Here is a 72089-nt window from a genome sequence, read left to right as displayed (position 1 = left end):
TTGTTATTACCTCCAGAAACTTTAGAGATGGTGGTGTGTCAATAACAATCTCAAGTTGCTAGACGGAAAATGAGGGCAAAACAACACTCATTTCAACAAGGTGATTGAGTGTTAGTGCATAGCTATGCTGTGAGTGAGACATGGGTATGTGCCATAGTTTAAGCAAAAACAGATCCAATTTCTTAACTGATTCAAACTATAGTTTGCCAACGCCTTACTGTCCTGTTTTTGTCATCTCAAGATGATTTATCATAATCCTCTTCTCCAGAAATACCAACATCTTTAATCCCTAGTGTTGTGAACACGAGACGGGAAGACTTATTTGAACCTGAGTTGCCTGGTGATTGTGTATTTGTGACTAATCACATGAGAATAATGCAGAACTAGTTCCAAGAAAAGAAGTATTAACCTCTCCAGTCAAGAGTTCCTAGAATAAACCTGTTGTGTGCTATCTTAAATCTTTTTGTTTAACATCATTAGAACACTACAGTTAGCCATATCAAAAATCAGAAGTTTAGAAACTGTGCCCAATTTCTTCTTTTAAAACCTAACATTAAATTTAATCATATTAGAATCACTGTCAGTTAAATATTCCTGTAATATTTGATTATAATTAAATCTGGCTGATCACTCATTGCTAGTACCAGTCTGCTTTCTCGTTGGTTCTGTAGAATATTTTCTATGAAAACTACCTTGAATACAGTCAATAAATCCACCAGCTTTCTGACTTGAGTTACCCTGTCCCTCCCAAACTATATAATTAAAATCTCCCTTTAATATAATACTTCTGCAAGAAGTCTCTAATCTCTGAATTAATACATTTTTGTCACCTCACTGCTGCTATCAGGAGGTCTGCGGACAAATCAAAGTCCTCTTTTCTAACCTTTGTCTCTGTTGATTGCTTGCTCTTATTGACAACCTTTGACCTGGAAGCCGTACTAACAAAGCAAAATTATAATTTCTTTCAGAACGTCTGTGGAATCTGTAACTGTTTAAAAACGTTTGGAAAGGGCTTCAAGAGTTTGTATCGATTATAAAGGGATTAACTGTGATTTTCTTGAATAATAAGAAACACTGGTCCATGTGACCTGGCAACACTTGACCATCTTAAACGTTAGTGCGTAACGCATCCCTGCCAACCCCAGCAGTGCGCGACCATCTTATGTCCAATTAAACATCCATTAGCAGCAGATGGGACTTACCGCTGCCATTGAGAGTTTTCAGCTGATCTGATTGATTGACAACTGTCCAGCCCCTCCCGGCACAGTGCTGCAGTGGCCAGAGGAGGTACACACAGTAAGAAATCTCACACCGCCAGGTTAAAGTCCAACAGGTTTACTTGGTAGCAAAAGCCATTACCTTTCAGAGTGCTGCTCCTTCGTCAGGGTTTGGGATTAGAACTCACACTCACCTGACGAAGGAGCAGCAAGCGCTCCGAAAGCTAGTGGATTTTGCTACCAAATGAATGGGTTGGACTTTAACCTGGTGTTGTGAGACCTCTTACTGTGTTTACCCCAGCCCAACGCCGGCATCTCCACATCACAGGAGGTACTACAGCACTGCCTAATCCTCAGCTAAGTGCTGGCATTCCCAGGTCATGACGGGTGGAGATACCCCTTGGGGATCATGATGGGGCAGTCTCAGTGTCGGGGGTAAGCTGAGGGTTGGGGAGGAAGGGTCAGAGGTCCCAGGTCCCAGAGATGTTAGCGACCCAAATCTGAAGGGGCCTCAAACTGAGAGGCACCTCCACTTCCCACCTGAGATGGAGATTTAGAAATCTCTAAACTTCTTCAGTTTTCCACATTGCTCTGAACAACATAAAACATGGGTGGGAAAAGGCCATTACGTGGCCATTAAGTAGCTGCCTATGGGTTTATAGGCACAAAGGTGACCCTCCCATTTGGGGTCTTGCCCGCCCACCTTGAAATTGAGTCTGGGTTTTGGTGGGAGGGATCCTGGAGTAATCACATCCGTGGGTATGCCACCACATCCCTTCCCTTGCCTCAGAACATGCTGGGGTGAGAGGGAGGGTAAAATTCTGACCCTGGAAGAAGTACCAACAGGAAGTTAATTAATCAAAGCCATGTAGTCAGACCCGCAGAGAAGACAGACAAAGAAGCTATTGCTGTTAAAAGAAGGTGGGTTGCAGAAGAGGAGAGAACAGAGAAGGCACATTTATAATAAGCTGTGTGTATTATAAGCAGGGCAGAAAGCCAAAGATGGGTTTAGAGCTGGAATTGGATTACTGCTTCAATTTGCCAGACCATTTGAAGGAGAATAGGTAAAGGAGTCTCTGGGGAATTTGTGTCGTTAAGATTGGAGATTCTGCAGGAGTATGCCATTTGGGAGGTGGCCATCTCAGGGGACTCAGATAAAGTGGAAACTATTGATACAGGTGACCTGAGGACCAAATCTAATGAGTGAGAGATCCTATTTCAGCAAAGCATTTGATAAGGTTCCCCATGGTAGGCTACTGCAGAAAATACAGATGCATGGGATTGAGGGTGATTTAGCAGTTTGGATCAGGAATTGGCTAGCTGATAGAAGACAGAGGGTGATGGTTGATGGGAAATATTCAACCTGGAGTTCAGTTACAAGTGGTGTACCTCAGGGATCTGTTTTGGGGCCACTGCTGTTTTATAAATGACCTAGATGAGGGTGTAGAAGGATGGATTAGTAAATTTGCTGATGACACCAAAGTTGGAGGAGTTGTAGACAGTGAGGATGGATGTTACAGTTTGCAGAGGGACATAGATAAGCTGCAGAGCTGGGCCGAGAGGTGGCAAATGGAGTTTAATACGGAAAAGTGTGAGGTGATTCACTTTGGTAAGAGTAACAGGAGTACAGAATATAGAGCTAATAGAAGGATTCTTGGTAGTGTTGACGAGCAGAGAGATCTCGGGGTACATGTGAATAGCTCCCTGAAAGTTGGCACCCAGGTTGATAAGGTTGTTAAGAAGGCGTACGGTGTGTTAGCTTTTATTGGTAGGGGGATTGAATTTCGGAGCCATGAGGTCATGTTACAACTGTACAAAACTCTGGTGCGGCCGCACTTGGAGTAATGCGTACAGTTCTGGTCGCCGCATTATAAGAAAGATGTGGAGACATTGGAAAGGGTGCAGAGGAGGTTTACCGGGATGTTGCCTGGTATGGTGGGAAGTTCTTATGAGGAAAGGCTGAGGGACTTGAGGTTATTTTCATTAGAGAGAAGAAGGTTACGAGGTGACCTAATTGAGGCATACAAGATGATCAAAGGATTGGATAGGGTGGACAGTGAGAGCCTTTTTCCTCGGGTGGTGATGGCTAACACAAGGGGACATAGCTTTAAATTAAGGGGGTAGTTATAGAATGGAAGTCAGAGATAGGTTCTTTACTCAGAGGGTAGTAAGGGCGTGGAATGCCCTGCCTGCAGCAGTTGTGGACTCGCCAACTTTAAGGGCGTTCAAATGGTCAGTGGATAGGCGTATGGATAACATTGGAATAGCTTAGGTTAGAGGGTCATTAGATTGGTTCCACTGGTCGGCACAACATCGAGGGCCAAAGGTCCTGTACTGCGTTGTAATGTTCTATGTTCTATGTTCTACTTTATGGATACTGAGTTGAAAAGACAATGAGATTACATACGGTGCGACATTTGTGTTGGAAATAATGCAAATACTTGTAATAATGCGAATGCTTGTAATCAGTATGACAGTCTTTCTTGCAATTGCTCTTCTATGTACAATTTATAGTTAGTACTGGTTATAATTTGACAGTTAAGTTATGTTTAATTTGCATGGGTTCTGATTTGTGTCAAAATAAAAGATACAAAAAGTAGAATCTTATTATTAATTTCTTCATTTGGGTATCATTTAGCAAATCTGTTTATTTTGGTTTGTGATTTCCTCAATGGGATTGTAACGTTACTTATATTCTCTCTTACGAATGTTGTAACTGCATCTTTAATCAATAAGGCTATGCCCCCTCATTTTACAGGATTTTATAAAGATCTTATAAACAGTTACTATCGAAACAATAAGATTAGACTGATGGTCAGAGAGAAGAGGAAGTGTGATTCCTCTACAGAAGTGAAACAGCACCTTACAGTTTGACCTAAGTTCATCCTGTAACCATTTCTCTCTCTGTATTTCTCTTTGTGTTTAACTTCTTTACGTACACTGTTTAATACAAGGCATCGAGAAGAAAAGATAAAGAAATTAGAAAGCATTCAATGTTTAATTAATAGTGATAGATGATTTTGTTGAGTCAGTGTATAAATATTTAATATAACAGGATTTGATGCGCTTACTAAAGCAGCCTTAAAAAAGCCGCCTATTGATATAATAGATCCATTTCTGTTGGAAATGCAAGATATTGAAGGCTTTGATATTTATTCCTAATCTCTCTCCGCAGCACCTTTACTGCTTCTGTCTTCTGTGGAAATAAGGGTCAGAAGTGCAACTGCCCTGACATTTACAGTGAGATGGAAAGGAAGCGTACGAGAAACCTGGCGACCAAAAGATGATTAGGCCTTGCCAAATTCAATGGCAGGCCCTCATCAGAAATGTTTCTTCCATTTCATGTCCGACACTCAAGGAAATTCACAGCTGGAAAATCCTGCAGCAGGAGGCCACAACAGGCCTTGGAAATAAATGATCCCTGGCACTTGGATGGTAGAATGAGGTCAGGGCTGGAAGCTGAGGGTGGGGCTGGTGATTAGAGATTGCAAATCATTGTTGGAACAAAGGCAGATGAAAGGCCAAAGGCTTGTGTGAGGTGTAGCTCTCCTGCTGGCCCATAAGGAGTGCTAGAAAATTCACTCATCTGTATAGTGAGTCAGTAGCTCCCATCTCTATCTCACTGCTGCCTTTTTTGAGCTTTGAAAAACCTACACAGTAAATGTTAAATTTAGATTAGGATTCTAATTGCACAGTGCAAATCTGGCTTAATGTTAATAAAATGTCCCGACTCTCGCAGAGGGTCACTCACATGAGACAAAACCCGCTAATGCAAAATTAACAACAGGCCGGTGGAATTCCTGTTTTTTTCACTTTATTCTGTTTGTTAGGCAAAGGTGAGGGCCTCCTCAGAGTACGAACACAAAGAGAAACCATTTTTATGATCGTTATCATGAAGCACAAATCATCCACGGTCTTGGGACACACCCTTTCCAGTATAGATACCTAGGAATGGAAAGAGATCATTCAGCCCCTCAGGGCTGTACTAGCATAGTGGATTCTCAATGTTTGGAAGGGCAGATTTCCATTACCCTCAGTGTGAAGACATGCTTATTAATTTCACACCCTTTTCAGGATATGGGCTTTGCTAAGTGGGCCAACATGTACTGCTTATCCCTAACTGCTTTGCTGTCCATTTCAGAGGGCATTTTAGTCAATTGCTGTAGATCTGGAATCACGTGTAGGCCAGACCAAGTAAGGGTGGCAGATTTCCTTCCCTACAAGCCATGAGTGAGCCAGTTAGGATTTTACAACAATCGATAATAGTTTCATGGTTATCATTAGACCTTTAATTCCAGTTGTTTTTGAGATTGTTTTGGCAGATAAGGCAAAGGAGAATCCAAACAGCTTCTACAAATGCGTAAAAACCAAAAGAGTAATTAGGGAGAGAGTAGGGCATCTTAAGAATCAACTAGGTTATCTGTGTTAGCACTCATCTAACAAGAGATGGGTGAAATCCTAAATGAATATTTCTCATCAGTATTTACTGTTGAGAAAAGCATGGATGTTAGGGAACTTGGGAAAATAAATAGAACCATAGAAAATTACAGCTCAGAAACAGGCCTTTTGGCCCTTCTCGTCTGTGCTGAAATAGTGATATCTTGAGGGGTGTACATATTACACAGAAGGAGGTGCTGGAAGTCTTAAAACGCATTAAGATAGATAAATCTCCAGGACCTGATGAAGTGTATCCCAGGACATTGTGGGAGGCTAAGGAGGAAATTGCAGGTGCCCTAGCAGAGATATTTGAATCATCACGGGTGAGGTGCCTGAAGATTGGAGGGTGGTAAATGTTGTGCCTTTGTTTAAAAAGGGCTGCAGGGAAAAGCCTGGGGTCAGTCAGCCTCACATCTGTGATGGTTAACCTATTAGAAGGTATTTTAGGAGACAGGATCTACAGGCATTTAAAGACACAAGGACTGATTAAGGATAGTCAGCATGGCTTTGTGAGTGGAAAATCATGTCTCACAAATTTGATTGAGTTCTTTTGAGGGGGTAACCAAGAAGGTAGATGAGGGCAGTGCAGGTGATGTTGTTTACATGGATTTTAGCAAGGCCTTTGACAAGGTACCACATGGTAGATTTTGGCATCAGGTTAAATCTCACAGAATTCAGGGTGAGGTAGCTAAATGGATACAAAATTGACTTGATGACAGAAGCAAGAGGGTAGTTCTAGAGGTTTGTTTTTCAAACTGGAGGCCTGTGATCAGCGGTGTGCCTCAGGGATTAGTGCTGGGCACAATGTTATTTGTTATTTATGTTAATGATTTGGATGAGAATGTAGGGGGCATGGTTAGTAAGTTTGCAGATGACACCAAGATTGGTGGCATAGTGGACAGTGAGGAAGGTTATCTTGGATTGCAGCGGGATCTTGATCAATTGGGCCAGTGGGCTGACAAATGGCAGATGGAGTTTAATTTAGGTAAATGCAATGTGATGCACTTTGGTAGATCAAACCAGGACAGGACTTACTCAGTTAACGGTAGGGTGTTGGGGAGAGTTACAGAACAAAGAAATCTAGGGATACACATTCATAACTCCTTGAAAGTGGAGTCACAGCGGTCAGAGTGGTGAAGAAGGCATTCAGCATGCTTGGTTTCATTGGTTGGAACATTGAATTCAGGAAGTTGTACAAGACATTAGTAAGGCTATAGTTGAATACAGTGTACAGTTCTGGACATCCTATTATAGAAAGGATATTATTAAACTAGGAAGAGTGCAGAAAAGATTTACTCAGATGCTACTGGGACTTGATGGTTTGAGTTATAAAAAGAGGCTGGATAGACTGGTTCTTTTTTCTTTGGAGCGTAGGAGGCTAAGGACCAATCTTATAAAGGTCTATAAAATAATGAGGGGCATAGATCAGCTAGATAGTCAATATCTTTTCCCAAAATAGGGGAGTCTAAAACTAGAGGGCATAGGTTTAAGGTGGGAGAGATACAAAAGGGCCAGAGGGCAATTTTTTTCACAAAGAAGGTGGTGAGTGTCTGGAACAAGCTGCTAAAGGTAGTTGTAGAGGCGGTTACAAATGTTTTCTTTTAAGAAGTGTTTAGAGAGTTACATGGGTGCGATGGGTGTGGAGAGATATGGGCCATATGCGGGCAATTGGGACTAGCTTAGGTGTTTAAAAAAAAGGGTGGCATGAACAAGGCCCTTGGAAACAAAGGTCCTGTTTCCATGCTGCAAACTCTATGACTATGACTGACTCCATGTTTGTGGAATTCAAATTTCCCTGTCTGCCTTGGGGCCCGACATCTTGCCCTGAGTGCCTGGATTACTAATCTAGTAACAGTACCACTCTGCCTCCCCTGAATGGCCCAGCCTTGGTTTGCAGGATTCCATTTGCTTCTTTCTTGCTCTGACCTGTCCTTCTGGGAATGGTGTGCAATCCTTTTCCACATGTTAGTGTCAGTCCAAGGTTGTCAAAGTTGACAGTTGTAGAAGAATTCTCACCATCTCTCTTGTAGAACGCTCAATGAGGTGGTGAAACTTCAACCGTTATGCAGGCATTGCAGAAATTCAGAGCACCAGAAACCCATAGAAATGTTACAGTGCAGAAATAGACCATTCAGCCTATTATGTCTACAGTGGGTTGAATTGATCCCTTGCTCAAATCATTTTGTGCTCAAGGTATTCCCCCGTAGATATATTAGTACACGTTCAGAGTGTATTTAGTTTGATTGTTTGAAACATGATAAATAAAAGGAAGCTTGCAAGACCCCACTGCTAGAATTCAACTGCTTTGCCCACCCGAGGCTTGTAAGATCTCGCCTGAGGCCAGTGGAGAATACTGTTCTGCAAGCCTCACCCGCCCCGATTCTGCGGTGGGCGAGGCAGTAAAATTCCGACACGCATTTGTCTTTACTGATCTGACAGCACTTTTGCACCTTGGTAGTTGCGGCTCAGTTAATAACATGCTGACAATCAAGTCACAATTGAGCACCAAACTCAAGGCTGCAGCTCCAGAGGTGCAACCTTGGGTGAAATGTTAAACACTGGATACTCTCAGGTAGAAGTCAAAGATCACATGGCACTATTTCAAAGAAGTAGGCAGAATGGGGGTTACGTAAATGAGGATAAAATCAGACCAGACAAGAGGCATCCGGCTCCTCTTGTGTTCATTCTTTGAAGTTCTTAATCACCAAAACCAACTCAGGTCTGAGCTTAAAGAACAAAGAGCCTTGGAAGTAAGATATGTATCTGCTGCCTGATTGTAGATGGAATCATCTGCTGATGTAACTTGTGAACTCATGATCCTCTAAATATTTTTTATTTTGTCTCGGTGTCTGGGTTGAATGACACATATGTGCATTTGTTCATATGTTAATTCATTGGCAGTCTGAAACTTCCACTTAGATCTCAGTCGGCATTGGGTTTGGGGACCAAGTAGATGATGTGTACGGCTAGATGTAGTTTCGGTGAATTGCATTCAGAGTTTGAATAGATACAGATCAAATGACTGTTCAAATCTGAGAACAGCACAAAATATTCCAGAAGGACATACACAGTGCCAAAGAAAATGGTGGAGAAGGTCAGAATTGTATGGAACACCTTATGCAAATTACAATAAGTCAAATTTGAATCCCAGGGAAATGTAATACTGTTTACAAAACCGTCAATTTTGCAAGTGTAGCAAAAGGGCCAGATTACTGTTAATATATAAGCAAAATATTATATTGTAATGTATCAGCCCGCAGCAAAGGAGGTTGCAGGCACTGCTTTGGAAACAGAAGAAGCCTGTTTACTTGCAGGAGACTTCCTGGAACTGCTTACTGACTGGCTGTAATCCAAGGCTCCAACAGACACGCACAGTGCAATTCCAAATGACTTAACTCGGCAAAACACTGCAAGGCTCATTTGTAGATTTTACTGCTGGGATCATGTGAAAAATCTGCAAAACAATACAGCCGCTAAACGCAGAATAGACAAATTGGGAAACAATGTCATGTCCATGTTGAAGTTTGTTTGAGTTTTGTTCCAATCTAAGGATAACAAGTTGGCATTGATCCAACATATCTTTCTAAGGGTGTGGAAATATCACCCCCACCCAGTCTGCATTTACTTTATGCAACTCTGCTAATAACATTCGTGATTTTGGACAGGTCTTTTGTCTTTCGCTATATTTGTAGCATTATTTATGTCTAGGTCACTGACCACTCAACCACTGCAGCTGGTTCTTTATGTCTGCTACCACTCATTCATCTGCTTCTACTTCACCACTAGCTCTCTCAATCCTTCTACTGCTGATAAATGATCAGACTGCTTGAGCTACATTCAGTATTGGATGAGCAGAAATTATAACAACGAAACATTGAGACGACTGGAGTTATTGGCATTGGCCTGGCCACAAACAATGGTGACCAATTCCATCCCTATCGCAGGCAAATCTCTAATACTAAAACAAATGGTTCAAAACCTTGGTGTTATAATTGACCTTGAGATGGGTTTTCAATCACATATCCATCACTAAGATTGTTTATTTTCACCTGCATTACATTGGACAATTCCTGCCTCAGCTCACTTGCTGCTGAAACCCTCATTCATGCCTTAGTTACCTCTAGACTTGCCTATTCCAACACCCTGCTTGCTGGTGTCCCATGTTCTACCTTGAAGTCATCCAAAATTCTGCCACACACTTCCTCGTACCAGGTCCAATTTATACCTCACTTCTGAGCTCATTGATCTATATTGGAGGCTATTGTTAAGTAACACCTCCATTTTAAAGTTCTCATCCTTATTTTCAAATCCCTCCCTACCCTTACCCCTCCCTGTCTGTAAATTCCTCCTGCCCCACAACTACATGAGAAAAGGTAAAGATGACTCCCCTATTCTACCAATCCAGGTCTGACTGTAACAGGATTTTTTTTTGTGAATTTAGAGGGTATATGCTTTGCCAATATTGAAGGAATACGGCTACTTGAGCCTTCAGATTGTAAAGAATAACTCAATCAGGTTTTCTTAGGCCTGTAATGTCAAAAGTGGGATGAAACAGAACAGAAACTCAAACATCCTGGGAGCATGAAAGACCCCCATCTTCTTTTGGCTTTACAGTATCTTGAAAGACAGACACACACAGACAGGGTGTGGTAGGGTAAGATATAGACAAAGGAGCATATGGTTAGCTGTTCTTTGCCTGATCTCAGTGAGCTGATTCCACATTGTCGTTGATTTGTCCATTTGTCTTCCTGGATGTAGTTGTATGGAGTAAATTTTCACTGCTTTATTCCCAAAAGATCTCTGAGTGCAGCAGATTTCTCTTCTCAGGACAGTTACTTTGCAAATCCAGGCATAATAGAGTCATGGGGCCCGATTTTACCATTTTGATTCTAAGTGCTGAATCTGGGAGTGTTCCAGATCCGACTTGTAAACCTGTTCTCAGGTGCCCCCATTCACACTCTGTCTGAAAAAAAAGCGGCGATTCTGAATCGCGCTGCAGAACCTGTGGGTGGAGCTTATCGCGCCCGAAATGCTGCTGCTCCGATCGGAGCCTTCAACTGCGCATGTGCAGTAAATAAACTTTGTAAAACACTCCCCTGCCACATCATTCCCGGGTTGGATAATGCCTCTTCCCTGGACTCACGCCCACAACATTACTGACCCCCTTATCCCCCCCACACCCCTGCTACCCGGACCAATTTCAGCCCCCTGCCCCCCCTTTCCCCTCGCTGATTGCACGCAGAGTGGCAGCAGATCCCCCCTCCCCCCCTCACCGTTGGCACATGCAGAGTGGCAACAAACACCCACTTTCCCCCCCACAGATCACCTGCAGAGTGGCAGTGGACCCATCCTGCCCTCGCTCCCCTGCATCCCCCACCAAAAAATGATCTGACCCACTTCCCTCCTCCTCCCCCCACCAGAGAAAGATCTGACCCGCCTCCCTTCTCTCCCACCCAGCAGACAATGAAAGAATCCGCCTCCCTCCTCCTCCCCTCCACCAGAGAAAGACCTGACTCACCTTCCCCCAACCTCCACCACTGATCTGAGTTAGAGAGCCGAAAGAGGCAGTGGTAAAGGGGGAAATGCCGGTAAGTTTCAGCATCCAGCTCATTAAGTCAATTTAACTGCAAGCAAACACATTACTCACCTCAAATGCGCTACTTGCCTCACGTCCAACTTTCCCAAGTTTTTGCACCCAAAAACGGGCGCAACTTGTTGGTAAAATTGGGCCTTTAGAGTCATAGAGGTTTACAGCACGGAAACAGGCCCTTTGGCCTTACTTGTCCATGCTGCCCCTTTTGTAAACACCTAAGCTAGTCCCAGTTGCCCGTGTTTGAGCCATATCTCTCTATAGCCATCTTACCCATGTAATTGTCCAAATGCCTTTTAAAAAACAAAATTGTACCTGCCTTTACTACTACATCTGGCAGCTTGTTCCAGACGTTCACCACCATATGTGAAAAAAATGCCCCTTTGGATCCTTTTGTATCTCTCCCCTTTCACCTTAAACCTATGACCCCTAGTTTTAGACTCCCCTACCTTTGGGAAAAGATATTGGCTATCTAGCTGATCTGTGCCCCTCATTATTTTATAGACCTCTATAAGATCACCCCTAAGCCTCCTACTCTTCAGAGAAAAAAGTCCCACACTATCCAGCCTCTCCTTATAACTCAAACGATCAAGTCCCGGTAGCATCCTTGTAAATCTTTTCTGTACTCTTTCTAGTTTAATAATATCCTTTCTATTAGGGGATGACCAGGACTGGAGTATTCCAGATGTGGTCTTACTAACGTCTTGCACAACTTCAACAAAACGTCCCAACTCCTGTATTCAATGTTCTGACCAATGAAACCAAGCATGCCGAATGCCTTCTTCACCACTCTGTCCACCTGTGACTCCACTCTCAAGGAGCTATGAACCTGTATCCCTACATCTCTTTGTTCTGTACCTCTCCCCAACGCCCTACCATTAATTGAGTAAGTCCTGCCCTCGTTCAATCTACCAAAATGCATCACCTCACATTTATCTAAATTAAACATATTTGCCATTCATCAGCCAACTGGCCCAATTGATCAAGATCCCTTTGCAATCCTGGATTCACTGAAGAAGAATCCTTCTTCACTGTCCACTATGCCACCAATCTTGGTGTCATCTGCAAACTTACTAACCACACCTACTAAATTCTCATCCAAATCATTAATATAAATGACAAATAACAGTGGACAGCACCGATCCCTGAGACATATCACTGGTCACAGATCTCCAATTTGAAAAACAATCTTCTACAGTCACCATAATAGTTTCAGAAGAGAGTTAAAAGTTTTTTATAGCCTGTTTCACTGCAGCATTCTGATCTCTGAACTCTCTCCGGCTTGGTAATTACCCTTTCAGAGAAATTCTATTAATCCGTGTATGCTGCAGATTTTGTTTGTAGAACAGGTTATTGCATTTTGATGACTCAACTTTGAAACTTTCCAGGTTAGTGTAAAGCCAACAGGAGAGGGGGGTTTTTCACGCTCCCCAGGAGTTTGAATTTCTGCTCTGTTTCATCCCACTTGCTACAACACAGGCCTATATATTTTAGCTGACTGGCAGACCTCCATTGTTTCAATTTATGTCTAGATTTAAAAATCCAATTGGGAAAAGAAAAATGAGAAATTCTGGGGGCGATTCTCCCACCCTGCTGCACTGATTTTTTTTTAATGGTAGTCATGATGTGGAGATGCTGGCATTGGACTGGAGTAAACACAGTAAGAAATCTCACAACACCAGGTTAAAGTCCAAACACCCAATTAAACACCAGATAAACCTGTTGGACTTTAACCTGGTGTGGTGAGACTTCTTACTGATCTTTTAACACACTGGGCTGGGAGATTTAAGTGCTGCCCAATTGGCACGATCCATGTTGGGCATCCGGCACTGAGCGCATCTCCCTGTGCTGGATTTCCAGCACCATTAGCTCCGTGCCAGGAATAGGTGTGGAGCTGTATTATACATGCAGCTTTGAATGTCAATGTAATTTAAATGCAATTAGCGGGTCCGGGACTAAAGTCTCCAGGCCTGCCAGCCTTTCCCCACCACCAGGAGTGTTTCACTCCAGTGGGGTTTACAGTAGCTCCCCACTTACGGAACCGGCAGCCCAACGCAGCTGGAGTGGAAGAGGGGTAACCAGAGGGTTGGGCACTGGGGGTGGGGGGGGGGGGGGGGTGGTGCCCCTGGGCTTTGGCGCTTTGGCAGTGCCAGCCTGGATCCTCAACACTGCCTGAGGGGCAAAGTGCCAATGCCCAGGACACATCTTGGCACTGCCCACTGGGCTTGGGGCAGCAGTATGCTGGTGGCCACTCCAGTTGGAATAGGCAGCACCTATTTTCAGTGTGATTCTCACTAGTGCACTCTGCAGTGCACAGAGTATGGGAGATTTATTTTTAAATATGCACTGAGAAAAAAAAGCATGATTTACTCCAGTTTTTATGCGGATTTGACATTTGGATTTTCTTTGGGAGGATCATCCCCTCTATCTTTAAAAGAACACATCCTTTTTACAATGCTCATCTAATTCTGACCTCTTGAGTATTCCTAATTTTAGTGCCTCAATCAGGAGTGGTCATACATTTGGGTGCCAAAACTCTAAGTTCTGGAGTTCCCTCCCTAAATCTCTGCTTCATTATTTTTCTCTTCTTTTGAAACATCCCTTTAAACTTATCTCTTTGACCAAGCTTTTGGTAATCTTTCCTGATAGTTCCTCATTTGGCTTGGTTCAAATTTTGTCTGATAATGCTCTTGTTCCTTTGTTTTCTTTCTATCCTTTCCAGGGATTTTAGCGTCACTGGCGGAGGCAGCATTTATTACCCACCCCCAATGGCCCTTGAGAAGGTGGCGGTGCGCTGCCTTCTTGAACCGCTGCAGTCCATGAGATGTAGGTACACCGACAGTGCTGTGAGGAACCGAGTTTCAGGACTTTTGACCCAGTGATAGTGAAAGAACAGCATTATATTTTCAAGTCAGGATGGTGAGTGACTTGGAGGAGAACATCCAGGTGGTGGTGTTCCCATACTTTTGCTGGACTTGACCTGCTAAGTGGGAGAGATCGCAAATTTGGAAAGTTCTGTTGAAGGAGCATCTTTGCAAATGGTACAGACTGTTCGGTGATGCAGGGAGTGATTGTGGGATTATCAGTGGTGCAGGGAGTGATTGTGGGATTATCAGTGGTGCAGGGAGTGATTGTGGGATTATCAGTGGTGCAGGGAGTGGTTGTGGGATTATCAGTGGTGCAGGGAGTGATTGTGGGATTATCAGTGGTGCAGGGAGTGGTTGTGGGATTATCAGTGGTGCAGGGAGTGATTGTGGGATTATCAGTGGTGCAGGGAGTGGTTGTGGGATTATCAGTGGTGCAGGGAGTGATTGTGGGATTATCAGTGGTGCAGGGAGTGGTTGTGGGATTATCAGTGGTGCAGGGAGTGATTGTGGGATTATCAGTGGTGCAGGGAGTGGTTGTGGGATTATCAGTGGTGCAGGGAGTGGTTGTTGGAGGTGGTGGACGGTGTGCTGCTTAAATGGACTGCTTTGTCCTGGATGATGTCAAGCTTTCTGAGTGTTGTTGGAGGCACTCATCCAGGCAAGTGGAGAACATTCCTTCACATTCTTGACTTGCGCATTGTTAATGGTGGACAGGCTTTGGAAGATGATGAGGTGAGCTCCTCACTGCCGAATTCACGGCCTCTGACCCGCTGTCATAGCCACAGTATTTATATGGCTAGTCCAGTTCAGTCCCGCTGTCATAGCCACAGTATTTATATGGCTAGTCCAGTTCAGTTTCTGGGCAGTGGTAACCCCCAGGATGTTGTTAGTGGGATTTCAGTGTGGTAATGCTGTTGAATGCCAAGGGGAGATGGTAGATTATTTCTCGTTGCAGGTAGTCATTCCCTGGAAACTATGTGACATGAATGTTACCTGCCACTTAAGCAGCCCAAGTCTGAATATTCTCCAGGTCTCGTTACACATAAACAAGAATGGCTTCAGCATCAGAGGAGTCGCAAGTGGTACTGAACACTGTGAAATCATCAGAGAACATCCCCACTTTATGATGGAGGGAAGATCATTGAGGGAATAGCTGAAGGTGATTGAGCCTAGGACACTACTCTGAGGAACTCCTGCAGCAATGTCCAGAGAATGACAGGATTAACCTCCAACCACTCTAACCATCTTCCTTTGTGCCAGATATGACTTCAATCAGTGGAAGGTTCCCCCACGATTCCCATTGACTTCTGTATTGCTGGGATTCCTTGGTGTGGAGAAGTCGGCGTTGGACTGGGGTAAACACAGTAAGAAATCTCACAACACCAGGTTAAAGTCCAACAGGTTTATTTGGTAGCAAAAGTCACTAACTTCCGGAGAGCTACCCCTTCATCAGGTGAGTGGGAGTTTTATTCACAAACAGGGCATATAAAGACACAAACTCAGTTTACAAAATAATGATTGGAATGTGAGTCTTTACAGGTAATCAAGTCTTAAATGTCCAGACATTGTGAGTGGAGAGAGTGTTAAGCACAGGTTCAAGGGGTGTGTATGGTCTCCAGACAGGACAGTTAGTTGGCATCAATTCCTTGACGCCATACTCGGTCGAATGCTGCTTTGATGTCAAGGGATGTCATTCTTACCTCACGTCTGGAGTTCAACTCCTTTGTACATGAGAACATAAGAACTAGGAGCAGGAGTAGGCCATTTGGTCCCTCGAGCCTGCTCTGCCATTCAGTAAGATCATGGCTGATCTTTTTGTGGACTCAGCTCCACTTACCCGCCCGCTCACCATAACCCTTAATTCCATTACTGTTCAAAAATTTGTCTATCCTTGCCTTAAAAACATTCAATGAGGTAGCCTCAACTGCTTCACTGGGCAGGGAATTCCACAGATTCACAACTGTTTGTGTGAAGAAGTTTCTCCTCAACTCAGTCCTAAATCTGCTTCCCCTTATTTTGAGGCTATGCCCCCTAGTTCTAGTTTCTAGTTTCACTCACCAGTGGAAACAACTTCTCTGCTTCTATCTTAGCTATTCGCTTCATAATTTTATGTTTCTATAAGATCTCCCCCCATTTTTCTGACTTGAGTATAGACCCAGTCTACTCAGTCTCTCCTCATAAGCAAATGCCCTCAACTCCAGAATCAACCTAGAGAATCTCCTTTGCACCCCCTCCAGTACCAGTATATGCTTTCTCAAGTAAGGAGACCAAAACTGTACACAGTATTCCAGGTGTGGCCTCACAACACACCCAGGTCCCTCTGTACAGCAGCACGCTTCAATTTTTTACCATTTAAATAATAGTCCATTTTGCTGTTATTCCTACCAAAACAGATGACCTCACATTTACCAACATTGTATTCCATCGCCCACTCACTTAGACTATCTATATCCCTTTGCAGACTTTCAGCATTCTCTGCACACTTTGCTCTGCCACCCATCTTAGTGTCAGCTACAAATTTTGACACACTACACTTGGTCCTCAACTCCACACCATTTATGTAAGTGATGTTTGAATCAAGGCTGTAATGAGATCAGAAGCTGAGTCACCCTGGCAGAACCCAAACTGGACGTTAGTGAGCAGGGCATTGCTAAACCTGCACCACTTCATAGCACAATCTTCCATCACTTTACTTTGATCAAGAGTAGACCGATGGGGCAGTAATTGGTCAAATTGGATTTGTCCAATTGAGATCAGGGAACAGGAAATACCTGAGCAATTTTCCACATTGGTGGGAAATAGCTATTTTTCCTGTGAAACAACTTGGTACATTTTATTACATGAAAGGCACGATATAAATGCAAGTTGCTGATTTTGTTATCATCAGCAAATTTCAATATCACACTTCCTATGATCAAGCCAAAATCATGAAATATATTCAATTCCTATATTAGTATTGATTCTTGGAAGCTCCAGCTTTTCTGCAATTGAAGTAACACTCATTGATCCTAACCCTTTGGCTTTTGTTTGTCACCCAACTTTCTGTCCAGGCTGCTCCAATTTTTTGTACCCCTGAATGTTTGTAGCAAGCGTTCCACATAACACCTTATAAGTGTTGTCTGAAAATCCATTTGCACTATATCTACTGTCTTCTGTTTACCATCCAACTGACCCAAAGAACAAATCTCTACTTAGTACTATTCAGTAGAACTTACCTTTCACAAATCCATGTTGTATCCATGGTAGTCCATGCATAACCCACAGATTCCTGAAAGTCTATTTATTTGATTTTAAATTAAATTCCACAGTTTGCTCACAACTGGAGTAACATTAACTGGCTTACCCTGTTCATCCTTTTCTACTTTCCTGAACAGAGATATTTTGTCAGTCCCTTGTACAATTTGCAAATTTAAGGTGATCAAAAAATTGTGACAACAGCTTCTATTATCTCCTCTCTGACTTTAACAGAAACATCAATCCCCACAGATGTATCCGATTTAACAGAGGTGAATTGCTTCAAAAACAGCTCCTCTACTCTAGCTTTCACTAATAATTGTTTCAAATCCTCTTCTCATACACATACATTCACACTTCCACTCTCACTTGTAAACTCTGATGTGAAGAGTTGAATTTTTACCACACAAGTGAGAAATAGGAGATGTTTTGTTTTGGGTCAGAAACCTGCCTCTGGGGGAAACTGATTTGAAGATCATTTTATCATGTGGGTAAACCCTTAAATTGATATGGTTATAGACAGGTTTCCTGTCCACTTACAAGCCAGTGGAGGTGGGAACAGAGGCTGGTCAGATGAAGGCTGGGACTAATTTAGTTGCCTCACAGCAGCACCATCACTGAGGATGTCCTAAGGGAGAAAGCTGCTGATTGTGCTAAACCAGAGGGAAGGGAGATGTCATAGATTTGATTTGATTTATTATTGTCACATGTATTAGTGTAGAGTGAAAAGCATTATTTCTTGCATGCTATATAGACAAAGCATACCATACATAGGGAAGGAAAAGAGAGAGTGCAGAATGTAATGTCAAGTCACAGCTAGGATGTAGAGAAAGATCAACTTCTTTCTCTACATCCATTCAAAAATCTAATGGTAGCAGGGAAGCTGTTTTTGAGTTGGTTGGTATGTGATCTCAGACTTCTGTATCTTTTTACCGATGGAAGAGAGAATGTCCTAGGTGCTTGGGGTCCTTGATTATGCTGGCTGCTTTGCTGAGGCAGCAGGAAGTGTAGACAGTGTCAATGGGAGGCAGGTTTAAGTGATGGACTGGGCTTTATTAATGACCCTTTGTGGTTTCTTGTGGTCTTGGATAGAGCAGGAATCATACATACCTGTGATACAACCAGAAAGAATGCTTTCTATGGTGCATCTGTACAAGTTGGTGAGAGTTGTGGCAGACATGCCAAATTTCCTTAGTCTCTTGAGAAAATAGAGGCATTGGTAGGCTTTCTTAACTATGCATGGAGGGACCAGGACATGGTGTTGGTATCTGGACACCTAGAAACTTGAAGTTTTCTACCATTTCTACTTTGTTCTCATTGATGTTGACAGGGGCATGCCCTCTAGTACGCTTCCTGAAATTGATGACTATCTCCTTCATTTTGTTGTCATTGAGGGGGAGATTATTGTCGTTGCACATGTTCACAAGATTCTCTATCTCTTTCCTGTACTGTTTCTCATCATTGTTTGAGATCCGACCCACAACAATGGTGTCATCAGCAAAGTTGAAAATCAAGTTGGAGGGGAGTTTGGCCATACAGTCAGAGGTATACAAGGAGTATATATAGTAAAGGGCTGAGGCACAGCCTTGTGGAGCACTGGTGTTGAGGGTGATCGTGGAGGTAGTGTTGTTGTCTACCCTTACTGACTGCGGTCTGTGGGTTAGCAAGTCTAGGATCCAGTTTCAGCGGGAGGAGCCAAGCCACAAAGTTTGTTGATTAGTCCCATAGGAATAATGATGTTAAAGGCTGAGCTGTAATCTATGAATAGGAGTCTAACATAGATGTCTTTACTATCTGGGTGTTCCAGGGTTGAGTGTAGGGTCAGGGAGATACTGCAGACCTGTTGTGACGATAGGCAAACTATGGTGGATTCAGGCAATCTGGTAGGCAGGAATTGATTTGTGTCATAACTTACCTTTCAAAGAACTTCAAATTGATGGATGTCAGAGCCACTGGATGATAGACATTGATAGACATGCTGCTCGGCTTTTCTTTGGTATCGGGATGATGGTCATCTTCTTGAAGCAGGGAGGGACCTCAAATTGGTGTAAAAGGAGGTTGAAGATGTCTGCGAATACCCTTGCCAGCTGGTCCATGCAGGACCTGAGCACTCATCCGGGTACCCCATCTGGGCCAGTTGCTTTTCATGGGTTGACTTTTGAGAAGGCTGTGACGTTGGCAATGTTGACCTCGGATACAGGATTGTCCAAGGCTTCCAGGAAGGAGGGCATGCTCTCGCTGACCTCTTGCTAAAAATGGGCATAGAATGCGTTGAGCTCATGGCGGAGTGCATTGGAGCCGGCGATTTTACTTGCCTTCATCTTGTAGCCTGTTATGCCTTGCAGACCTTGCCATAGTTGGCAAGAATCCGTGTGGCTAGCCTGGGATTTTAGCTTGGGCCTGTATTATCTTTTGGCATCTTTGATGGAACTCCATAGATCATATCTGGCTTTCTTGTATAGGTGAAACCCATAGCCCTCTGCCCTGCAAGTTCATCTCTGTTGTTAAATGGCAAAGACAGCAGCAGTGACCTGTGAGGTGCAGCCACTTATGAGATGATACTGAGCTCCCCCACATAAAGAGTCAGAAAGAAAGAGGTTCAAGGCCACTTTGGTGCCCACTGGCAGGGCATGGCTAGCAATACTGCACACTGCAAGATCTTTGGTGAAGAGGGCACAGATGTCTATGACCATTTGCCTGGAGAGTCATGATCTTTTGTATTGCCCCTCATTGTCACTGGCCTCAAAATCTGACTGTACTGGCCCCATTGCCAGATGCAGTTTAACCAATGGATGGAGTTGGTCTCCCAGTGGCAGTATAGGAGGGGAAAAACATTCCAAAAATCCTCTTTAATCCTCACGCCTGATGACTACTCCATTAAATGGCCACAGCTACTGTTGGAAGTCCAAATGTGAAGGAATTCCCTTTCCAAAGTAGCTGTCTGGCAGCTTTAGGCAATATAGATGTTAGGATGTGTTCAAATGGTATCTCCATCTTGGGGTGTCCTTTCTCTTTCTCACCTACTTTGGCATCTTCCACCTCCGATGCTGTGCCTGCTGATCTCACAGGGTTGGAGTTTCCTGTGACTGACCCTTGGATAGCCACCCACAATGTCTTTTCATCTTACAAAGTATGAAATGTAAATGCAGGATTGCCAGGGAAAGAAGAAAGCTGAACAGTTTCAGTTACCCGAGCAGAGAAAACTTGTTGGAAATATACAGCAGCATCTGGAGAAGCAGGAAGAAAACAAACTGGTGGATGGGACACTTTGGCACAACTTACAACTGCAAAGCCGCAAGGTGGAGGGCTAAACAGAACTAAATGATGGGGGGACAAACACGTGCAAAGAAAATGTTCCCTCCCTTCATATTATTCAGTTCTGCAAAACAACCCCCTTTATTTGACCCTTTATGGAGTTGTAACCTGGAAATGTGCCTGGAACCGGGGTTTCAGCCCCCAGAATAGCTCAATAACTTTGCAACACACCCTAATGCAATCTACAGTAATGGAAACACTGAATTAGATTAAGATGTTTATTCTGATACGTGTCCCAAGATTTCCTGAACTTATTTTTTGTCTCCCAACATGCGGACGGTGCCACATGATGGGGAGTGAACTTTGAGTTGGTTGCAGTTCTCTGTGGAGGACTTGTTTCAGTCAGAGGGACAGAGCTTGGAATGACTTGAGTTTCAGATCTGACTGATCATGCGCTAAATTCTGTTGCAGACACTGTTGCGAATTTGGTCAGAAATGTCAACGCCCAGCCCACTCATGAGAAACACTCATCTCCAGAAAGAGGGAGGGGCAGGGTGTTTGGAGCTGCAAAGCCATTCAGTGTGAGGCTCATGCATCTTCCAGTGGTCACCTCCAGACTGATGCTTGATAAAGTCCCGAATGAGATTGGTTTTGGAGCACAGTACAAGGATACCACATGGGGGGGTGAGGGGGGGGTGAGGGGGGGGTGAGGGGGGGGGGGTGTGGTGAGGGGAGGTGGAGGGTGGGGGGGAGGTGGAGGGGGGTGAGAAAATCTAGTTGTTTAACTCACATGATGCCACAACTGAAATCGCTTAAAAACTTGCACCAAATAAGGAGGAAAAACCAAAACAGACTGAAAAACAGCGATTTTCCAACATTGAGAGCAAATGCTTTTTTCACTTTGAGTCCTTTCAATGCACTGTAAGAAAAGACAAAAATATTCTCAAGGTTGTTAAGTGTTCCAGACGACAGGAAACCCAGTGAAGTCTAATCAGAACCAGAACCCAGGCTTCAGGAAGTTCTAAAAATAGATGGTGTATGACTCACAGCAATCCACCCAATTTCACCTGTCTTCTCGCCTGGCTCCCATACAATCTTATTACAGTTCTGAGCTCTGAGTTTGTGGTGCTCAATCTTCCCTCACTCTGTAGAATAAACACAAATCACAAATGGGCAGTTCTGCACAATAAAGACAGAACTGTACCGCGAGTAAGCCCATAAAGGTTTGTCATAATTTGTGTTGAAAACGTAGTTAGAAGATGACTAAAAATGTTACAGAACACCACCATGTGTGCATTTCAGGAAACAGAAGACTGGAGCTACAAATTAGAAGTTTTCTTGCTAATTATTTAAAAGATTAGACAAAAATTGTTTGAATCAAGGAAAGTTTAAAACAGCAAGGCATACTGCATGAAGTGTAGCACTTAGGTGTAGCAGTATTGTAATGGGGCGACGCACAGTTCTTCTCTGTCCAGTAGTTTAACTTCTCAAAAAAATTGATTTGCTCGAAAAAATGTTCATGGTAGGAGCTTCCCTTTAAATGTTATGTGAATCCAGCACAGTCTAATTTCCCTTCAAGGCATTTTTTTTTGCTGAATGCTCTGAATTCATAATTCTACATGATGAGTTGAAACCATAAACATTGGGTATGAGTGAATGGTTTCCATTGTGAATTTATAGCCTTAACTATCTTATTATTAGCAGGATTTTATTTTTTTTATGTCTCATCTGTGAGCTAACACGAGGACATGAAAAAAAGCTGAAGTTTAATTGGTGGAAAATGGGCCAAGTGCCAGCTGTGACCCCTCCCTGCTCAACTCCCAGAGGAAATACACAGCAAACACACAGCAAACTTACCAATAACATAGCCTGTGTCTGGTGCATAAAATACAAACTCTATCCCATGATTAGGCTAAAAATATCAACCTTTATTGTGTCACCTCTTTCTGATTTACTTCCTCCCATCAGATGAACATGTACAGTCCCCACCAAGCAACAAAGTCTACTTGTTATCCCTGGTGTAGCTTTTTCATTCAGGGCTTCAATACAGTGTCAGCGTGTGTGACTCTTTGGCCTTCTGCATTAGTGATAACTAATTGCTAATTAGACTATTAGACTATGCAGTGTGTATAATGCCTTTCATAACTTGAGGATATTTCTCAGTGTTTCCCAACCAGTTAAGTATTACTGAACTTTAGTCACACAGGGAGGTAGGAAATGTGAAAGGAGCATCTGGTTTGATTCCTGCTACAGGGCTTAATGGCTAAGGAAGATGCCATTACCTTCTAGGTAGTAAGTGTTCATAGGTTTGGAAGGTACTGTAATGGGGGCATTGGTGAGTTGCTGCAATACATCTTGTAGATGGTACACATAGCAGCCACTGTGTGTCGCTGGGGGAGGGAGTGAATGTTTAAGATGGTGGTGGATGGGGCGTCAATCAAGCAGGTTGTTTTGTCCTGGATGGTGTTGAGCCTTTCGAGTGTTATTGAAGCTTTGCTCACCCAGACAAGTGGACGGTATTCATTCACACTCCTGACTTGTGCCTTGTCCTACAGCACTTTGGATGTTTCATTACAATACACTACTTGGACTGCAATAGTTCAAGGATGCAATTCACCACCACTTTCTCAAGGGCAATTACAGATGAAAAGTACTGCTGGCCTAGCCAGTGATGCTTAATCCCAAGAATAAATAAAAGTAAAAAGAAACTGACTAGATAATCAATATTGGTTAATGGGGAGAATTTCCAAAGGTAATCAAACAAATTCACTGATAATCTCAATCCTTTCCACCTGCCTACTTTCTATAATTGGAGCTACCTTCTTCTGGTAGGATGTTGGCCCTGCTGCCTTTGGTGAAATGAATGGTTTGATAATTTATCTTCAGTGAGTCGGATACCATGGTGATATGACAATAAAATGGATCAGAAGAAAATGAGGAATTTAGTAAAGTGACAATAAGGGGCAATCAAACAATAAGGCCCAACAATCTGAACAGCCTAAGTGTGGCCACACTGTTACTATCTGTGGACTCAATAGCATTCTTCTCACAGAGCATGAAGGGATTGCACAGTCCAGGTACAATAATATCCTCTCTACCTAGTTATGTCCTGTCTTGTTTTGCTTTGCAAGGGGAAAGATTGTGGATTCATTTGCTGTGAGCATTTCATCACTCTGCCTATTCTCCCAACATGAATCTCGGACTTTCCATCTGGAATGGAGCAGTCTGTTGTTGTTTCAGCCTGGTCTCCAGAGGTTTCATTCCACACATGTACAAGTTTTACCTGAGGGAAGATTGTGAATTATAGAATGTGGAATTCCTTCTTCTTGATCAAACTCACCATTTGAGGAAAGGGAAATTTTCAGATTCAGATTACATTGACATTCTGGGACTCCTTGTTACACCTCACCCACATATAATGCGTTGTGAGAAGGTATATTGATACTTAAATTTTGTCAATAAATATTTGATTCACAAAGATTCAGAATATATTCTTCCAGTCGTTGGCAAGTGTTTCTTGGTCACACATTATGCAACTCATTTCTAATACTAACAACTTACAGCAATTTAGAACCACAGAACCTCTTCAGTGCAGAAAGGGGCCATTTAGCCCATTGAGTCTGCACTGACTCTCCGAACAGCATCTTACCCAGGCCCAACCACCCCCCCGCCAACCCATCCTTGTAACCCCGCACATTTACCATTTTAATCCATCTAATCTATAAATTTAGGCACTAAGGGGCAATCCACCTAATCTGACTTAGGTTAAAGGAAAACATCAGTTCCCAACCAGCTCACCCCACACCCTGGGTCACATGACCCATCCTCATCAGTGATTTAATTTCAGATTTGGTGGTGTAGTGGTAGTGGTAATGTCAGTGGACTAATAATTCATGGGCCCAGCATACATTCTGGGAACCGTGGCTTAAATCTCACTATTGAGAGTTGGTGGAATTTAAAATTTAAACAATTATCAAAAAAGTCGTCCGTCAAAATCACTCATATTAAGAGTGACTTTGAAACCATTATAGAAAATCCCATCTTGTTCATTAATGTTGTTTAGGGAAGGCAATCTGCTGTCCTTACCTGGGTTGTCCTACCCATGACTCAAGACCCACAGCAATGTGGTTGACTCTTAACTGCCAACAAGAGGACAATTAGTGAAGGGCAATAAATGCTGGCATTGCCAGCGGCATACATCCTATGAAAGAATAAATTAAAAATATGTATCTGATCCATGATATGCTGATTATAGCCTTAAAGCTATCATTGGTGATATTAACTGATAAATATTCAACCCATTCACACAAAGTTCATTTGACTCGCCACTGCAGTACTGAGGAAGCCCAGCACTACTGAAGATGCCGGCTTTAAGACGTTAAACTGAAGCTGCATCTGCCCTCTCATGTGGACATTAAAGATCCCCATGACACCGAAGGGCCATAAGTTCTCTGGATGTCCGAGCCAATATTTATCCCTCAATCAACATCGCTGAAACAGATTATCTGGGCACTATCAGATTGCTGTTTCGGAGGCTTGCTTTGCATGGAATTGCTTCAGTGTTTCCTGCAATACAGTAGTGACTAAGCTTCAAAAAAAACACCATTGGCTGCAAAGCACTTTTGGATATCTGAAAGGTACTATAGAAATGCAAATCTTTCTTTGAACATTTGCCTTTTGGCTACTTTAGTGGAGATATTAATTTAGAAAAAATAACTAATGTACCAGGAATTCATGAGAAAATCCCGTGTTCCCAGAGAATGTGGGTTTGAAATAGAGTTGTATCACTACAGTCCAGATTCCCCAGTCAGAATTTTGCAGTGAGCCCGGTTTCCAACAGCCCAAGACTGGGGACTCAGCTAACTTTGGAGTATTTCATTTGGTGGTGTCACTTGCCAGACATGGTCAAACTCCTTAAACTCCTGATTTTAAATGTAATATGGTTAATTTATCTTGAATATGCGAAACCTGTGTTCATGACAAATTCATACCAGATTGGTATAAATTGTGTAAAATAGCTCACATGTCCTTTTATTATGTCAGGCTTCACTATGACCATAAAATGTTCAAACATTCAAGTTTTTAAATTTTTGTACTCTGGATGTGGATAACATTGTTATATATATTGGCAAGACTGTACTCACTAACCAATTCCTAGATGTCCCTGAAAATGTTGGTGATGGGTGGCATTTTTGAAAAACTGCTGCCCATCCTATTGATTGAGTTCCCATTATGGTAGGTGTTATATTCCTTAGTACCGAGGGGTCCCCTCAGGACCAATGCCACAGCCGGATGTCAGGGAATATAGATCTTTATTCAGTCCACACACTCCATACCAAATGACAATTGCCCTCTCAACCAGCTCACCCCACACTCTTGGTCACTTGACCCATTCACTTAAAGGGGCAATGGCCCAACATACATAACAGTAGGGAATTGCAGGACATTGAGCTAGCAATGATGAGCACCACTGGTGTGTGACTTGGAGATGCTGGTGTTCCCAGGGCTTTGCAGCTCCCATCCTAGATGGTCATGTGGGACTTAAGTATCAGGCAAAAATATTTTGATCTGAGTTAGTCGCTCTTAGTAAATCAGCTGGGGATGATGCTGTCCATTGTGAAACAGGGTGATACAGAGAAGGAAAGCCCCAGCCACAGTTCCTGTTTCATGTTGACCGAGTGTGCCAAGGGCTGAGGTGACAGTCAATTTTCTAATCATCTCTGAAGAACTGGGTTATGGAAGGAGAAAATCACTCCACGTTCCTGCTCCTGTTCCCTGTCAACTAATCCTGCTAAAAGGGAGCTGTATATTAACAATCCTGTATAGCTGGTGGGAGTCAGAAATCTATTTCTTCAGTGTGTTATATTGGCTGAGGAGGGTATTGAACTTACGAATCATGCTTCCACAGTTGAATGCCCTTATAACCAAACTCACTTTGTAAGCTCAGTCATGGAAAATCATTGGGCTACCAAGGGTGCCAACACTACTGCCCGTATAGCTCATGCCTCTATAGGGCAACAGAGATAAGGCTGGAATTCTTGGACCTCGCCCGTGGCTAGAATTATCTGGTCCCGTTGCAGTGAATGGTGATTTGGCTGAATGCCAAATTCTCTGTTCTCACTGGCAACAGTGGTGTGGCATATGACATTGTATCATTCTCGTCAAGCTTTGGGACAAAGGGCAGAATTTTCCTAAAAAACGTGTCAAGTTATGGCAGAAAATTGATGTGTTTCTTCCCTATATCCAAATGCTACATCCAAAAAAAAAAGCAAGGGTGTGTGTTTTACACTGTTATTCTTGAGGTGTGAGGCCTAAAGACATCAGCAAGGCTGGTTCAACAGAGGGGGCCCGATCTCAAATTAAAGTTAAAGATCCCCTTTCCCAGTGGTGTTCCCTAAAGACCCCAGCCCTTTCCCCACCCCTTGGCAGTGCCAACCTGTCAGTGGCAGGGTAGTGCCCTGTTATGTTCCTAACCACCCAAGGGCTACACTGGCCTCCACACACCCCCCCCACCCCCAACCCCCAATGTGGTCATCTTGATTGCTGGAGAGCAACATTGATTTCTGCTGGTGGAATATCTGACCACCCCTGGCACAAATCCCAGTAGGGCCTTCTCACAGAGTTTTTAGCCATAATGGAATTTGTGCCCACGGTGAACAGTTCTTGAAAATCTCTCCTCCCCACCCCCCTCCCCCACCCCCCCCCCAATATGTAGTATCATTATACATTAATCTTCAATAGTACTTTCCCTAATCATTGCAAAAGAACACCATGTACCCTTTTTAAAAGCCACACCCGAATACTTGACATGTGCCTGTAAACAAAACAATAAATCTTTGCCTAAGGAATTTTCCATGTAGATTCCCCTTTCATTTCTATTTACAGCTCTGTTTGCAAGGCAATTAACTCAGGTGAGAAGGCTCTTGTTACATTTACCTTTGCTTCAGCCTAAAGATCCATCACCTTGACATAGCTCAACAGAGAACTTGAGAAATATATCAGATTCAAGGTTGGCAGATTTGCATGCCCAGCAGTTTGCAGTCCTGTCTTTGGGTGACTGGGCACCAGTGAAATTTACTGGAATCTATGCTGAGGCTGCTGAAAGCACTGTCCCTTATGGTGCATCTACTGGTAATTTACTGGGGTACTGCTAATCTGGAGGCTCCCAGCCCTTCGGTATTCTATACATTAGTTGTGCATCATTGATAACTGTAGTGATGCTGGAACTATGGGGTCAGCATAATTCACCCTGTTGAGAACAAAATACCGAGTTGTAACCCATGAGTTAGGCTCTGCACCCAGGTTATAGTATCATTGAATTTATGAGTGTTTCACCATCTAGGCATATCTAGCTGAACAGCACCACCTCATGGCACGGCATTTAATTTGGTGCAACATTTTAAAGAGTAATACTGTGGCTGCGGTGTTTTTAAGACAAACGGGGAGATTGAAGAGAGAAAATAAAAGACTCATCACGAGTATCCCATCAACAGGCTTGTTACAGGAAGGTTTATAAATAATGTTTTCTCCAAAACTAGTGCGATTGACCAGAATGAGTAAATAGTTCAAATTTGGGCTTTTCGTTTTTTTTTGAGGCAAGTTAATTGTGGTTTTGATCTCTGCACTCATGTCTACTTTTTAAAAGCAGAAGTGCTGTCATTTTCTTTATGTTTAACTCCCCCTCCTCTCTCCCTTCTGCTGTTAGGATGAAATTTCAAGGCGCAGTGAGGGCCATTTTTAAAAATTTGTTCATGGGTCATGGGTATCACTGGCTGGGCCAGCATTTATTGCCCATACCTGAAGGCATTTGACGATCAACCACATTGCTGTGGATCTTGTGTCACATGTAGGCCAGTCTGGGTAAGGCCGACAGATTTCCTTCCCTAAAGGACATTAGTAAACTCGATGGGCTTTAAAACAATCATTAGACTTTGTTCTTATTTCCAGATTTTTATTGAATTCAAATTTCACCATTCACCATGGTGGGATTTGAACCTGGGTCCCCAGAGCATTACCCTGGGTCTCTGGATTACTAGTCCTGTGACAATACCACTATGCCGCTGCCTCACAAAATGAGGCTAAGATTGGGCTCGGAGTTTCTCTGAGAGTCTATATTTTCAATGGAGACAAGTGTGTACTTGGTGCCAGGATTGCCTCACTGGAATATTTTACCCAGTGTGGGGATAGGAAGGGCAGTTGCCTGAAGATGGTTGATCCCCTTTACAGCAATTTTCAAATGGCTCTGTCCTATTGCAGTACAGATAATGGGTAACCTGGCCTGTACATCCTGTGATTTCCTTCCTGGGATGCACATACATTTTTCCCAGTATGTGGCCCAAGTAGGTGTGGCTCATTGATGGGAAGCACTTTTGGAAGATTTATCCTTTAGAACCTCAAAAGCTTACAGAAGGAGTCACTGGCTCGCGACTCTTTTTGCTGTCCCAGTCTATAAATTTATTTTGACCATCCCTTAGTGCCCTTATTCCCATTTAGACTTTCCTTGTAGAATATTGCTGCTTTATATTCCTTGATGATTTAGTTTCATAGTTCCTCATTGGCTTCCTTTTTTATACTTCTTCTCTAAATCTTCTCCTGTTCTCCTTCGTCACGTCGTCCCCTACTGCCCACGTTTATGCCTCCTTCCTTACCATCAATTTTTACCTTACGTCTTTATTCATTCATGGTTCTCAATGTTTTGTTTTTTCGTTTTACTTTTTCTGCACACTTGAACACTATTTTAAATGTTTACCATTTTTCTATATTGTTGTTGGCTTATTTTATTTCCTCATATTCTTTTCTGAGCCACTCAAAATCACCTTTACTCGATTATCCTGATCTTTATGAGGCATATGTCCTTCTTTAATATTACCACAAACCTTTTAAGATATCATTGTGTCAATGAATCCTTATTTTAGTTCTTAACTGTTCTGCATCATTAGGTTCCCTAAGTGAATTCTCCCTGGTTAGATTTCTCATGCAGTGAGTTAGAAAGGTGCCCTATTGTACAAGCACCATTCCTCTGACCTCTTTACCTACCTTTCCTTATCAAATAATTTTGAGATAATTGAATCCCCTCCTCCCAGAGATTATTATTCTATGCTAATACTAATTTTCCGAATTTCTTTGCATATTTTTCTTCACCAATATTAGGGGTTTGTAAGACTACACCTCTTCATTTTATTTCTATACAATACTGGATTGAGAAGAGGCAATAGCAGAATCTGTTCCTGGGGGTTTCATAGCTTGTTTGCTTCTATAGCCTTGAACATTTGGAAGCATTGGCAGCTCGACCATATGTACCAGCAAAGACACTCTAGTGAAGGGCAGTATTCTTTGGTTCTGCTTTGACACATGCATTTTTGGGCGCCGCACCTGCGCAAAGATATTTTGGCCTTGGAGGGAGTGCAGAGGAGGTTTACTAGGCTGATACCGGAGTTGAGGGGGTTGAGCTATGAGGAGAGGCTGAATAAACTGGGCTTGTACTCGTTAGAGTTTAGAAGAATGAGGGGAGATCTCATTGAGACGTATAAGATGATGAATGGGATGGATAGGATAGAGGTGGAAAGACTCTTCCCGCTCAAAAAAGACAGTAGGACTAGGGGGCACAGCCTCAAGATAAAAGGGGGGCGGTTTAGAACGGAGTTGAGGAGGAACTTCTTCACTCAAAGGGTGGTGAATCTCTGGAATTCTCTGCCCGTTGAAGTGGTGGAGGCTGCCTCGCTAAATATTTTTAAGACGCGGGTTGATGGGTTTTTGATAGGAGAGGGGATTAAGGGTTATGGGGAGAGGGCAGGAAAGTGGAACTGAGCAGCGACAGATCAGCCATGATCTTATTGAATGGCGGGGCAGGCTCGAAGGGCTGGATGGCCTACTCCTGCTCCTATTTCTTATGTTCTTATGCTTTCAACCTTTCTCCAGAATAACTTGCCATTTTCTTTGAAATAGGAGGTATATCAAAGAAGCATGAAATGGCACGGGGACATCTGCAATCTTGTTCAGTCACTCCTAAAATCACTACCATCCTCTCTTAATCTGACCAGTTCTAAAACTCCAGATGTCTTTTATTTCTCAATTCCCTATTTCTGGACTACAACAAACATAGATAAATAATTAAAGTATTGGCGTAAAGGAGAAACTTCTACACCCTGAATGTTCAATCATGTTGCATGCAGGCTCCATTCAGTGACCAGTCACTAAAAATTTGTTTCATTAAAAATTTCATTTAAATTAAAAACAAAAAATGGTGCAACTGCCCAGGAGGAAGAAGCACAGGATTTACACTTCAGATCAATGATCTTTAACCTCACAAGAGGTTATTACAGAAGGTAAGGGGGCATGGAGTTGGGGGTAGGGTGTTAGCGTGGATAGAGGATTGGCTGTCAAATAGGAGGCAGAGAGCGGGGGTCAATGGGTGCTATTCGGATTGGCGGTTGGTGACTAGTGGAGTGCCCCAGGGGTCGGTGCTGGGGCCTCAGCTATTTACCATTTATATAGATGATCTGGAGGAGGGAACCGAGTGTATGGTGTCGAAATTTGCTGATGACACCAAGATTGGTGGAACGGCAAATTGCGCAGAGGGAGTGGAGAGTCTGCAGAAGGATCTAGATAGGCTGGGCGAATGGGCCAGGAACTGGCAAATGGAATTTAATGTTGGCAAGTGTGAGGTGGTCCACTTTGGTAGGAAGAATGGTAGGAAGGACTATTACTTACGTGGCGAAAAACTGCAGCAGGCGACGGTGCAGAGGGACCTGGGGGTCCTTGTGCATGAGTCGCAAAAACCCAGCCTGCAGGTGCAGCAGGTGGTCAGGAAGGCGAATGGGATGCTGGCCTTCATAGTGAGGGGGATTGAATATAAAGGTAGGGAGGTCTTGCTGCAGCTGTATAGGGCACTGGTGAGGCCGCAGCTGGAGTACTGTGTGCAGTTTTGGTCGCCGCACTTATGCAAGGATATTTTGGCCTTGGAGGGAGTGCAGAGGAGATTTACTAGGCTGATGCCAGAGTTGAGCTATGAGGAGACGCTGAGTAAACTAGGCTTGTACTCATTAGAGTTTAGAAGAATGAGGGGAGATCTCATTGAGACATATAAGATGATGAATGGGATGGATAGGATAGAGGTGGAGAGACTCTTCCCGCTCAGAAAGGACAGTAGGACTAGGAGGCACAGCCTCAAGATAAAGGGGGGGCGGTTTAGAATGGAGTTGAGGAGGAACCTCTTCACTCAAAGGGTGGTGAATCTCTGGAATTCTCTGCCCGTTGAAGTGGTGGAGGCTGCCTCGCTAAATATTTTTAAGATGCGGGTTGATGGGTTTTTGATAACCGAGGGGATTAAGGGTTATGGGGAAAGGGCGGGAATGTGGGACTGAACCACGACAGATCAGCCATGATCTTATTGAATGGCGGGGCAGGCTCGAAGGGCTAGATGGCCTACTCCTGCTCTTATTTCTTATGTTAATTGTTTATTACTTTTCCTTATTAAGAGTTTCTTTGGAGATGAAATTAAGGTGAAGAAATAGTCTGATGTTAGAGGAGGATGTGTAAACAGAGCATGCAGATTTCAAGTAATGACACTGAGCCTGAAAGAAGATTAGCAGAATTTGTTTTTTTCCTCACTGAACTGACATGAACTGGAATGAGCTGCTTGAAAGGGCAATGGAAGTAGATTTGGTAATAACTTTTATAGGGGAGTTGAATGAACATTCGAAAAGATTTTTAAAAAATCAAATTGCAGGGCGTGGAAGAAGGAACAGGAGAATGGGCTGAATGGGTTAGCCTTTTCAGAGTAGCAGTGTAAGCATGATGGGTTGAATGATCTTCTTCTGCGCTGACTGGTTTATGATCCAGCATGGTGAATTTACTGCAGCCTAGATGCAGTACAACACTGACCTCTTCAGGCAAAGCTTATACCTACGCGATAACTGCAGTATTTTTTAGGTCTGCCTGAAAGAGATGGGATACATGGATAGCCTGGCACTTTGAGGAATAATATTAAAACAGTATTGTTTTAAAGTTTTTTAAAGTGTCACAAGTAGGTGTAGATAAACACTGCAATAAAGCTACTGTGAAAATCCCCTAGTCGCCACATTGTGGCACCTGTTCAGGTACACCAAGGGAGAATTTAGCACGGCCAATGCAACTAACCAGCATGTCTTTTGGACTAAGGGAGGAAACCCATGCAGGGAGAACATGCAAACTCTATGCAGACAGTGACCCAAGCCAGGGATCGAACCCAGGTCCCTGGCGCTGCGAGGCAGCAGTGTAACCACTGTGCCACCCAAACATTTTGTGCATAAATCTCTTTAAAGAACACGTTTATTTAAATTGCTTGCAGAAGTGATATCCTGTAAATACACAGTTAGAAACAGAAAATAAAATAAATCTAGAAAATATTGGAAATGTACAGTTATAACTGAAGAGAAGAAACTAGTTATTGTTTTGAGGTGATGCTCCATTTCAAGCGGCGTTATTTTCTGTACGAGTCCAACAATTATGATGAAATAGAAAAATAAGCATACACTAGGAATGGAAAAGCTGCACATCGCAATATCACGAGGAGAGTCTCCAGTGAACTTTGTAGACCTGGTTTCAAGGTCTCTGTTGATATTTCCAAATCAGTTTAAAGTCACATTTATTTATTTTTGGCAGGGGTTTTTCCCAGGGTGTTTTCTGGGGGATTTTCCATTCGCTTTATGGGAAACAGGTATATCTCCATATCATCAGGTAACAAAACCCCAGTGGAATGAGCCTGTGGAACAATGTCACACGTCTCTCTGCAGTGTACCCCTGTTGTGTACTTTACTGCTGGCTTCAACAGTCTTCTGGGGATTATTTATGGAAAATCTGGAGCTCTTCTTCCATATACTCCCACTGTTTTTACACGTATTATTATTGCTTTATATCTTCATAGTCCTCTGAGATTTTCCAGCACTTTTCTGTTTTTATTAAGGAAGTTAAAATTTGTGATTTGTAACACTCACAATGTTGAACAGCATGTAAAGGAAGGATGAGATAGGTTACGTAACGGGACAACAAAAGCAAGACACACAGTAAGTTAACTTACTAATTTGCTCCCATCTAGGCAAGGGGTTGCTTTGAGGAATAAATGATCAACTAAAGGGATTAATATAGAATCATAGAACCCTACAGTGCAGAAAGAGGCCCTTCGGCCCATCGAGTCTGCACTGACCACAATTCCACCCAGGCCCTACCCCATATCCCTACATATTTTACCCACTAATCCCTCTAACCTAAGCATCCTAGAACACTAAGGGGCAATTTTAGCATGGCCAATCAACCTAACCTGCACATCTTTGGACTGTGGGAGGAAACTGGAGCACCCGGAGGAAACTCACGCAGACACGAGGAGAATGTGCAAACTCCACACAGTGACCTGAGCCAGGAATTGAACCCAGGTCCCTGGAGCTGTGAAGCAGCAGTGCTAACCACTGTGCTACCGTGCCACCCCAAGTTGGAATCAACTCTGGCAGCGGTGGGATATGGTACAAATATCAGTTTAGTTAGACTGAATTTATGATTAGACCTCAGTTGGAGTATTATCTCCTACTGTGGGAAAGATATCAAGGCCTTGGAACGTGCGTATAAGAAATTTACTAGAGTGGTACCAGGGAAGAGGTACTATGGTTATGTAGGGATACTACAGAAGCCGGAATTGTTCTCCTCAGAGCAAAGAAGTTTATGGAGACAATTAGTAAAGATTTTCATTCCACTCTGGCATGCCCTTCATCAAAACAGTGAATTTAATTAACATACCTTCAATCTCTGTAAAAGTTATTGTGAATGGCTGAACAGGCAGTACTTTAGGCTCTTACAAAAAGTGCAGGGGCATGTTCAAATTTGTTTTGTAAATTTCTTACTGGAAGACTGAGGCACAGAGCGACCTAACTTTCAAAGCTTGTCAGCAATTTCAAGAAATTTTGGGATGATCTTTCAGTGCTGTGACTTCACTGCTATAAAGATTTGTATTGTATCTTCTCATGATTTTCTCCAGCATAAACTTGAGGCTTCTAGTAAGAGTCAGTTTCCTAAGGACTGGAATCATTCTGGTAACTCTTCTCTGTTCCATCTTTTGTGTTCTGTCCACATTATTTTTGAAGGTGACCAAAACTGCATGCCATCCTCAAGAACTGCCCTCAGTACAGAACTTGTGCAGTAGCTGTATAATTTTTTTGATATATTGCCCAGTGATTGATATCCACTAGTGATTTCTTTGGAACACAGGAGCCTAATTGAGGTGTATAAAATTACGAGGTGTCTAGATAAATTGGACAAGAAGGACCTCTTTCTTTCAGCAAAGAGGTCAAGAACGAAGGACAGAAGTGATAGGTAGAGGATTAGGAAGGAGCTAAAGACAAATCTTTTAATCCAGTTGATGGTGGAGATCTAACATTCACTGCCTGAAAGTGTTGTAAGGTCATTTGCCATTAACTGAGTTCTTGGGACAAGACAAAAAGGAACAGATGGTGATGAATAAATTAACAGAATTTATTAATTAAATGATTGAAGAAAAATACTTAATAGGCGATATCAGACAAGTTACTTTTGAGCCTTGCTCCTCGAAGCTGTCTGGACACAGATGATGGTGTCTTTGGTGGTTCCCTTCGATGTCTTCTCTGACTTCTCCTGTGATACTGTTTGTTCATGTACCTTGAGGTCTCTACTTTTATACCCTCCGAGGTATGCCTATGTACAGTCCTGCACGTTGTCCTTCCTGTGTGTGACTTGGCTACTTGATCCCTTGCCTACCTGAAGCCTGGCTATCTAACCCCAGTCTCAATGGCTCCATCTTCGCATTGATTACTGACCACATTTGGTCTGCTTTTGGCGCCAAAGTGGAAAACAGCCTTTGTGGAAAGTGCCCTTTCTTTATACTTAAACCTTTAGCTCCTTTGTAGCTGTAAATAGTACAGTCATTATACAGTTCAGACCTTAACTATAAGCAATACTACCAATCTTTTAATTTGTCAGTGTCAGTTCCAGAGAGAAAACCAGAGTGTAGTTCTCGTGTTGGATAGGCGAGTTTTGTCTCCAGATTCTCTGTTGTTCTGTGCACAGAAATTCTGGGGGGCTGGCTTACGCCGTCGTCCTGGCTCCACAGAGATTGGCGTGTCATCTTTAAAGGGTGCCTACACTAAAGAAGTACCTCCCCCCAATCCCCAATGGACATGGGACCCCTCCCCCCCCACAGGCATTGGAGTGCCCCACTCAACCACACATAAGGGGAACCCCAGCAATGAAGCTCCCTTTGCTTGGTGGGGGGGGGGGGGTGGAGAGTGGGTGGGGGGGGGAATCCTCTCTTGGCATTGTGACTGACCCTGCCCAGTGGTCAGGGGCAATGCCAGGACACTGACTGGACATGTCCTTCCAACACTTCCCCAGCCCCCCAACCCTGGCCAGGAATCTTGTTTCCCAATTTGCGCAAGATTCGGGTCTGTGTTGCTGTTTATGGTGCCAAATAATGCGGGTTCAAAAATTAGCCCAAAATATTAAACAGAACACCTTCATTCGAGAATTAACATTTTTCAATTTCACACATAGTGGTAGAAGCAGAGAAACTGCTTACATTTAAAAAAACACTTGGATATTTACATAAAGTACCGTAACCTATAGGGCTAAGGACTAAGAGCTGGAAACTGATTAGGTTGGATAGCTGCTTTCTGCCTGACACAGCTATGAACCAGGGGACACAGTCTCAGAATAAGAACTGAGATGAGGAAGGATCTTTTCACTCAGAATATGATGAATCATCAGAATTCTCAACCCCAGAGGGCCGTGGAGGCTCAATCAGAATATGTTCAGGTAAGGGATCAACAGATTTTTAAGTATTAAAGAAAAGGAATATGGGATAGTTGGGAAAATGGCATTGTGACAGAAAATCAGTTGAATGGTAGAGCAGGCTTGAAGAGCTGGATAGTCTACTCTTAGTTCTATTTCCTATGTTCCTAACGTGGGCTGAATGATCTGATCTCTGCTATATATTTCTATATTTCTTGGCTTTATGAATAACTGCCTTATAATTACCCTCTCCAATGGAAACTCTTTCATGTTCTGGCCATGCTGTTGATTCTGCACCTAATCTTGTCTGAACAGAGAAACAAAGCAGAGTTAGCTTATTAGTTGGTTTGGACATGAATTAGGAATATCGGTTACAGAAATGTTCCATTCATTGGACAAGACATTGGTGCAAAACTCCTACCTGTTTGTTCTGGGATTTTGGTGAATTTTAAATGCCCTGTAAGGACAGGAAATTCTCCTGCTGCCTTGGAATGCTGCAGCATGTGAGTAACCTATCAGGCAGTTAGCTTTTGATCTTTTTTGTGTCGACTCTAATGCAGTCTCAAAACAGATAAAAGCCCCTTCCCACACTATTACCTCTGGTGTCCCCAGAGGATCAATCCTGGAGTCCCTACTTCTCGCCTATATGCTGTTCCTTGCCAACTTCATCCAAAAACATTCATATGCTGATCCAAAATCCATCTCAGTACCACTTCTCATAAACTCTCCACTGCCCCACATTAGTCACAGAGCTTGTTCAAAATCCGGTATGGGAAGAATTGAAATTTATTTCAACTCAGCACAGTATTTGGAAGACAAATCCTATTCCCTTCAGTCCCCACCACAAACTCCGTTCGTCTGCCACCAACCTCATTCCTCTCTCTGGCTGCTATCTTGAGACTGAACCAGAAAGATTGCAATCTTGGGTCATATCTGATTCTGAGATGAGCTTCCATGTCACATCCACTCCACTTCAGTAACATCACCTACCTCTACCTTTACCTCAACTGAATCCCTCAACCATGCCTTTCTTAGCTCTGAACTATGTCAATGGTCTCCTGTCTCTCTCCCACCTTGCACCTCTAAACTGTCATCCAAACTTCTGTGGTATGTGCTCTTAAATACACCAAGTTCTGTTCCCCATAACTTACATTAGCTCTCAGTTAAGCAATGTCAACTCCTTGATTTCAATTTTGTCCTTGGCTTCACACCTTCCTATCTTTCTAATCTCCTCCATCCCTTCAACTCTCCAATTCTGGTCTTGTAGCATTTCTGATTTTCATTGCTCCACCATTCATAGATTTACCTCAACTGTAAGGGCTCTAAGCTCTGGAAATCCCTCTCAAAACTTTCCACTACTTTCCAGGAACACCATGGTTAGACTGCTGCCTCTCAGCACCAACGATCCAGGTTTGAGTCCGGCCTTGAGTGCCTGTCTGTGTGGAGTTTTCATGTTCTCCTCGTGTTTGCTCCGGTTTCCTCCCACAGCCCAAAGCTGTGCAGGTTAGGTGGATTGTACATGCTAAATTGCTCCTTAGAGACCAAAGATGTGCAGGTTAGGAGAATTGGCCATGCTAAATTCTCCCTCAGTGTATACGAACAGGTGTTGGAGTGTGGCAACTAGAGGATTTTCAGAGTAACTTCATTGCAGTGTGAATGTAAGCCTATTTGTGACTAATAAACAAACTTTTAACTTTTAGGTTAGGTGGGTTAGCCATAGTAAATTTGTGGATTTAAGGGGAGTGAGCGTAGGGGAGGGCCTGGGGGTGGGGAATGCTCTTTTGGAGAGTCCCTATAGATTCGATGGGCTGGATGGCCTCTTTCTGCACTGTAGAGATTCTGTGGACTCCTTTAAAATACTCCTTAAGGATGACTTCATCTCTCCTAATGCCCCTATATGCAGTCTGGTGTCATATTTTCTTTGTTAACACTTATATAAAAGGCTTTGAAATGCTTTTGTTATATTAAAGATGCTATATAAATGAAAGTTGCTGTTGTTTTGTTTGAAAACTATAGTATGCACAAAACATTTTTGTGCATATTACTACTCTACTAAGTAATGTTGGATAAGTTACAGGTGTAATTTCATATTGATCTGTGAAGTTAGTAAGTTGCTTCATGGTGGCGTTTATAAATCACAATTGGAGCATCTTCTGAGGCTATTTAAGAACCCCAGTGGATGTGTACTGGATGGATGGGAACAAAAATAGAGAGTCATTCGGACCCCATTGAGTTAATGTTTTTATTCAACTGATTACAATTAGAGACTGATAGAAGAACATTCTCCTTATGCTCATTGCTTTGCTAAACTTTTCATTTAATTTGCTCTCATAAACACTTCTTTTCATAAACACCACTTTTAAATCCTCTTTAGCAAAAACATTTAGCATCCAAAGCCTGGCATAATGCGAAGTATTTTTTGTCAAGTAGGTAAGTGTATTGAGGACCTGATTCTGTTAGTCAGACTTATTTGGACAACAATAGAGTGACATGGAAATAATTCTGACAAATGTTTTTGTGATCCACTTGTCACAGCGCTTTTTGGCTTTGTCTCCTCCATTGTGAAGTGGTTGCACCTGTTTGAGCTTCGCAATGGATGTACCTGTCAGCTTTTTGATGCAACAGTACTCTGAAATTGTTGCTAACCTGTTGCAATTTTGAATGACCCTGAGGCATAGAAACACAGTCACCTTTGGAGCCTCAGGCAAGAGGTGATCTTGTGCTGGGCCAAATTTAGTACTGCAACAGCTGACTCAGCTCAGTACAGCCTCCCTGGGATGAGGAGAGCTTTTATGCTGTTACTGGGAACAGAGGAGAGATGACCCTGAGTCACTTTGATGATGAGCTCAGTCACTACAGCTGGTGCTATTCAGTCAGTCAGACCCAGACAAGGGGAAGTTATCCTATTGATCAGGTGTTGGCAGTGGGTAAATCTTCCATATCAATGATAATGACAACTTCACCATGGGAAGCAAGGATTTAACAACAAAAAAAAATGTACGACAGGGAAAGAGGAACACTTCGAGGGAGGAATTAAAAAGGATGGCTACGGTCAGGCCCATGATATGCGGAAGGCAGGTGGGCTGGGGCAGGGGGACAAATAACTTGTGTCTTAATCAAATACTTTAATTTATTGTATTAAAATGGATTTTAATATACTTCCCATGTTGGAGTTACAATTCATAGAATCCCTACAGTGAAAAAGGAGGCCATTCAGCCCATCAAGCAATCACAATCCCACCTAGGCCCTATTCCCATAACCCCACATTTTTACTCTGCTCATATGGGCCAATCAACCTAACCCGCACAGTTTTGGGCTGTGGGCTTTATATGCTCTGTCCGAGGCCAGAACTCTCCATTCACCTGACGAAGAGGGAGTCCCCTCGAAAGCTTGTGAGTTTACTATCAAATAAATCGGTTGGACTAAAACCTGGTGTTGTCAGACTTTTTACTGTGTTTACCCCAGTCCAACGCCAGCACATCCACACCTGTGGGAGGAAACCAGGGCACCCGGAGGAAACCCATGCAGACAGGGGGAGAATATGCAAACTCTGCACAGACAGTGGCCTGAGGCCAGAATTGAACCCGAGTCCCTGGCGCTGAGAGACAGCAGTGCAAACCACTGTGCCATCCTATTCTTCCTCAAGCTGGCATTCATATAGCACTGCCCAACTTCAAGTCTGACCACATTGTACATGAGCTGGAACTTTATTCAGCTCAGTATTGCCAAACCAAAAGTGCTCTTTCCTTTTCTGGCCAACAGCTTCACATTTCAAATCCCATTCTGCCCCCCTTTCCTGGCCCCTAGCCCAGCATATGTGCTACTTTGGTGTCCTGCTTGGGATTCAGCTGATCACCAATATCTCCTATCTTTGTCTCTCCTATTGCACATCTCCAGTTCTACCTCAATCCTCCACCATAACTTTTCTTACTTCCACATGTGGCTTCCTCAAAGATCACTTCGGTGACTTTCCAAGCTCTATCTTGCCTAAACTCCAAGTTATTTCAGAATTCCATTGGTTGATTTCCATCCAATTCCAAGTCACACTCAATTATCACCCCTATCCACATCAACTTACTCAGCCAACATCCATTTCAAAATCCTTATTTTATAAGCCCTACCATTCTACTGTGTAAACTCTTTCATCCTAACATCCCATCTTACTGCTTTCAATCTTCCAAATTTGGCCTTCTGCATGTTTCCCCTTTTCTTTGCCCCATCAGTATTCAGTTACTGCTCCAGAATTTCCTTCCTAACCCCTATCACCTCATTTCCAAACATTCCTCACCACATCTCTTCAACCACATATTTGGTCATTCTTCCCAATCCACCTCCCGGCTCCTGCATAGGCGCTGAACCCCCCATCTTATTAAGTCTTATAGGAGTTGAAAGCACTATACAAATGTAAATTGTTATTATTTCAACACATAATAAGTTCATAATGCTGCACGGCATTAAAAGTTTCAGATCTACATTAGATATTCCCTCAGGTTGACAACCACCAGTCACATCCACATCCTGTCACCAAGAGACCCTTTCACTGCCCAGTACTAAGCATACAATAACATGACCCTATAACAATAAGGTGCTTCATTGAGAGTATGTTGATCTTACATATGCCTTATGTCTGGCTTCTAGAAAACAGACTGAAAAACATCCACATTTGATTTTGTTCAAGTTCACTTTGAAACCATGAGCAACTGCAAAATAACAAGGTGATTTATTTAACTTTTAATACATGAATGAAATTAATAGTTTTCTTACAAGATTACTCCTCCTAATATACATGGAAATATACCATCTAACAATGCCTCTATCTCTGTTAACAGGTTAAACTCACTGTGAGGGATAGTGATTCCTGCTTTGGTCGGGGAGTTGCGGGGAACCTTAGGCCTGTGTTGTTAAGGACCTATATGCTTGTTTCACAGCTAAGATATTCCTCATCCCTCACAACTCAAATCTCTATCAATGGACTTGAGAGCGTAAGAGAAGAGAAACACATCCACATTGAGGAGAGCCAAATGCTTAATCTTTATATAAAAACAAAGTACTGTGGACGCTGGGGATCCGAATTAAAAACAAGGTGTTACTGGAAAGTCTCAGCAAGTCAGACAGCACTTGTGGAGAGAGAAACAGAGTTAGCTCTTCCTCCACTTGGTCAGGGTGAGGCTCATTACACTGGCAATTAAACCACCACCTCTCACTTTGGCGTGGGAGAAGTGACAACCATCGTGTCTAGATAGCTAAGGCCAAGGAATGAAACAAATTCATCAATACAGATGTGAAACTCTCTGGAAAATGGTACCAAACAGATACAGTGTGCAAAAAACCCAGATGAATTATTTGTTTTGTGTGATCCCGATTAATAGACCTAAATCAACATTTTCAAATACCTTCTGTGTTCTGGGAGTGAATCCTCTTCTGATTCAAATTTTATCTTTGAGGCAAACAGGTAAAAATCAGTAAATGTGATATAATGGTGTACAGCTTAATAAATTTTGAGTGGGACCTGATCTTGGGACATTTGCAATCTGATCTGGTTCTTACCCCTTCAATTTTAAACTGATCTCCACCAGGTTTGGGGGAGTGGGATTGGGTGGGTGGTGGGGGTATTTAAAACTAAATTATAAAATCTCATTGTCTTCCTGTTGTATAAACCTGCAGATTAGAATAGATGATAGGGATATGTGCATGAAGATAATGGATCTTCTTTATATACCTACATTGAGGCACAGCAGAGGAGGATGATATTTATTGTTTTGGGTTCTTTTACTGGTCAGAATGCCTGTGTTAAAGTCCATTACAACACTGACTACACTTCAGAAATACTTACTTGGCTGTGAAGTGATTTTGGACAGCCTTAGGACTCAAAAGACACAATATAAATCGATATCTTTCTTTCTTCTTCTGTATATATTAACATTTCTGCAAAAATGTGAATTTGTCTTATAAATATAATTCAATAAGTCAATTAACAGCAGACTCTTTGTGTGAAAGAATGTTTCTCGTAGGCCACAAGGGTATTCTGTATTCCTTCTGAAGTCAGAGGAGTGTGTTGCAGTGCAGGGGTAGTGACCAGAAGAGGGCCCTGCTGCACATCCATCCATTCCATAACATGACTTCTGAAAGACAAACCTCCACTTTCAGTCTTGGACAACAATTTAAAATGATGCATCTCATAACTGTTTGTCTGTCTGTAGCAAAATAAATTAATTACCTGATTGGGATGGGAGGTTTATGGCTCGTCATTGACAGAGATAAATCCAACTTGTGTTCCAAAGTTGTTTCCATCCCGTCTGTATGAAAAGAACATGTGCGGATGGCAGGCTGTGCAAAAAGTCACTTCCCCAAACTTACTACTTGTGGAATCATCACTTATGTTTTCAGAGGGAATCCCTCCACATTCCAGTAAAACTCTGAAGAAGAAGAATTCAACATTTTGTACAATGCTTCCTTTCTGCATCCACCATTTTTAAATTAGCTATATTAAATATTTTATATATTTCTCATCTTAGATTAAGCAACAAAATCAGAAAAATCTCTAACAAAGATCTGTGTTTTTTTATTTTAGATGTTGCAGTTACAACAAATTGCAGTTTCTACATTTACCTTGTTGCTCGTCTAAGGTCAATAGCTGGATGGGGAGAGTTGATCCCTTTCACACAGCTGGTGTTGATCTTCATAAACTCTTTGGCCACGTCTTGGGGAAGTACAAAACAACATGGGCCCACACAAGGGCCCATCACCACCAGGATATCGCTTGCACTGCACTCAAATTCAGTCATCATCACGTTCACAGTCGCCATAGCAACTCCTGCCAGCGTACCTTTCCAGCCTGAGAGGGATGAGCAAACACCATGCCAGTTCAGACCAAATCCCAGGGAGGTGATTGGAGTGTGGGGGAGGCAATGAGAATGGAGGGGAGGATTGGAGGGGAATGTTCACAAAAATTCACCAGGTAGCATTTAAGCATCCATGAAGCCACTTTAGGCAGGATTTTACGGCCCTGCTTAAGTGGGATCGGAAATTCCCATCCGAGGTCAACGGACATTTCTGTTATCTGCCCCTCGCCTGCTCTGATTCCTTGGCAGGTGGGGCAGTGAATGTGTCACATAAAATCTTTGTTTCGACTTCACCCATGAAAACATTGGGCACAATCTTACCTGCCGTTGACACCATGCTCCAGTTGCAGTGAAGTTGGAGAATTTGGTGGCCAGACAAAAATCCGTTCACTGCGGTAGGATGGGAAAATCCTGCCGATGTGAACAGTGGTAAGATTCAGGTCATTATTTCTGTCAGCTGTAAGTGTCGCACTCTTCTTCAGATTAACTTTTAAAAATACATTTTCACTAGAAAAGGTTCTCATCTTTCACTGTTGAGGAATTTTATCTTCCAGGCACAAATTCAGGTGTCCTTACTGGAGTTTCAGCATTTCACTACATTTATCAATATTAGATGAAGGAACAGAAGGCCATATCTCTTTGTAGAACTACATCTAGTTGGGAGACACTGACTTCTATTCATTCATTTACATGATGTGGACATCACTGGCTAGGCCAGCATTTATTGTCCATCCCTAGCTGCCCTTCAGAAGGTGATAGTGAGCTGCCTTCCTGAACCGCTGTAGTCCCTGCGGTGTAAGTATACCCACAGTGTGCTCAGGGAGGGATACAAGTGGGAGCAAAAAGTTACAAAGGGCCATTGATAAAAAGTGAGTGAACAAATAAAGTTCAGTATGGATCTAAGAGAAGTTCAGAGTGTATTCTAAATGGGCTGAGGATAGGAATTGTGGAGGAGCCAAGCAGGGTTCCAAGTGTAGACAACACTAAAAATTAATAGACAGATACAAAAAGTAATTTAAAAGGCTAAAGGAATGTTGGTCTTCATCTTAAAGGGTTCTGAAGTTGTATTACAGTTGTACAGAGCAAATGCTTAGACCCCCAATTAGAGTACCTCATTCAGTATTGTTACCACACCTCGGGAAGGATATATTGGCTTTGAAGCATGAATTGGGGTTGTAGTGTGAATTCACCAGAATGACAGAGAGGCTAGAGTTATATTTGATGAATAGATTATATCAACTAAGATTGTACTCTCTTTAATGTGATAGATAAAGGAATAATTAACTGCAGTGTTTAAGATGATGACAGAATTGATAGATTAGACAGAGAGATAGATTATTTCCTCTGATGGGGAGGGGGTAGGGGTGGAGAATCCAGAACAAGAACACATGACCTTATAAAGCCATTAAGGAATGATGTTTGGAAGCAATTCTTTGCAAAAAGATTGGTGGAAGTCTGGACTCTGCCTCACTCTTGAGGCAGGGAGTCAACTGACAGTTTCAAAACTGAGACTGATAAGATTTTTGTGAGGCAATGATTATCAAGATTACAGAATCAAAGCAGCAGATGGGACTAAGACACAGCTGTGATTTAATGGAATGCTGGACACTCGAGGGCTGAATGGCCTATGAGAGTCACAGAATCCCTCCAGTGCAGAAGGAGCCATTCAGTCCATCAATCCTGCACTGACAACAATCCCACCCAGTCCTATAAACCCATGTATTTACCCTTCTAATTCCCCAGGCATGGCCCAACCACCTAACCTGCACATCTTTGGACTGTGCCTAGGTTTCTAACATGCTCTACACAACCCTGCTCTAATGCAAGACTATTATTTCAAAACTAGCATTGAAAAGAAACCCAACAAAAAGTGTGACCCATTGGTTTGAGCTGGAATGATATCAGTTTGGATGGTTTAAAATTAATACAGGGCTTAGAGGTGCTACGGTCTATCCACTTGATAAAAACTATATGCACTGTGGTGATACACATTTACGTGCTATGAGGACTCTTACCAAGTGACAGTACAGGATAGCTGCTTCAATGAACTATCAGATGAATGTGCTATATTGGCCAACCTTTGATAAGATTATTATTGTTGAAATCTATGCTTGAGCTGTTTTTTTCCAACTGAAGCACAAGGCATAAATGCAGTGAAAGCTCCTATACATCCAGCTACCTTCTGTAAATAGTTAATAGAACCAATCATTGAAGAACTGGGGAATATCAACAGCAGCCAATTTTTCATCCCAATGACAGTGTATCCTCAGAGAAATGTTACGTTAGACATTAGATGGGAATGATGAAAGAGTGACAGGTCTGACTTCTGACAAGGAAGAGTGCCAGACAGGGTCCAGCACTTGAGATTGGAATCAGTAAAAGTAGGACATGGAATTTAAAGCTTATCAGTACCTGAATGAGCTACTCCACATACTTGTCGGACAGGATCAGCAAACAGTAGAGGAATGCAATCTGCTCCTGGCGCTGCTATTGTAATGCCTTTCCAATTTGTCACAATTCCATCATAGTATTCAGGCTCTGGATTCCCCAAAGTCCAGACAGTGTTTCCATGGTTTACCTATTATCAAGCGAGTAAAGCTCACAGTAGATTTACAACACCAAACTTCAAACAACAGTCTGGTGCAGCTGTTGAGATTTCAGTTGGATCCCAAAATATATACTTACATTGTAGAGTGACTATCACAGTTACAATGCCCCAGTGATGGGGAAACAGCTGATTTAACTGTGATATAATGGTACCAATCACATACTGGGTCCTTCTGATATGTAGATTAATTGTTTTACTCATACCTGTGAAAAAGTGATTATTTGTCTCAGTGAGGCTGACAGTGCCTGATCTGCATGGGCATTCAAACCAGAGAAACAGGTTGAGCTCTTTACTTTAGGCAACATTGGTGTACAGACACCATTTTAACTCCAGGTTGTTAGATTAGTTTTGAATAGTCAAGAATAGCTGATCACCAACCAGTCAATGCAGTACATTTTGAAGTTTAGCCATTGTTATAATGTAGGAAATGTGGGAGCTAATTTGTGCACAGCAAATTTCCACAAACAGCAATGTGATAATCTGTTTTTTTTGTTGATGCTGACTGGGGGACAAAAACTGACCAGGACCCCAGGGAGAACTCCCCTGCTCATCTTCAAAATAGTCCCATGGGGGATCGTTTATATCCACCAGAAATGGCAGATGGGGCCTAGGTTTAAAGTCTCCTAAAGGTTGCACCTCTGAAAGGATAGCACTCCCTGAATACCGGTGTAGATGGGTGTGCTCTGGGCCTTGGTTTTGACTCAGAGTCAAGACTGCGACCAACTGAGCCACAATGACGTGCAGTACCTTACAGTTGGAGAGAGTAGGCATTTTTTTTCTGGTTTTAAGTGATATCTGCAGTCTGGTCCCTCACCTCACCTGTTCCTGCCCTAACTCAAACTTTAGCAGGGAGCAACTGGTAAAGTTCCAATAGGCAAATCACGTCAAGATATTAGATTGGTGCTTATAGTTTGCCTGAATTATTGTGATGAGACCCAAGGACTAATTTAGTTTGGTCCTCAAACTGTGTTGTTGTATGTTGTCAGAATTGTGCCGGCTATCTGGCACTCACAATTTAGACTGCCCCGTCCCCCATCAATGTGTTTTAAGCATTGTAGATTGAAATTCCAAAAATAGTGATTAGCATAAACCATTTTTGTTTAAGGAAGCTATCATGCTATGAAGCATGTAATTCTAGATTCTTGCATGTCAGCAAATTCTCTCCTTCAGCCTCTTTTTTCCTTTAAAGAGACACTGTATACCTATTCTTTTGGCCAAGCTTTTGGATACATGTCCTGAGGCTTTGCGTCAAATTACATTCTTGTGAAGTATGTTGGGATGTTTTACAACATTTAATATCATTTATATGAATACAAGTTGCTGTCCTTGCACATCCATTACCACCATGAAGAATCACCCAGATTGGGAACATTGGGACGATGAAGTCAGGAGAAAATTAGTTGGGGTGTATAATCTGTTATTGCTCATTTTCCACCCCACTGCAGCTGAACATCTCCACTGTGCTTGACATATTTCCTCTTCATTAAATATTATGAGACTCCACTGCTTGATAACTTTCACAAGAGTAATTGTCAAATGCAAATATGAAAATTTTACCTTTGCGAGGTAGAAAGTTTTTGGGTCAAATCCTGCACTTGCACTTAATCGACGGATGTTCTCTGTAACCACAGCCTTTGGGTCTCTACGTTTTCTGCTACTGAAGAGATTTAAGGAATTGAGGCCTGGTAAATAGGATATACCACCTGTTCTGGTAGTAAAGCCATGAAGAAACAAATCTGTTGAATTAAAACAAGCTTTAGAAGTAAGATATATATGCCTGAACATATTCATCACTTTTTTAAAACTTAAGATTTTGGGGACTTGTGTGTGGCCATCTGGCAAATTATTGTTGCCCCCTGTCCTAGATAAGGAGCATCAAGGCCTGAATCTGAGCACATGCAAATTTTGATTCTATGCCAGCATCTGAGATTAATGCAGTGTTGGTATGTGAGTTGGTGGTTATGTGTCTGAGAGAGATGGTGCTGTGTCTGTTTCATTAACTGTCTTGCATGAGCTCATTAATGTGAGCTTGCACATGCCAGTGAGAGAGAGACCGCAGCAGGAGTGAGATTCAACCAGAGTGAAGGTATTGGAAATTTGCAGCTGAGTGGGAATTGGTGCTTATCTTCAGGAGGAGTGGAGAGGTGGAGCTGCAAGAGAGACTTGAGGGCAAGTGCGAGATAGAAAGAAATTGAACCGTGACATCACAGCCAGAAGGTAAGTGACTGGCTGGTGACTGCTGATAGTTTTTTTCCCCCTTTTTTTCTCCCTTGCATTGTAGTTGTTGTTATAAGTTAAGGGTTAAGTCACAGCAGGAGACGTGTCCAACTGCAGCTTCTGTTAGATTGCCTGATGGCTCTGGAGCTGTGGATGGATTCACTTTGGATCATCCACAGTCGTGGATAGTATGTTTAGTGAGTTGGTCACATCACAGATTAACATTACTGAGGGAGATAGGGAATTGGTGACCACCAGACAGAGGAAGACCAGGAAGGCAGTGCAGGGGTCCCCTGCGGTCATCTCCTTCTAAAACAGATAAATCATTTTTGATACTGTTGGGGGAGATGGCTCACTAGGGGAAATGGCAGCAGCCAGGCTCATGGCACTGTGGCTGACTCTGCTGCACAGGAGGGCAGGAAAAAGAGTGGCAGAGCCATAGCGATAGGGGATTCAACTGTAAGAATAGACAGGTGTTTCTGTGGACGCAAACATGACTCCAGGATGGTATGTTGCCTGTATGGTGCAAGGGTCAAGAATGTCTTGGAGTGGCTGCAGGGCATTCTGGAGGGGAGGATGAACAGCCAGTTGCCATGGTGCAAACAGGTACCACAGATACAGGTAAAAGGCGAGATGAGGTCCTACAAGCTGAATTTAAGGAGTTAAACTATAAAGTAGGACCTCAAAAAGGTCCTCAGGATTGCCACCAGTGCTATGTGCTAGTCAGAATAGGAATGTCAGCATAGCTAAGATGAATATGAGGGATAGTGCAACAGGGAGGGATTCAAATTCCAAGGACATTGGAACTGGTTCTGGGGAAGGTGAGACCAGTATAAATTGGATGGTCTGTACCTGGGCAGGACTGGGACCAATGTGCTGGGGAAGTGTTTGCTAGTGCTGTTGGGGAGAGTTTAAACTAATGTGGCAGGGGGTGAGAACGGATGCAGGATGTCAGAGGGAAGTAAAGTGGAGACAGAAACAAAAGGCAATAAAGGAGAAAAGTGGAACGCAGACAAACCAAAGACAAAAATCAAGAAGGGCCACAGTACAAAATACAGAGACAGTGGAGAACTCAGTGAATGGGTCCGGTAAGGATAACAGAAATAAAACACAGGGAGAGTGTACAAAACATGACAGGACAGATGGTCTGAGGTGTGTTTGCTTTAACGCAGGAGTATGGCAGGTAAGGCAGATGAACTTAAAGCTTGGACTATTACATGGAACTATGATGTTGTGGCAATTATGGAGAATTGGATGAAAAAAGGGCAGGACTGGCAGCTTAGCATTCCAGGATTTAGATGCTTCAGGTGAGATAGAGAAGGTGACAAAAGAGATGGAGGTGTTGCTTTACAGATTAGGGAGAATGTCACAGCTCTACAGATGGAGGATGCCTTGATGGGATCATGCAGTGAGGCCATTGGGTAGAACTCAAGAACAGGAGTGGTGCAATCACACTCTGTCGGGGTTGTACTACAGACCTCAACAGCCAGCATGAAGTGGAGGAGCTGATACATCAGCAGATTATGAAAAGATGTAAAAACAACAGTCTTGTCGTAATGGATGATTTTAACTTCCTCAGCATTGACTAGAGTTCCTTTCGTGCCAGGGGTTTGGATGGGGCAGAGTTTGTTCAGTGTGTCCAAGAGAGCTTCTTGAGACAATATGTAGTTAGTTCAACTCAGAAAGGGGCCACCTTAGACCTGGTTCTGGGGAGCTAGTCTGGACAGATGATAGATGTCTCAGTGGGGGACCATTTTAGGAATAGTGATCACAATTATATAAGTTTCAAGCTACTTCTAGAAAAAGTTAGAAGTAGTCCCAGAATGAATATACTAAACTGGTGGAAGGTTAACTACAACAGTATCAGACAGAAGCTAGGGAACGTAGATTGTGGTGGCAGTTTGAAGGTGAATCCACATCTGATACATGGGAGTCTTTTAAAAATCAGTTGTTAACAATTCAGGACGAGTATGTCCCTGTAAAAATTAAGGACAAAGATGACAAGATTCAGGAACCCTGGGTAACAAGAGAGATTGTAAGCTTAGTGAAAAAGAAAAAGGAGGCATACATAAAATTTCAGGAAACCGAAAATGGCTTTTGGGGAATACAAAGATAGCAGGAAAGAACTTAGACAGGAACATGAAATGTTTTTGGCAGACAGAATTAAGGAGAATCCCAAGACTTTTTGTGTATATAAGGAAGAAGAGGGTCGCTAAGGAAAGGGTAGGTCCAATTAAGGAAATGTGTGTGTGGAGCTAGAAAGGTGGGCGAGGTCTGCAGTATTCACAAAGGAGAAGGATGTGATGATTGGTGAGTGTAGAAAGGAGGATGTTGCTATTCTAAGACATATGAGATAAAAAGGGAGGAGGTATTGGTGGTTTTGAAAAACACTAAAGTGGAAAAGTCACCAGGGCCAGATAGGGTCTATCACAGAATATTGAAAGAGACAAGGGAAGAAATTGCTGAGGCCTTAGCCAAAATCTTTGTATCCTCTTTAGCCACGGGCAAGGTACCAGAGCATTGGAAAGTAGCTAATGTTGTTCCTCTGTTTAAGAGACAATCCAGGAAATTACAGACTATGAGCCTTATATCAGTGGTGGGGAAATGTTTGGGAAAGATTCTCAGGGACAGAATGTACTCACATCTGGAACAGAGTAGGCTTATTAGCAATAGGCAGCATGGTTTTGTGAAGGGAAGGTCGAGTCTCACAAACTTGATTGAGTTATTTGAGGGAGTGACAAGAAAAATTGACCAGGGCAGGGCAGTGGATGTTGTATACATGGACTTTAAGGTTCTTCATGACAGCAGGTGAAATCATATGGGATCTGAGGTGAGCTGTTAAGATGGATATAAAACTGGCTTGGGCATAACTGGAGGTCTGGAATAAATGGTGTTTCACAAGAATCAGTGCTGGGGCCTCTGTTGTTTACAATATATATAAATGTTTTGGAGGAAAATGTAAGTGGTCTGATTAATAAATTTGCAGATGATACAAAAATTGGGGGAGTAGCCATAGTGAGGAGGATTGTCAGAGGATCCAGCAGGATATAAATTGGCTGGAGACCTGCGCCGATGGAATTTAAGCTGGACAAATGTGAGGTGATGCGATTTGGAAGAGCTACTGCAAAAGGAAAGTGTACAATACTTCGAAATATTAGCATAAAGAGGGATCTAGGTATGCAGATCTACAGTTCCCTGAAGGTGGCAACTCGGGTGGACAAGATGGTCAAGAAAGGCATATGGTATGCTGGCCTTCATCAGTTGGGATGTTGAGTATAGGAATTGGAAAATCATGTTGCAGCTGTGTAAGACTTTGGTTAGGCCACATTTGAAGGATGTTGATGCATTGGAAAGGGTGCAGAAGACATTTACCAGGATGTTATCTGGTTTGAGGGATATGGACTATGAAGAAAGATTGAACAAACTTGGATTGTTTTCACTGGAGCATCGGAGGATCGGGGGGGCGGGTGTGCTGATAGAGGTTTGCAACATGATGACAGGCTTGGATAAAATGGATAATCAGAGTCTTTTTCCCAGGGTTGCAGGGTCAATGATTTGGGAGCAAAGGTTGAAAGTGATAGAGGGAGAGTTTTTAAAAAATGTAAGGGGCAGATTTTACACACACAGGGTGGTGAATGCCTGGAATGCACTGCCGGAGGAGGCAGTGCAGATTCTATAACAATGTTCAAGAAGCATCTTGATAGATACATGAATAGGCAGGGATATGGACCACGTAGAGGCAAGAAAATATTAGATTAGAAAGGCATCTGTTTTGGTAGACTTGGTGGGCTAAAGGGCCTATTCCTGTGCAGTACTGTTCTTTGTTTTCTTTATGTTTGTCCAATGCTCGGTCAGATTAAATCTAAAAAGGAGAAAGGCACAGGTTGTGATGTTGGAAGGGAAAATGTAACAGGCACGTGCTGGACACAATGTGCATCTTATAAATTAGAAGAGTGTGTGGGGTGAAGGGATGTGAGAAGAGAATTAGGCTTGAGGATACGGTCATATTAGATTTCAGGGTTTCAGCCCTGCTGTTTGGCCAAAGCCTCAGCGATGGGCATCCCAAGAATGACCTGTGCCATTTTCTCCTTTGGAGTAAGGACATGCAGCAGTGCTTGTACCCATCTGGTTAGCTCCCACTAAGAAAGAGGGATGTGCTCTATAAGAGAGCATATCAACTTTCTGCAGTTTATGAACATAGACATCCAGATCCCTCTGCCCGGATGCATTTTGAATCTGCTTTCTATTTGGTAATAATTTGCCTTCCTATTTTTCTGCCAAAATAGATAACCTCACACTTATCCACATTAAACTCCATCTGAGAAATTTTAGCCCATTCTCCAAGCCGATCTATGTTTGCCTGTAAAATCTTTATATCCTCTTCACTGCCTGTTTTCCCACCTATTTTAGTATCAAATTATGCAATGTTACACACTGTCACTGCCTGCAAATATTTATATAGATTGGAAATAGTTGAAGTCCAAGGACTGATCCCTGCGGCACCATACTAATGACAATTTCATCAGCCAGCGAAGGACCCATTTATTCCAGTCAGTCAGCCAATCCTCAAACCAATCTAGTACTCTATCCCCAATCCCCTGCGGTCTCACCTTCTGAATCAGTTTTTTTATGTGGCACCTTCTGGAAACGCCTTCTGGAAGTCTAGCTATACCACATGCACAGGTTCCCACTATTCACCTCGCTCGTTATATTCTCAAAGAATTCAAGCAAGTTTGTCAAGCATGACTTACCTTTCACTTCATCTGAACACTACATTTGAATATGAAACACCAGGTGGGTGAGGGGGTGTGGTTTAGGGAGGAACATTAACTCTTGCCAAATGGTGAGAATAAAGCAGGCTCCATTTATGCAGGTTTTGGATTTTCATGTTTTGGTCGTGGGTGAGGCACCAGCTGGATCCAAGCTTCATGAATTAATAAAATAAGACTGGGGTTCCATGAGGTCAATGCGAACCTGGTTACATTTTAAAAACACCTCCAACATTCGTTTTAAAACTTTCCTTGGATGGTCCAGGAATCAGGACCATCGGGAATTAAAATATCCCACACTTCAAATTTAGGCCTTTAAGTGTTACTCATTCACCCTTCCACCTCTACAAAGCCCTTTGGGGTTTATATCTAACCCCTGCTATCTTTTACATCCATTCACTTTATCAGTTAAATCTTCAGTATTCCACCTAAAAGGTGGTGAATCATTTATTTGAAGAAGACATTTAAATTAATTACCACATACCTTTTCATATATAAAACACAATTCCTCCCTTGGAATCTGCCCCCTAGAGACCACTTTCATGACCTAGAGGAAAGGATGGTGACCTGCTTTCCAGTCTGTTGCAAATTCACTATAGACAGTAAACTCCTGAAACAGTGCCCCTCATTTCACCCTTTAAAGAAGGGATAACCCAAAATACTACAGTATATGCTTGAATTTAACTGCTCTTCCAGTCAGCAGGATTATCTGCTCACATTGAAGTCAATGGACTTTTGAAAGACTAGTTGTATTCTACAGCACCGCTCCCCCACCGCCACCCCCCACCCCACCGCAGGCCATTCCCACCCCCCCCCCCCCCCCCACACTGTTAACAGGATTGTAAAATTCTGCCAGTGTCTGCCATACATAAAAATGGTAGATAGCCTGGCTGACTCTTCATATTCAGAATTTTGACGTTTATGAAAGTTTACCTGGGATCAGCAGAGACTTGAGAACTACAATCTCTCCCACATCTCCTTTGAGTTGGGCCAAGAATGTCCAGATGTCCTTACAGATATCATTTATTTGTTGGCTCAAGAGAGCATGTTCTTTCCTGGCAGGTACTGTCAACTGTAGCTTAACTTCTCCTTCACTCCCTATCACAAGGGTCTCAAATGTGAATTTATAAATTGCGGTAAAAAGCTGCTCGACATAGAGTTCCAGCGTGGCTTTCCTCTCTGTAGATACAATCGCCTTAATGATACTGAGGCCCTGTTTGTCAATCTTCCACTTAATAGTGTACAAAATACCAGCAAAACTGGGCTGTACCAAAACCTCAAGGTTTACTTTTGGTATTTTAATATACTGTGACAATTGATACAAATATCTCTGGGTGTCATTATTTGCATTGTCTGTATTTTTCTGGCTGTACATAAAGAAGACATACGGACACTCGACTAGATCACAAGTACTTATCACGTCCAGAGTGCTGCAAAGCCAATTCTGCATGGAATCCTGACGAACATCTGAAAAGTCAACCAGGATGACTTCTACCACCATCCTAGCCAAACATTCGGTTTATGATCACTTTGTCTTAAACAGCTGAGAAATAAGCCTGATTAGAGAGAAGGGTAAAGAATTTCAACTTACATCACTTACCAAGTGCTACTTTACAACATAATTAAATATTAAATGCAGCAAGCCATTTTCAGAAATGTACAAAAATTCAATTTACAAGTCTTTTTACATCTAAGAAATGGTGTTAAATTCTCTTTAATCTGAATGATTAATTTTAACAAACTAAAATTTAAATGCCATTTTGCAATTTCAATGACATTGAGACTTCCACAGACACAGATCCTGAGGGGACTTGATAGAGTGGTTGACAAGAGGATGGTTTTTCTTAGAATTCCTTCACAGGACACAATTTAAAATTACGGGGTTTCCCATTTAAAATGGAGATGGAGAATTTTTTCTCTAAGGGTCATTAGTCTGTGGAATTATTTTTTCCCAGAGAAAAGTGGGGGCTGGGTGATTGTATATTTTTAAAGCTGATTTAGATAGATTGTTGACTAACAAAAGGAGTGAAAAGTTGTAGGGAGTGGGCACAAAGGTAGAGTTGAGGCCACAATGAGATCAACCACCATTTTATCAAATGACAGGGCAGTCTTGAAGGGGTGAATGGCCTACTCCTCTTAATTTGTATGTTTGATGCACTTGATTAATTGGTTTTATTCAATTTGCAACTCATGCACTGTCCAGCAATGGTATGTAAATAAGCCACACTCTGAATTATGCAAGTTAATGCATGTTTCAGAATTGAATTTCAACAATTCATGACCCTGTGCCAGCTAACATTAATGAGATCCAAGGTGTGGAGGTTTCCTCAGGCAGTCTGATGAAATAGGCTATGTCCTGTGTCAACAGGACTCATTCCTTCTCTTGACAATATTTGTGGCAGTGCTGAGAGTTACTTGATTGAACAGGAGAGCTGGGACAACATGCTGAACGAACCTGCCTTCACGGTGCTGGCCATCCAATGTCTCTAGTGCTGAAGGACGACTTATAAATACACTAATGTAAGTATGATTTGTCTCTGCACTCTTTAACAAAATTAAACTTCCATGTCTCTATAATTCTAATTAATCACTAGGGGAACAGAATGTTTGTTCCTTTAAAAAATCTAACATGCTGTCAAAGCCTTTCACCTCGCAGTCAAGGTTTAATATTCTTGTGAATTGTCCCGACGAGTGTAAGTTGAGAAACTTCGACAGCATGTTTCCTTTTTAACGTTACTTAAGTTTTGTTTTAATAAAGCATGGCCAAAATCTAATATATATTTAAAATATCTGATATGTCAATAATTTAAAGTGATCAGATACAGGCCTCATTCCAACGCTTTATACTTACGAGGAGTAATCGCCAGTTACGTTTGAACAGTCTGAGCGAAGAATGGAAGAAAAAATTAATGACAAAAGGTGCTGAGCTCTGTTTTCACTTACTGAGGCTACAGTTTGTTCCGGGTAGGTTTATCTAATGCTAACGTTTTCCTCCTGCGTTCACCACATCGATACAGTTCACATTTCAAACTTCCCTTGTAGGGAAATGTGGCTGTGTCTTTGTTAGAGTTCCGACAACTCCAGTCTATAATTCTGGAACTGTTGTCTGGCACTCTCTAACTGAGTGCGACTTAGACATTTCAACTTTCGTTCTGTGTTACCAGAATGAGCGGAAACCCCGTTTCCAATCAATCAAACAACATTAAGTAGCTGAGGTGGACAGAAGAGAGAAAAAAATGATTGGCAGCAAAGTTCTCCAATGACTCAATCTGATTGTGCGTATGATAGCCGTCCACATCCGCATTGCTGTAATGAGTAACTGCAGTGTGGTTACTGGATAGAGTTCCGTGCTAGGGCGGCTTATGGAGAATGTGGAAATGTAAAGCTTTTGCCATAAGTACGGCAAAAGCAGATGAAGTTGATGTAAAACAAAATGCTGGAAGAACGCCAGTATTTTTGTTTATACAAATCTGAAAAATGATTTTCTTTTATCTTAGGATATGATTTATTGCTGGAACCCCAATCGCTCATACGAAACTCTCCACTTAGCTACATTACGCCGGTTTGGCCAATTTGTGGATGCAGTTAAAGAGTCAGCACTAAACAGTTTTCGCCTCACCAGTCTGCTGCAGTTACAATGTAAATAGGCCACAGACCTGAAACTTTGCAGATCCATCCCCGCAAAATCTGCAAGGACTTGGCGGAAATTGTCGGGGAAGTTTCAACTTCCGATGGGCAACCCCGCTGCATTAAGAAGTTGGAGACTTTGGAAAGATGTGAAGTACTTAACTGGACAGTTACTCAGGAAATGTTAGAAAATGTTGCCTAATTCCTAGGTAACTATACAATGGAACCCTCCCCCCACCCTCTGACTCCCCTGAGTTTCTTATTCCTCCTGATCCCCAACCTTCTGATTCACCTACTGACTCTCCAACTCCACCACTTATCCTTCAACTACTCACTGACCTTCCAACTCCCCCAACCAATAAGATCTTAAGATGTTGGAGCAGAAGTAAACCACTCAGCCCATCGAATTCTGCTCCACGTTCAATGAGATCATGGCTGATCTGATATGATAATCCTCAACTCCACTTTCCTGCTGTATCCCCATAAACTTTGATTCCTTTACAGATTAAAAAAAATTGAGCCTTGTATATACTCAATGACCCAAACTGTACAATCCTCTGAGGTAAAGAATTCTTCAGATTCACTCTGTGAAGAAATTCCTCCTCATCTCTGTTTTAAATGGGCGAGCCTTTATTCTGAGATTGTGTCCTCTGGTCCTACACTCTCCCACAGGGGGAAAACAACTTTTCAGCATCTCTCCTGTTAAGCCTCCTGAGTATCCTATATGTCTCAATAAGGTTTTCTTTCATTCTTCTAAACTTCAATGAATACAGGCCCAACTACTCAATCTCTCCTCATAAGAAAATTCCTCCATACTTGAGATCAACCTAGTGAACCTTCTCTGGACTGCCTCCAGAGTCTGTATATTTTTCTTTCAATAAGGGCACCAAAACTGTTGCAGATGTTGTCGAACTAGTATAGTTTTAGCAAGACCTCTTTTTACATTCCTTTCCTTTGAAATAAAGGCCAACATTGCATTTTCCTTCCCTATTATTTGCTGAATTTGCATGCTAGCTTTTGTGAATTATGCACAAGGACCCCCAAAGCTCTTTAAACTGCAGTTTTCTGCAGTCTTTCTCCATTTAAATAATTCAGCTCCTGTATTCTTCCTATCAAAGTGCATAACTTCACATTTTCCTACATTATATACTGTCTGCCAAGTTTTTATCCACCTATCTAACCTGTCTATATCCTTCTGTGGACTCTGAATTTTTTTTTGTTAAGATCACCCCCAAAGTCCAACACAGGCATGAAAACGGGAGAGTTTCAGATCAAATCTGCTATCTTATGCACTCTGCACGAAAACAAACAGCAGTTACAGTTTCTCGCATGTTGCATGAGCACTGGCTAAAAGCAGCAGAGGGCGCATGCACAGGTCTCTGTCAGCAGAGATCTTTCAGTCCCTGTTGCTCTCAGCCAGCCTTCCTGCGTAAACAAAGCAGCCCCCCCCCCCCCCCCCCCCCAGCTACCGGGACCAAATTCCCCCCTCCCTTACCTGCGATCAGCCACCCAACTGCACTGCTCCCCTTGTGATCGGCCACCCGACCCCATCCCGTGATTGGCCATCTGACTCCCTCGCGATCGCCAGGCCAACTCTCCCCCATGGTCAGCCCCCTCCTTTCCCTGCCACTGATCCCATTGCAGAATGCACAGTGGGGACCCCTCCACCATCACTTATCAGCTGCCCCCACCCACCCTGGTCTGGCCTTGCCCCCCAGTAGGCCCTGCTCCTTCTGGTCCTACTCCCTTGGCACTGGTGCTCGCTGAGCAGTGATATCATGCCCAGTGGGCTTTGCCAGGATATCACTGTCAGGCTGCCAGGCTGCCACTGCTAGGGTACAATGCTGACACTGCCCATAGGCACACCCTTGCTTCCAATCTTCCCGAGGAGGCTTCAGTGGCTTCCGGTTCTACCAGTAAGGCCATCACAAGTGATCCCCGTTGTTGGGGACCAGATGTGATTCTTGCCAGAGACTCTGCCAGCAAGGTCACACAGGCAAGTTAGCCTGGATGATTCTGTCCCGAGTTCATTAATTCAATGCAAAAGAACATTTCCATATTATTTAAATAAAAGATTCAGCATCACGCTGGAAATGGGCGCAAGACTGAGCCAGCCAGATATCTGATGCTGGTAAGAGTGCAACAAGCGAAAAAAGTCAGGTGCAAACTTTCTTCTCAGCTCTCATGATCTTACCGGCTCACCCCGCCTGTGACTGGTGAGGCACCATGGTAAGATTGTCCCTTTGTGTCATCCTCACTACTTGCCTTCTCAGTTGTTTGTGTCTGCAAACTTGGCAATAATATATTCACTTCCTTCATCCATGTCATAAATAAGTACTGGAAATAATTGTAACCCACAAATCACAGGCTGCCATGCTGAAAATTAATCTTTTATCCCAAATCTCTGTCTTCTGTCTATCAGTTAGCCAATCCTGTATCCATGCTAATATACTATCTCCAACAGGCTCTTATGCTGGAGATATCGGACTGCAGAGGGGGCTAGTGCGCATGTGCTCATCTCCCAGTACATTGGGAGACTGTTTGACAAGCGCCTTTCCCTGTCCATCGCTGGCTCCCCCACCCACTTGGCTGGCCTCCATTCCCTGACCCCACTACCAGCACCCCCCTGCCCGCGCAGAGTTCCCTCCACTCCCTGGTCTGGCTCCATCCCTATTGGGCCCATCCTCTCAGGTCTTGCCCCTTGGCACTGCCAAGTGCCCAATGAGCAGTGCCAGGGTACTAGGCTGGCACTGCCAAGGGGCTCCCACCCTGCCCCCTGCTCCCAGGGCCTCAATGGCCTCTAGTTGCAGCAGTGAAACTAGCACGCCTGGTCCCCGATGATGGGGACCATACATGATCCCTGCTGGTGTGGACCTCCCGGGCTTGATAAATAGATGCCAATCGGTATTAATAAATTGTAATCAGTCTCATGAATGCTCCAAAAAAAATGGACCCGTAAGATTGTGACTGGCTGGTCACAAATCCCATTTATTTCCTCCTGCTGACATTTCCCAGCCCTCTGCACTACTCCAGCAGCATAGTGGGCTGGGAAAATTGTACCCCAATGCTTTGACATTAACCCCTCAAGAGCCAGGAGAGGCACTGGAGGCAAGGTGGGGACAGAATCCTAACCCAATGCATAAGCCAGAATTTTCCAGCCTGGCGAGCCATTGAAATCTTCATTCACAATGAAACTGGAAGATCCTGATGGTGTGTAGGGCTGTAAAAGTCCGGCCAAATGTGTCAATTTTCATGACACCTCCTGGACAATTGGAATGAATGAGGTTCATTACAAAGGAAGAAAAGAACAGCTATAAAACAAAAACACTCAATCTCATTCATTTGCTTAGCCATTACCCAGACTGCTCTTGGATATTGGAGCATTAGGATATCCCATCACGAGGGAAGGGGGTGGGGTATGGTTGTGATATCGGGTTCCTATATTATTGCCAATCTGATGGGAATGATGACTGCTACACGTGTTTCTGAGATTGGGAAACTTGTCATTCGTCAACATGAGATTGCCCTGTACATTTTGAGTGGTTAAAAATCAGCAGGTCTGAAGTTAAAAATTCTGTATTCACAGGCCCTTTCAGTTCTCTCTAGGAGACGGTCTGATGGAAGTACTTTTGTTGTGAAAACACTAGGTGTGGAACAAGATACAATCACTTTGAATAATGAATCCTGGCTGAGACAGAAATTTTTCCAGCTATAACCTCATCATGCCTAAACCAGAAACTGAATCAACTTGCTCTGAACATATTTGGGTAACTACTTAGTTGGTGAGACGGGGTTGTGTGATGAGCCAATTTAACTCTACTTCGTTTAAAAAAAAAGGAGAAAACGCTAGAAAATCTCAGCAGGTCTGGTTAAATGTGTACGGAGATAAAACAGCTGACCCTACTTTGTGCCTTAAGAAACTGTTTTCCTCCAGGCCATAGAACAGAAGAGGATTTACATGTCTGCTGGATCTGGTGAGCATGCAGTGACTGTGAAGGTCACCACAGACCTTGATTTCTTTGCTTCTTGCCCCTTCCAGGGTGTTGGTGAAGATAGAGTCTCCTGCAGTCATCTGTACATAAATACATAATGAATGTAACAGGTGAATTGTCTGCCAGACTGGGAGGAATGCAAAGATGAATTTCTGGGGTGCCAGGTTCTGTTTCAAGGTGGGTGCTGTGTTCTGCATCAGTGTAGTAGCAAAGAGCAGTACAGGGAGTGAGATGCTGAGCGTAGATACCATTTAATCAGTTATAACAGACTTAGTTGAATACATAAGCGATAAGTGCATATGGTGTGTCCTAAGGATTAGTGATGGAAAGATGAATTAAGTGGGATTTTTCAAGAATCAGTATTACGATATATCAAAGCAATGTCCTGGGGATCAGTGCTGGGTGATGTACTGAGTGCGGTATCAGGAAGATATGCTGAGTGCATTGTTGTGGGTCTAAATACTGGGAACTGTAATGAGTGGACCGTAGACTTTGGTGTTAGGAGATTGTTATGACTGGGTGAGGAAGAATGAGCTGGTTCCCCTTTGTGTTCATCTCAGAAACCTTTGACACATTGAGATATAAACTAACAGGAAATAGGTTTATGGATGTCTGGTGGAATGTAGCTGGCTGGGATGACAGTTTCCATTGTCTTCACAAACACAGGAGATTGAAGTCCAGCCTTTTGCATTTGCCATGCCTTTCTTTCAAGTGTACTGTTGAAAATGAACCTTGATCCCTCTTCATGTGTGAAATCTTGCGCTCTCTCAAGAGGGATCTGTTAGTATAATCCACCTAGGAATTCTGGTCACTTTTCAGTATCAGCCATCTTTTGACTGTTGCCTTTAATTGTATTTTTTTTAGAAAGCTAGCCTTCTTTAAATGGTTCAATATGTCCATTATTAGTTAGTAAAGTTGTTGATGGCTATCACTCTGTTGTCGGCCAGAATTTTCCAGCCTGGCGAGCTATTGAAATTTTCATTCACAATGAAACCAGAAGCTCCCGGTAGTGCGAAGGGCTGTAAAAGTCCGGCCAAATGTGTCAATTTTAATGACACCTCCTGGACATACGGAATGAGATGAGATTCATTCTCATTTCATTACAAAGGAAGAAAAGAACAACTATCAAATAACAAAATCACTCAATCTCATTCATTTGCTTAGCCTTGGTCACTACCCAGACTGCTCTAAATTATTTTAGATCCTGGATAATTCTCACTAAGTTCAGTGATGTACCCCTTCTGGTTTCCACATGTTTTGCCTACTTTGGGGTGTATTTTCTTGTTTCCCTTTTCTTTTGGGAGGGGACTATATGTTGTAGAACACTACTGCTCTGAAATGAAGGTTTGGCACCTGTTCTACTCCCCAGTGCACTTCAGCTATGTGGGACATTCTCTTCCTGGGCCTATTTGGGAATTTCCCCGTTTCCCATTTAAATTTGCCATGCAGCTTTCAATCAAAAAGTACATCGTCTCATGATGGATACCCTTCCTTATATTGGGGATTTGTCTCCCCATTACCTGTTCCACATCTCCTGGAACATTACCACCTCTAAGTAGATCTTTGGCTCCTGGCGTACTCCTTCATAGGTCTTCAACATCTCCTCCATTATCTTGTTGTCTCTTTGGGAACTCCTCTTGCCTCCATTAAAATTTGCCATGATGCTGTCTGCTAAACAGATCATTGTCTCATTCCTTTCTTTTAATCTTTACAGAAACATCATGGATCTCCTTTATTACTGTTGACCTGTCTTTGGAACTTTAAACTTCTACAATTTCTATCTTGTCTCTTATTTATATTTCTGCTAGCCTGTCTTTGGCATTTTTAATTTCAAGTGACTCAATAGCTGGATGTGGCACCTCTTTCACTGTCTCCTTAATTGTCTTGGAACTTTCTCTTGTCTGTTTAATTCTGCAGAAATGTAACAACTAACTCAATTTCCAAGTCACCCTCTGCCTGTTTTGAATTTCACTGGTCCTTCCTGGACTCCTGTTAACTCCTCAGGCCTAACCTTGGCCTTTTTAAATTTAAGAAGCTCTTTCATAACTACTCCAACCGTCACAGGTTTTATTGCCTCTCTGTGTGCCTCTGAATACTCTCCAGCTCTCTGTAGACTTTGGCTACCTCTTCAGTTGCAAGTAGCTCTTAACTATTCCAATTCTTACAGGCTGTATTGCCCCCTTTAAGGTCTCTGAACCTTTCTTGGCTCTTTGTATTCCTAAAGATCCCGGCTGCTGTTGTCAAGCCTTTTCAGGTTGTTTTGATTCAAGTGATTATTCCTGACTTTTCAGGATACTAACCTTTTACCTGCCTCAGTTACCTTTACCTCCCTTTCCAGATCATACAATCTTCCCCGAAAAACATCCTCTTTCCCTTTCTGACCTCTTTTTGAAAAGCTTTCTCTTTTGAAAGCATCCTCTCCATCCCTTTTGCTTTCCCGACTGTTTGGAAAGCTTTCTCTCTCTCTCCCCCCTCCTCTCATCTCTCATTTTCTAATGCATGGAGTTCTTACTCTTTTCATCTTGTTCTAGCTGCATTCTTACCAATTCCACTTCTTTTCGTAGTCTTGCTTTACATGCATGATGTGATACTCCAGCCATACACTGTAAAATTACACATTTTATAGATTTTGATGAATCTCTACTTCTAAGTGCCCAGCTAGCTCTTTTCACTCTTTGGGGGGCAGAACTTTTAAATCCTCAGAAGTAAATTCCCCTTCTTCTAGAAAAGCACCAGCAGTGTGATCATTTTTACAGTTTAGTAGCATAGATTCAGGAAAATCTTCTTGCAGTTTTAAATTGTTTTTGAAGGAACATTTAGTTTCCCCACTCTTTTGTTTTGTCTGTGGGAACAGTTCTGACAATGAGCACCCAATTTTGTTTCGACTGGGTAAGGAGGAATAAGTGTCATCTTTTATTCCAACTCCCTTAGTTGGTTGATTCAAAGATTTACAATTCTTTCCCCTATGAATACATTTTTTACTAATCCAACGATATTTACTGTTTAATAAAGGGCCACTTAAGTCAGGTTTTCTTAAGTCCAAGAACAAATAAGTTTATTTGTCACAAAAAAAAAGAGAAAAGTAATAAAAGATGCAACATACATTCACACAGGTCAGAAAAAAGTTAGTTAAGAGTTGAAAAAGGTTAAAAAGAATATCCTTGGCTTATCCACATGGAATATATTGTGGTACGTTGCAGTCATTAGTTATGTAATATTGATAGAACTCTGGAGCTGACTTTGGCAGTTTGTCTGTTGGAGGCACTTATTCCAGGAAGAGAAGTGACCTTCTTGTTCCTGTAGGGGTGACCAAAGAGGCTGTCCTGTTTCTTCCTGCTTGCTTTCTGTCTCTCTGCTAGATAACTTGCTTCCAGCAAGAGAGAAGAGAGAGAAAGGTGGCCTGTTTTTTCCTGCAGGGGTGACTTCAAAGATTGGTTGTTGCTTCCGGCTTCTGTGTATTCCCGGGAGCGGGAGATGGGAAGTCCATTTTGCTTTCATTTTGGAAACTTTTGACACATACCAAGATATAAATCAACAGGAGATGGGTTTTTCTGGCTGGGGCACAGTTTCTATTATCTTCAAACATAAGAGATTGAAGTCCATCCTTTTGTATTTTCATGCCTTCCTTTCAAATATCTCTGTTTGAAGAGGGCTTTGACACCTTCATGTACAAAACTGTCCTCTAGGATAGGTTTGTCAATATAATTCACATAGGAATTTTCCAGAATGTGGTCATTTTACAGTATCAGCCATCTTTAGATCACCTTTTTTAAACAGTTCAAGAGACCCATAATTAGTTGGTGAATTTGTAGGCAGCTCTCACTGTGATCTTATCCATTTTAGTGCAACGTCCCAGAGATCGGTGCTGGTGGATGTACAGAGTGCAATGTCCCAGAGATTGGTGCTGGTGGATGTACAGAGTGCAACATCCCAGAGATCAATGCTGGTGGATGTACAGAGTGCAATGTCCCAGAGATCAGTGCACATAGTGCAGTCTCAGCTTTATTCAAAGGGACACTAATGGAAACTGGAGGATCCAGGATGCTGGACATGGAACCTGGGTGTTGCCCTTGCTGACACATTTTGAGAATTACTGCTGGGTGCAGAAAAGAAACTTGCAGCTCTCACTAAAAGTAGCTGAGGGAGTGAGCAGTAGGTGAATTGTACACAGACCATGAATGCAGTTGAGGAAGCAGTTTAATGACCTTAGCAGGTCAGGAAAAGTGAGTACATTTGCTGCTTCGATCATTTCCCTCCCCTTCACTTACGAGAGAATAAATATCCCAATAAATAAATCAAAACTTCTGTTTGCTGTGGCTGTGTTTGGATTTCGTGTGTGCAGACAATGGTACATCCTATACATGAGGGAGTCCAGCCAGAGGAGAATTTGAGAACCCAATCATTCTGCATATTATCAAGGCTGAAATTTACTTACCACAGTAGTTCTCTGGTTCACATCATACCCTCTACCCCTCTCATCCTGTGCTTTTCTCCCCTTGTGTATGAATTCAGTTCCCCGAGCCTGCTCCATCATTCAGTAAGACCATGGCTGATGTAAGGAAATTTGTACTCAATATGTAAGCATGTTAGTACTTAGAGAATTTGTACTGAACAATTGTACCTAAACTGGGTATGAAATATGGAATCACGGATAGTATTAGAGTGTCTTCCTTGAAGTAGAATTGGGATGGGTAATCAAGTATAGCTGATTTGTAACCTGATATAATCAAGTGTAGCAAATGTGATCAGAGCAGGAGACCCAGAGAAGTAGTATAGCAGTTACTTATTAGCAAATGCAAACAGCAGTCACTTGGGGAGACAATGGGTACTATACAGCTGTCCAGCTTAATATATAATTGTAACAAGCAGGAAAGAATAAAGTGAGCATGTTTTTCTTCACATTCGGCCTAAGTCAGCTAAACCACTATTGTTGTACAAGCAGAGTCGTAAAGATAAGGGCAAAGGATGTAACTACCATGGTTTCGAGAGGAAAAGAGACGTAACAATGGGTGACCAATCTCAAGCAAGGTAAATAAGGGGTCAGTACAGAAACAATGGTGGCTAAACGAGGTCGCATTGTAAAGACAAGATAAGAATCTTGAGATATGGAGCTGAAATGTGCATAAAAAGACTGTAAGCCGAGGGCTCTGTGGAGTGTTCCGGACCTCCCGGCTTTATTCTCTTGTACTGGAAAATAAAGTCTACTGCTTGGAAGATTACAACTCAGACTCTCTGTTTCAATCGGGTTAAATAAGTTGTCGTCTTGGGGAACCACGACAAAATTGGCGCTGCGAGCAGGGTGTTGTGGGAAATCACCCAGAAAAAAGCATCTGGAAGGAGTAGCGGAGACGGTGGTCCGACTGGGGCTGGACATCCCAAAGCCGGCATTCTGACAGCAAGGTGAGCAGACTTATATTGCATGTAAATCCTTGTTGTCGGAAAAAGGGATCTCGAGGCCCGGTGCACCCGGCTCTCTGCTGGTCCTGGATCTCCCCAACCCAAAGAACATCCTGCATAGGTAAAGCTAAATTGGGAAAACATTTTGAGAGACTGAGTCTGATCTGAAGGGTAGAGTTTTGCATGCAAAGCGCGCTGCGAATACTGTGTTGTCTGTGAGTGGGTAAAAAGCGCGACGCAAAAAGAACCGAACGCTAATTGATGCAATTAGGTTAGTCAAGCGGTTTGGAGCGGGATTCCAGGTTACGACTTGCCCAAGGAGAGTAAGTGTAGGAAGGCCTGCCAGTCCGAACCTACCCAGGACCTCGGGGAAAAGACGTCAGCCGAGAGGGAGAGAGATCTGTGAGAGATTGCTCTCTTACCTAATACGGTAGTTAAAACTAAGGGGAGAAGGCGAGCGATTGGAGTAAAGGGAGTGAAAGACAGATAGATTTGAGACAGCAGCGTGGAGAATAGAGATAAAAGGGAGACTCGGAACACAATTAGTGTGATAACTAACAACTTGGAGAAACTACGCTGACAAAACCACCTAGTGGCGAAGTCGGTACATTCAGTTAAAAGGGAAGGCCAGTCAGGGGACTGAAAGGGAAAAAACAAAAACGGAAGCGACACTGGATTGGGAAAAGATCACACATATAACTAACTTAGAAGAGGTAAAAAGTGAGTGGCCATATGTAAATTGGGAAGGAATAGCAGGTAGGAATTGGATAGACAAAATAAAATTGGAAACCTTAGAAAAACTAGTAAAGGGATCTGATCGGTATAGGGTATTTATACATATAAATGAGCAGGTGAAAACCTACTATCCTCTAGCCCGGGAAAGAAAGATAGTGCCGGGGCAGGGGGCTACGGGGAAGTGGATATCGGAACCCCGGTTAGAGTTACAAATACTGGCAGGGGAGTCGCAAGGGATAAGTGAACGGGGGACCGAGCCTGGCAAAACAGTACACCGAGTGATAATAACTATAATACCAAACTCTGACGAATTAAGCAATAAAGATCACGGCAGCGAGACGAGAGTACAAATAATGGCAAACAAAGCTAAAACACCAGTGGAGATGTTAGGGGATAAGTTCCCAGCCCTCAGGGGGGATATAGAACACATCTCTAAGAAGTGGGCTAAAAGAACAAGTAAGACAAATACACAGTGGCCGGAGGAAGGCACATGGTGCATAGAGAGGTGTGAGGATCAGAAGGGAATGATAAAGAACTATAAAATCAAGGATAGATCGAGCAAAAGAAGGGAGAAGCGAGAAAAAGAGTTAGAGATATTAGCGTTATTCGAAGAAGAGGGGAGAGAGAGAAGAAGAGCATGGGGGGGGCGTAGGATGCTAATGCCAGTCCAGACTCAGGAGAAGAAGGAGCTGGAAGACCCAAACGTAGCCTCACCCCCATACCTGGAAGGGTCAAATCCCGTAGGACTGTACCCAGTTATATCAGGCACAATGAATTTTGAGGGAGAGTTTGACGTGAAGCAAATGACAAAGGAACAGTGGGCACAGAAGGAGGAAGAAAGGAGACAAGGTATTGAGGAAGAGACTAGGAGGATGGAAGAAAACCTGGATGGGTTAATTCAAAGGAGGAGGCAGTTAGAGGCAGAAGTGAACGTGGTAGATCTTTTGGAATGGGCAAAAAAGGTAATAGAAGGAGAAGGAGACAAGAGGTACGAAAGAAGAGGGACTGGGGCTAGGAAAGAATGCGAGCAGAAAATGGGAGAGGATCTCCACGAATGTGAAAGTGAGATATCACAAGAAAAGATAGAAGGAAAGAGAGTCGGAGTGAGGAAAGAGGAAAAAGAGAAAGAAAGAAACACAGAGGAAAATGCTGGGAAGTACAAAGAGGGGGTGACAGACGAAAATATGGGAGAGCATGGACATGGAAGCACCCAGAGAGAGAAAGAATAGAGGAAGGGATGGAAGAAGGGACAGAAGAAAGTAGTGAAGAGGAGGAGAGACAGTCAGTGTTAGGGGGACGAAGAAAATCAATGCGGAAAAGACACCAACCTGTAAAATATCCAGCAGTGGATCAAAGAGAGAAAGGGATGTTCCCGGTGATTCTGAAGGGTGGCAGACTGCAATATATCCCTTGGTCAGGTCAGGACTTGCCTAATTTAATTAACGAATTACCCAATATTTTGGACGAAGCCGGGAGGTGGATTGGACAGCTGGAGGCTGGAATGATGGGAAAGAGGATGGCGCTGGGTGACATCAAAGCTCTCCTGACAAAAGTGCTGGGAATGGACCAAATGGCTGAAGTAATGAGACGTGCTGGCATCCCGACCGCAGCATATGACCCGGATGTGGATGGAACACTAATGGACCCATACCGCCACGACATTTGGCAAGCACTACGGGATATGTACCCCAATCGGATGGATATAAAAACTCTGAGAGGGGAACCGTTGGGTGAGGAAGAGAATGCGGCCGTGTACATAGAAAACCAATTAAGAAGGTGGAGAAGGGACACGGAGAGGGACATTCTAACAGATCCACTAACCAACTCCCTGTTCCGAGCCGCAATCCTAGAAGGCCTGCCAACTTCAGCTAAGGCAAGACTGGAAGAAGTGTTGGGCCTGGATTCGAAAAACTACCGAGAGTTTGTGGATTATGTTGCCCATGCAGTGGAGAGACACCGCAGGGAGGAAAAAAATGCAGACAAACAGTTGAAGGAGATACAACGCAAACTCCTGCAAGACCAGCTGGAAGAAATTAAAAGTAAGGAAAAGCTGAAAGTGAAAGAAGACCCCACACCCAAGAAAATAGCACCGATGGTGGTGGATCAAAAGACAGAGGAAATACCTGCACCGATGCTAGGGAGAAACGGAGATGGAGGCCAGCCCATCATAACCTACAACATTTCTGCCTTCCCGCTGTCCATGAACCCAGGAGGCTATGGCCTGAGTTATCAGAACCCTTATACCCCACAAAATCAGACTGATTGGAATAGAAATGAGAAAGGACAGGGAAGTGGCAGGCCACCCTATCAGAATCAGAGAGGACAGGGGCAGGGAAATCAGCAGCTTCTAAGGCAGGGACCGCCGCCTGGCCCTCCAGGCGTATGCTGGGGGTGCGGGGAAGCAGGACATATAAAAAGAAATTGCCCACAGAACTCTCACAGGCAGGGAGAAAACCAGCAGCAGATAGGCCAGCAAATGGCGCAAATGCCGTTGAGTAACACCCCCGTGCTGCAGGGACCTGTGAATTTTCAGAGCTCCCTATAGGGGGGCCCAGAGAACCCTGAAATGGTAGGACAGTACGTACAAATAACAGATACAGCAGATCAGGAACCCATAATTAGTGTTAGAGTAGGAGGGGTTGAGGTCCCCATGATGATAGACACCGGCGCCACATGTACGTGCATACAAACAAAATATGCGAATCACCTACCATTATCAAACCAGTTTGTGAAAACTGTGGGGTTCTCGGGGAAAGTAATGTTAACTCAGATGACAACGCCGGTACCTGTCACCATTGGAAGCAAAACTACTCATGTACCTATATTAGTGTGTGATAGAATGCCATTAAATTTATTAGGAAGAGATGCAATCCTAGGTTTAGGACTAAAATTAGAATGTACAGAACAAGGAATTGATTTGATGGGAGTGTATTTACTTGGAGTACCAGGAAAGGAAGGGGTTAATGTGTACTGGTTGGGAGACATAGAGGAGCAAGTTAAAAAACAGGTATGGGAAGTTTGGGGGGAGCTGATAGATACTTGGGTTCCACAGGCCGAATGGCCAAGGACAGAACTACACAGCACAATGATATTTGATGAAGAACAGAAACCCGAGATACAGGAGAAATGGGAAAAGGAGGCAGGACGAGAACAAGAGATAAGGTCAAAAAGTATTTTAGTTGGCCCAGAGGGAGCGGCCCTCACGGTCGTGAGGGATGAATGGGTTAACAAATGGTTCTCTGTGTCTGGGTCGGAACCACATGTTACATTAAAAGTGAATCCGGGACACAGATCAAAAGACCTAGGACCAATGGTGCTGAGAGCACGGGAATTAGAATTTGTTCGGACAGAAAACGTAGATATTTGGACGTCCAGTAATGGACAAATGTTGAAGATAATCTTGGATGTTAAAATGATCGGGAAGCCAAAACAGGTAAAAATAGAGGCAGAGATTGAGAAGCAGGAGCAGGAGTGGAGAGAGAGCTTAGAAAAGGATTTGAATTCCCTCCCACAGGAGCTATGGTCCAGACAGGACACGGATGTGGGAAGGGTCAAAAATGCTAATCCAGTGGAGGTTAGACTAAAGACCGGACGACAAGGACCTTACAGACCACAGTATCCGATTAAGGCAGAAGCAATTGAGGGAAATATCGGAAGGACAAAAAAGAATAGCTTTACAGCAGATAGAAGCGGTATTAAAGGTTTCAAAACCACAGACAGTAGGGCAGATGATGACATTTTGGGGAATGACGGGATTCAGTTCGGAATGGGTTGAAAGTTATGCAGAAAAGACACAGGCACTACGGAAAATAATGAAAGAGGCGGGATGTGAAGAGTTAAAAGCCAAACTAAGATGGGATAAAGATGCTTCCGACGCATTTGAGAATATAAAGAAGGAAATGGCACAGGCACCAGCATTGGCTTTACCAACCTATGACAAACCTTTTGACTTATTTGTGAGTAACAGAGAAGCAGGATTTGCTACAGCAGTGTTAATGCAGGAGAATTGCAAGGGCAGACGAAGGCAGGCTGTAGCATATTACAGCACCAAGCTAGACGACGTAGCAATGGGGTATCCTCCTTGCTATCAAGGTCTGGCAGCAGCTTGGTGGGCATACAAAAAGGCAGCCACAGTCACAATGGGGTATGGAATTGGCTGGACAATATGTTAGGAAGATGGGGGGCCTGGTTTGCTAAAGCTGGAGTTGTGGCAGCTATGACAATAACCATCCTGGGATTAATATTTTGCTGTTTTTTACCTGTCCTGAGATCTCTCCTTGCCAGATTGGCAGTGCGACAAATGGTGACACAAGTGACAAGCAACCCACGTTTGGGAGGGACAACTAAGGAATGGGGAAACATTGAACTGCCCCCGCTGGATGAATTCACAATGACCCTGGTCGAAATTGAAACCTGTCAGTTTGCGAAATAGCTGCACTAGTGGAGGATCGTTCTACAACCTCACCGATGCCTACGGAGACCAAGAGACTTAGTCTGTACACAGGAATCAGTCTTTTTCCCTTCCCTAGACAAGGGTGGGAAGGTTTTTGGCTGATGACTGTTAGGGGCAGGCAATCTGGGGGAGCAACCTAAAAATCAGGACTTTTGCTAGACAAGCCATGATAAGACTAGAATGGGGACATTGATCCCTGACCAAAGTACTTGGCTCCCCCACGTTGCCTACAAGTGTGATTAAATATGTGCATGTGAACAGGGTCAAACAAGGGGGACTATCTGAGCTGGCCTTGGTAATTGGGATGAGACTAGGGGATAGTCTCAAAGGGGGGATATGTAAGGAAATTTGTACTCAATATGTAAGCATGTTAGTACTTAGAGAATTTGTACTGAACAATTGTACCTAAACTGGGTATGAAATATGGAATCACGGATAGTATTAGAGTGTCTTCCTTGAAGTAGAATTGGGATGGGTAATCAAGTATAGCTGATTTGTAACCTAATATAATCAAGTGTAGCAAATGTGATCAGAGCAGGAGACCCAGAGAAGTAGTATAGCAGTTACTTATTAGCAAATGCAAACAGCAGTCACTTGGGGAGACAATGGGTACTATACAGCTGTCCAGCTTAATATATAATTGTAACAAGCAGGAAAGAATAAAGTGAGCATGTTTTTCTTCACATTCGGCCTAAGTCAGCTAAACCACTATTGTTGTACAAGCAGAGTCGTAAAGATAAGGGCAAAGGATGTAACTACCATGGTTTCGAGAGGAAAAGAGACGTAACAATGGGTGACCAATCTCAAGCAAGGTAAATAAGGGGTCAGTACAGAAACAATGGTGGCTAAACGAGGTCGCATTGTAAAGACAAGATAAGAATCTTGAGATATGGAGCTGAAATGTGCATAAAAAGACTGTAAGCCGAGGGCTCTGTGGAGTGTTCCGGACCTCCCGGCTTTATTCTCTTGTACTGGAAAATAAAGTCTACTGCTTGGAAGATTACAACTCAGACTCTCTGTTTCAATCGGGTTAAATAAGTTGTCGTCTTGGGGAACCAC

The 72089-nt window shown here is 42.9% G+C and overlaps 1 protein-coding gene across 2 annotated transcripts; it reads right to left on the bottom strand.

The window, feature by feature from the left end:
* Positions 1-41091: 41091 nt before the first annotated feature.
* On the bottom strand, positions 41092-56028 carry lacc1 (laccase (multicopper oxidoreductase) domain containing 1). Of its 2 annotated transcripts, none has more exons than XM_080204173.1 (7): positions 55770-56028; positions 53760-54382; positions 47398-47576; positions 45645-45810; positions 43000-43225; positions 42608-42806; positions 41092-42512 (listed from the first exon to the last, which is right to left on the bottom strand). In XM_080204173.1, exons 2-6 carry the CDS (start codon positions 54325-54327, stop codon positions 42626-42628), a joined length of 1320 nt encoding a protein of 439 aa, XP_080060299.1. In that variant the 5' UTR covers positions 54328-54382; positions 55770-56028; the 3' UTR covers positions 41092-42512; positions 42608-42625. The 2 variants fall into 2 exon arrangements, with proteins under 2 accessions (XP_080060299.1, XP_080060298.1); XM_080204172.1 differs by having other exon boundaries at positions 55678-56027.
* Between the last annotated feature and the right edge of the window lie 16061 nt (positions 56029-72089).

The sequence above is a fragment of the Carcharhinus amblyrhynchos genome, chromosome 15, assembly GCF_965287045.1.
Source record: "Carcharhinus amblyrhynchos chromosome 15, sCarAmb.v2.hapA, whole genome shotgun sequence".
Classification (NCBI taxonomy): Eukaryota; Metazoa; Chordata; class Chondrichthyes; order Carcharhiniformes; family Carcharhinidae; genus Carcharhinus; species Carcharhinus amblyrhynchos.
The sequence above is the reverse complement of the archived record's forward strand: the minus strand, read 5'-3'. Positions and strand labels throughout refer to the sequence as shown.

Coding starts and splice junctions, on each gene's coding strand:
- lacc1 (XM_080204173.1), bottom strand. CDS start 54,327: ATGGTGGTAGAAGTCATCCTGGTTGACTTTTCAGATGTTCGTCAGGAT. Junction 47,577..53,759: donor CAAGTCTCTGCTGATCCCAG/GTAAACTTTCAT, acceptor TTAATTCAACAG/ATTTGTTTCTTCATGGCTTT. Junction 43,226..45,644: donor ATGTGGAGTAGCTCATTCAG/GTACTGATAAGC, acceptor CATCCCTCTCAG/GCTGGAAAGGTACGCTGGCA.